The 72,089-nt window shown below is 43.6% G+C and overlaps 3 protein-coding genes across 4 annotated transcripts in view; all 3 read left to right on the top strand.

Moving 5' to 3' along the window:
• grk5l (G protein-coupled receptor kinase 5 like) overlaps positions 1–8,577 on the top strand; it is a 114,656-nt gene extending 106,079 nt beyond the window's left edge. For both annotated transcript variants that reach the window (XM_084323289.1, XM_084323288.1), the window contains one exon: positions 5,551–8,577. In XM_084323289.1, coding sequence (XP_084179415.1) covers positions 5,551–5,634 — 84 coding nt within the window. In that variant the 3' untranslated portion in view covers positions 5,635–8,577. The remainder of the gene's footprint in view (positions 1–5,550) is intronic.
• Positions 8,578–14,033: 5,456 nt separating this feature from the next.
• star (steroidogenic acute regulatory protein) lies at positions 14,034–18,146 on the top strand (the record flags this gene model as incomplete). The annotated part of the gene is made up of 7 exons (XM_084322759.1): positions 14,034–14,097; positions 14,446–14,553; positions 15,348–15,481; positions 15,821–15,979; positions 16,685–16,860; positions 17,773–17,866; positions 18,027–18,146. The coding sequence occupies 7 exons, from the start codon at positions 14,034–14,036 to the stop codon at positions 18,144–18,146; spliced, it is 855 nt and encodes a 284-aa protein (XP_084178885.1).
• Positions 18,147–32,830: 14,684 nt separating this feature from the next.
• Positions 32,831–71,443, top strand: elmod3 (ELMO/CED-12 domain containing 3). The gene is made up of 13 exons (XM_084322679.1): positions 32,831–32,901; positions 34,346–35,062; positions 37,337–37,408; positions 39,054–39,116; positions 39,224–39,293; positions 40,187–40,249; positions 44,908–44,996; positions 53,279–53,402; positions 53,619–53,741; positions 54,322–54,452; positions 58,674–58,750; positions 67,858–67,985; positions 69,920–71,443. The coding sequence occupies exons 2-13, from the start codon at positions 35,027–35,029 to the stop codon at positions 70,162–70,164; spliced, it is 1,221 nt and encodes a 406-aa protein (XP_084178805.1). The 5' UTR covers positions 32,831–32,901; positions 34,346–35,026; the 3' UTR covers positions 70,165–71,443.
• Positions 71,444–72,089: the final 646 nt, after the last annotated feature.

Raw genomic sequence — 72,089 nt, 5'->3', positions numbered from 1 at the left:
CTGCTGACAACACTTATAGTTGACAGACGTAACACCAGGCTCAACCAACACAGCTTATGGTGTGGGAGCCGCTTGACAGCACAACATTCTCACGGACAGACCCAGGCTCAGCCATCAACTGGGTGTCAACCCCTGTCCCCATGAGAAGCGAAAAGTGGTGCCGCCCGCGCTTCAACGAAGGCATGCGGCCCGCAGCCAAAGGAAACAATCAGAGCCCACTTTTTCCGCTGGTGTTGGGGAAGGGAGTGATCGGAGAGCGGGCTGCTCGCGGCAGGACGGTGACGGCTTGTTGTTCAAGCCGAAACCATCCAACATGGCCGATCCCTCGGCCGCCAAGGCTGTCGGCCTTGTGGACACCTGTCGATTCAACGCCCAGGATACCTCTGGCGGGGGAAAACATGGCCGCCTGTCGAGGGCCTCGTCATCGCCGCTGACGAGGCCGTGCTCTCTCTTCTTCGGGCTGCGCGGTGTGGGGCCTAGGACAATACCGCCCGCGCTCCAGCAGAAGACCAAAAATCCCCTGCGGAGAGGGGAACCCTGAGCGGTTATAGCTTGCGGCTAGGTCACAGCTAATAACGTCAACAACCTCGCGCGATGTGTCGACGTCGGCTGGCCCTCAAGGCCCCGCCACCAGACACCATTTTTTTTATAGAAAAAACAGCAATTCGAACACAGTTCTAATCGCTGCCAATTCCATACCGTGACGGTACAGGCTTTAGCAGCCCACCAGCCACTCGCCAGGCCGACCCACCCATGGTGTCGGCCGGGCGGGGCACTGTTTCAATATGTCAAAAGCAAAGGACTGATGTTAACACGGACCACCCTTGGTGGTTGCAAACAGCAACCTCCACTGTGGTGTGCACCATGAAAGGGTTAAATGAATAAAAGAACTAAACCACAAAATACTGTAGAATGAGCAAACCCCTATACACAACGTTAAGGGGAGGCGGACCAGAGCGAACTAGTCCCGCCTTCATTCAAAATATTCACAACAGCACACCAGCCCTAGCTTAGCCCATTTACCAAAAAAGGTAAACAAAGCCCCCCCCTGCATACTCCCCCAATAGACACCGATTGACCGTCAGCATGAATGGTTGAGAGGAGAGAAAGCTGTAGCATAGACAGACCTTCTCATAGCAGAGTGACAGAACAAAACAGTAGCCCACTACACTACTACAGCCTAGCGTGAGGCGATGTGGAACCCAGATCAACAACCGCCTGCGCACAAACACGCAACATGTTTACAATGTCGGCTGGACCCATAGCCCCACTACCCGATGCCAATGTGGATAGGAACTAGCCAGCTGAGCCATAACCCGCCGTTAAGTCCCATCCTGCAGTAGTATAGCTCTACTGCTACACCGCCGAGCTCACGCATCGGCTCCCAGATGGGGACACCGTTCAACAGACCCCGCCGGAACACAAAGGTAACGTACCTGGCTAGGCTACCTAGCCACGGCCTACCCTGTTGTCAACCCATTTACCCATAAATAGGACTCAGCAAAACCCCCACAACAGCTACCAACTGACCTTCATTGATGAACCGGGCAAGAGGAGGGAGAAGTGACAACATCTCACGGCGGAGACATTAGAACAGCGTAGCAGTAGAGTTCAGCATGTAGCATTAGTATTAGCATGTAGCTAGCATTAGTTGTTTAACAGCATGCTTGCAGGACCGTTTGGAACCCGTTCACCGCAGTGAACGTTCACCAAACCATCCCCCCCTGGCGCCGACACACAACATGGTTGTGTAACAAACAACCCAGCATTACTAACACTAATACCCGTGCCTGATGACACAGGGCTCACCGTTGTACAAGCCGGCCCGATAGCCAAACCATGTACGCTGCCCCTCGATCTGCTGTCGTCAGACGAGGAAACATCAACATAGGCCCGTCGTGTCGCTGAAACATGCTTCGAAGATGCCAGGGGCACGCAACCTCCGGTAAGCTTTCAACATTACGCAATTCCTCCAATCTTTTTCATACTACTAGTTACATAAGGTGCACTGCATCCAATATGATGGAACGAAAATAGAGGAAGGGTGTGTTGGTGACCATGGCCATGGTCTTATAGGCTACGCCTCCATAGAGGCGGGACCCGGTCAGGTGTGGGTGTACAAGTTGTTTTCGTGGTGGAGTACAGTAGGTACAGGAGATAAGTGGTATCTCAATAGGCTTAAGAGCGGGACGCGATAAGCCAGATACTAAATATAACCATCTGTAGTGTGATAGTAAAGGGTTAACCTTCTGTTTTGTCGCAGTGAAAGGGTTAACCATTTGGTAGTGTGGCAGTGAAAGGGTTATTCCTCTGAAGGCCCCTCAGAACTATTCTATGTACATGGTCCAGGGCCCTCATTTATCAACAATGCTTAGAAAGTGTTCTATTTTCGTTCTTAAGCACAGAATTTAGAATGTCTCTACGCACAGAACCAACTAATTGAACATATACAGCATTTCCCGTTGTGAACAATCTTATTTGGAAACATGACACACTGAATAATAGTATTTAGCGTTTTATTTTAAACAATATTTAATCGTATGATTATAGATATTTTTAGAGAATAAATAAATCCAATGAAGTTGCCAAGTTCACAGACAACTCCGCTGAGGAGGAGGGAGCGTGCAGACTGCAGACTATCTTCAGTGCGCCGGGAGCCAAGGATGTTGACTGACCCAGTCCTAGTGCTACAGAACCAGCACATAAATTATAAATAAATTACAAGCTGACCCGACATTAAGCACTGTAATGACTGAAATGAAATCAATTTCAGCAGGCCAACTCTGCGCTCTACAATGCCTATTGTGCGCTTGTGAGCCTGTGGTTCTGGTCAGAGTCATTATGGCTTCAGTGGATAACCCTGATCTGCATTGAAGTGATGTTTTAATTATAGATACCCCAGTAATAACATTACAATTGAATTAAATACAATTAGGCCTGAATGAGACTCCGGCCATCGGCAACGACATTATCAGCCAAAATGTGCATCGCAGATTATCTGTACATTGACCGAGTGGAATCCCGTTCAGATTACTGGATTTGTTTATTGATGGAGCTTTGAAAGCTACATGGGTACAGTCTATATATTGCTCCGATGATGTTGGGTAACCTGGCATAAAATCCTCTCTTGGCCTCCTGTTATTGATATATGGATATTGTATGTAGTTGGGGGGGTTGGGGAAATTAGACATCCAACACTGCGTTTTGCTCCACGCTCCAATGTGGGTCTCAAATTGCGGTACAAATCAAGGAGAATGTGTCTCGGGTAGCGAACTCTACTTAATATTATTATGTTCTCTCTCTGCAAATAGACATGCCCTATATCTCTGAAAACATCTGAGCGCACACCGCAAGAAGTATTCCTATAATAACGCTATGAACCAGGCTGAATTCATTCGGAAATACCTATTCCACATGCTATTTAGGGTTTGACAATAATTACACTAATGTCGCTATTTTACAATGAACTATAGTGAATTACGGGTCGTACAGAACACGTCATTGTTGAAACTAATGAAAGCATAATGCCGTCCGTCTGCAGTCTTCATATTCTACCGCTGGGCGCCAGGTACGCACGGTCAGGGCTGTGCGTATATATACGCACAAAGTCAAGCACACGTTCAAATTGATAAGTCCCACACTTTGCTTAGAAATGATCGTACGCACGGGTTACGCACATATCTGTGCGTACGCACCATTGATAAATGAGGGCCCAGGCCTCCAAATATGGAAACCCGGAGTTAGCTGTGAAATGGTCTGTTCCATCTATTTCAGCAACTTGGTTAGAAGGCCTCCTTTCTAGTGCGTAATCAAAGGTACTATAGCCTACCTCTAAATAAACACACACACACACACACACACACACACACACACACACACCTGAATGATTTATTTATGTCCACATAAATACAAGTATGTCAAGGACACTAATAATGCAATCAGATACGGAGAGACAGTTAGTTAGTAGACCCTGCCCACTCCAGCGTAACTTTGGCCCAGCATCATAGCTGGTTTAAATCCCGCCAATCTGACCAGACTCCGAAGCCAGGTGAGCGCCTGTCCAGCTTCCCACTCCCACTGGTCCTCCTAACAGCCAGGGCAGCGCCTGTCCAGCTTCCCACTGGTCCTCCTAACAGCCAGGGCAGCGCCTGTCCAGCTTCCCACTGGTCCTCCTAACAGCCAGGGCAGCGCCTGTCCAGCTTCCCACTGGTCCTCCTAACAGCCAGGGCAGCGCCTGTCCAGCTTCCCACTGGTCCTCCTAACAGCCAGGGCAGCGCCTGTCCAGCTTCCCACTGGTCCTCCTAACAGCCAGGGCAGCGCCTGTCCAGCTTCCCACTGGTCCTCCTAACAGCCAGGGCAGCGCCTGTCCAGCTTCCCACTGGTCCTCCTAACAGCCAGGGCAGCGCCTGTCCAGCTTCCCACTGGTCCTCCTAACAGCCAGGGCAGCGCCTGTCCAGCTTCCCACTGGTCCTCCTAACAGCCAGGGCAGCGCCTGTCCAGCTTCCCACTGGTCCTCCTAACAGCCAGGGCAGCGCCTGTCCAGCTTCCCACTGGTCCTCCTAACAGCCAGGGCAGCGCCTGTCCAGCTTCCCACTGGTCCTCCTAACAGCCAGGGCAGCGCCTGTCCAGCTTCCCACTGGTCCTCCTAACAGCCAGGGCAGCGCCTGTCCAGCTTCCCACTGGTCCTCCTAACAGCCAGGGCAGCGCCTGTCCAGCTTCCCACTGGTCCTCCTAACAGCCAGGGCAGCGCCTGTCCAGCTTCCCACTGGTCCTCCTAACAGCCAGGGCAGCGCCTGTCCAGCTTCCCACTGGTCCTCCTAACAGCCAGGGCAGCGCCTGTCCAGCTTCCCACTGGTCCTCCTAACAGCCTGTCCAGCTTCCCACTGGTCCTCCTAACAGCCAGGGCAGCGCCTGTCCAGCTTCCCACTGGTCCTCCTAACAGCCAGGGCAGCGCCTGTCCAGCTTCCCACTGGTCCTCCTAACAGCCAGGGCAGCACCTGTCCAGCTTCCCACTGGTCCTCCTAACAGCCAGGGCAGCACCTGTCCAGCTTCCCACTCCCACTGGTCCTCCTAACAGCCAGGGCAGCGCCTGTCCAGCTTCCCACTGGTCCTCCTAACAGCCAGGGCAGCGCCTGTCCAGCTTCCCACTGGTCCTCCTAACAGCCAGGGCAGCGCCTGTCCAGCTTCCCACTGGTCCTCCTAACAGCCTGTCCAGCTTCCCACTGGTCCTCCTAACAGCCAGGGGGACTTTTTGTTAGGTTCAGGAACAGAGAGCTCTCAGACACATTGACCATCACTGTTAAGCATGTTTAGAAGATGGCCGTGCCTCATAGCAAAATACGCCCATTCAAAGCTAGGAACCCCTAGCCCACACGCACACACGCGTGCACACACACACACACACACACACACACACACACACACACACACACACACACACACACACACACACACACACACACACACACACACACATATGCACACACACAAGCAAACATGTAGACTATACCTCTATAACTCACCCTGACTCTTTCTCTCCCTCTGCTCTAGCACCCAGAGGTGTCCATCGCCCACAGTCGCGTTCAGTCTTCCAGTGTGAACTCTGTGGACTCTATGTCCAACTCTGCCCCCTAGTGGCACGGCGACAGTGTGGCGCCAGACACACACACACACACACACACACACACTCAAAGGGAAGGAGATCCGGAGGCTTCCCTGCTGCCGATTGGTTTACAGCCGGGCCTGAGCGGCACCCAGAGGCAGCTCGTCTAAAGCCCACGGTCACACCGGGGGAGGGGCACCAACACCCGGCCCTGCATCCCTGCCTGGTGGGCATTCTGTGTAGTGCAACGCTCCGTGTGCGCAGAGACGTTTTGGGGGGGAAACATTCAGACGAACCCTCAGGATCGCTGGACTACAAGAGAAAAGAGCCACTGATCGATGAAGAAAAAATTAATTACATTTTTTTTTAAATAAATGACATGAAAAAAACCAAGCTAATATTCAGGGGATCCACTGTCTAAGAGAGACCACCACAGGGAATATGGGATGGATGAAGAGAGACCACCGGAGGAATATGGGATGGATAACGAGAGACTACCACAGGGAATATAGGATTGGGTCTTTGTGGAAAAGATTGCTGTTGTTGTTGTTGCTGTTGTTGTTGTTGTTGTTGTTGTTGTTGTTGTTGTTGTTGTTGTTATTGTTTTTTTTTTTTTAAATGAAGTCATACACAGTCTTTCTATTCCCTGCTGTATTTACTGGTATCTCTATCCCTCCATCTACACCCCTGCTCTCTCTCTCTCTTCCTTTCTTTCTCTTTAATCTGCCTTCACTCCTGCCTCAAATCACTCATAAACATTCAGAAGATGAAACGGACAACATCGCCTCAACAACCTCAACACACAATGTACATTGCCTTGCACACACTCAGGCCAAAGATACCGTTGAGTTATGTGCTACTGTTGTCATGTTGATTGATTTGTTGGTTTTGGAAGAAAAAAAAGTTTATTCTTTTTTTTTCTCCCAGAACCACCAAGGATAGGATCAGAATGTGGGTTGCCTGATCAGTTTTTTTATATACATTATTTAAATATGAGCCTGCAAACATATCATAGTGCATAATGCACACACACACACACACACACACACACACACACACACACACACACACACACACACACACACACACACAAAGAGTTGTGTTTTCATTGCATGCACAAGTGTTAAGTATGGACAGGTGTATCCCACGCTTCTGTAGACCTCATTCCACTCACGTTACCACACACACACACACACACACACTGTACTGTATGTACATCACCGATGACAAATCCCCCTTGGTTTACAGTGTCACTTTATATTGGAGAATATGTGAAGTTTGAAATCCTTCATTGATATGCTGTACAGAACCCCCCCCCCCCCCCCCCCCCCCCCCAGAAATGATGTTTTATTTTCTGCACAGTCAATTGGAGTGGAGAGGAACACATGCACTCAGCTTATAAAAGACTTAAACGCTGCACAATAATAGGACAATGTAATGCTGTTTGTCTTCATCAAATCAAAACCTTTTTACAGTAAATATTTTTTTTTATCCACTTTTTCTCCCATTTTCTATATTTTCTCCCATCCCAATTTCGTATCATCCAATTCAACCCTCCCCTGTCACGAACGCTGTTTCTTGCCTCCCACAAGCCGGCTGCAATGTGGACTAAGTCCTACATAGCACAAGTCCCCTCCGGTACTTGAGGTAACAGCAGTCGCATCTTTTCACCTGCGCAGCTCGATCTCTCAGTGGCGAGGAGTAACACGTGGGAGGCTCACGCTGCCCCCGACACTTCCTGATTCTACTGCGCAGGCGCACCAACCGACCTGTAGGAGTCGCTGTCCACAACGCCTGATCCCCACCCATCAGTTTCCCACCCCCTAATACGGCCAATGTGTATTAGTACGGACGACCAGCAAAACTGAAAGCAAATGTGGAGCGCTGGGCTCGAACTGACGAGCCCAGCGTCTCCAGCATTTCGTGGCGAGTGCCTTGCCCACTACGCCACGTAGCCGCCCTTTTTACAGTAAATATAGTGTTTTATCTCTGACCATCACTGTATAAACGCTTTTGTCACACAGGTAATAGGATTCATTACTATTATTGTTTTATATTATTTTACATCTTTAGAAAAGGATGTAAACTATTTGGTTGCACTGTGTAATGTTGGGAGGAAAAATTACTTGTCAATCGTTTGAGAATTATTCAATCCAATGTCATCAAACGAATCAAAACAAAATCAGTTTGAGGCCATGTGAGCGCATGCCTAGAAGATAGTTCTCTGTAATATAGTAAACCACATCATAGAAGATAGTTCTCTGTTGTATAGTAAACCACATGATAGAAGATAGTTCTCTGTTGTATAGTAAACCAGATCATAGAAGATAGTTCTCTGTAGTATAGTAAACCAGATCCTAGGCCTTGTACGTGTAAACATGGACATTCTGTGTCGCTCTCTAGCTTCTTTTTCCATGCAAATGTTTTTTCCCTGAGAACTGTTTGTTTATTCAGTCATGAAAATATATTGTGGGTTATTTTAATTTATTATTATTATAATCTTTTTACGACATTCAAATTTCCTCCACTGGATTACATTGTGCATTTTTGAAGTGTCTGAATCTGATCTCATCTCTTTTTTTAACAAGTAAGTCTGCTGCCCAAGGTTTTCTATTTGACCTCCGACCCCTAACCCCCCCTCCTTACACTTACTGCACGTGTTCCAAATGCTTCAACAAAATCTAAATAGTCTTCCTCACCCCCATACCCCCCCTCCCTTTCTCTCTCACACACACACACACACACACCTATCATTTGAAGACACAGGGTATATGAAAACTATAATGTATCTTACTGGAAATATAATCTAGTGCATTTACAACCTAGGAGGAGACGAAGACATCATATAGGACACACCACAAAGGGGCGTGGCCTTCTTCGCAGCAGCACAGCCAATCAAAAAAAATCTCTTCCGTTTTCTTTTAGAATGTCATATTTTCCTACATAAGGGAATTATAAATAGCTCACACAGTAATTTAATTAGCCAATCAAAAAAAATCTCTTCCGTTTTCTTTTAGAATGTCATATTTTCCTACATAAGGGAATTATAAATAGCTCACACAGTAATTTAATTGTCCTTAACAATTTCACTCAAGCCTGTTTTTTCGTCTACATGATGTGAAAAGTTAACTCCTGACACAGAACGAAGTGCCTCCTGATTAGCATGATCTCCCAGACGACGCCCACACACAGACATGAGCACTTTGTTATTTCCTGACTGTCGTGACTTGTTTGTTTCACCTGGGGAACAAATAATAAACACAAACACACTTTATTGGAATGGAGAGGAGAGAGGGAGGGAGTGGAAGAGGAGGAAGGAAGAGATGGTCTCCTTTCCTTCTTACTGTGATGTACAGTAAGGTGCTGAGTGCATGTGAAAGCCAAACCCACTGTGTCTTTCAGCTCCCAATAAACCCTGTGCTGGTCTGAGTACCTCCACAGTCTCTTCATCTTACGCTTTTTGTTGTTGTTTTTTTTAAACCTTTATTTACCCAGGGTCCATTTGCTGAGCAAGTATATTCATATTTATTTATATTTGATACTTCTGATCACTCAGGTGTTCCCCATCAGCCGAGACAGTATACAAACCCCACTCACCGTTTGCTCCAACACCGGTTCCAAGCTTCAGCTTCGCACGAACGCTGCTGTCATCTCGCATAGAACATCATGTCAGAAGATACCGGTCCTTCGCGGGTACGTTCGCTGGGTAAGTTAAAAGGGGCCTTGCTCGGGAGAGGCTGTGCCTGCCGGGACTCCCCTTCATCAAATCCAGGGGCTTTCTCCGGGAGGGCTGCCCTCCTCCTGCCGTGCAGGCAAGGGACAAGGCTTCTTCGGGTCTAAAAGGGACCTTGTTCCGGAGGGCCTTGTCCACCGGGGCTCCCCTCCTCCTGTTGTGCATGGCCAGGAACTAGGCACCATTATGTTTACCCTGTTTTCCCGCTTCTAGGCCATCCAGCCCAAACTCACGTGTTTGGCGAGGGGTTCGGCCACACTGTCCGGTACACGGCCGATACGTTCGGTCCACCAAGGGGAGGATACGCCACGTCCCAGCAGGTGTCCACACTAAGTTTTTCTTTAATAGTTGTCATACAGAAGTACAGAATACTTTCATACAAAATGCTTCTTACTGTTACGCTCCAGAGACTGTGCTAGACAAGATAGTATCAAATAACATAGTATAGCATGTAATTTAGAAGTAGAAAAGTAGAAAATGAGGTCACAGTGTTCAGTATAGACATATGTACAATGTTCGATGCAGAATAGACGTAACTGAGTTACCATATAATATACAATACTATGCAGTGTACTAATGTACAGTACTATATAGTGCAAAGCAGAAATGGGATGAGGTACAATTTAGGTACAATTTACAGTAAGGTGTACGAGTTGTAGTGCAATCCTTCATCAATAAATATAAAGTGTGGGGAGTGGGTGCTACAGTGTGTTTGTTTAAAGTGAGTGTGTGCGTGTGGATGTGTGTGCTATGTGCGTTTGATGGTTGTTGTTGTGTAGTGTTCATTGTTCGTTTAGCAGCCTGATGGCCTGGGGATAGAAGCTTCTTCTGAGTCTTTCTGTGCTCGCCTTGAGACTCCGGTATCGCTTGCCTGACCGCAGCAGTTCAAAGAGGCAGTTGTTCAGGTGACTGGAGTCTTTAATGATTCTCTTAGCCTTGCCCCTGCAACGCTTGTTGTAAATGTTCTGGAGGGTGGGGAGCCCCCCTCCAATTGTGCGTTCGGCTGAACGTGTCACTCTTTGTAGTCTGCTTCGGTCTTGTGCAGTGCTAAGCATCCTCTCCTCATCCACGCCAAATATCTGAGTACATAAAACCATCCTTCTAGATATTCTAGAACACACAACCTCCTCCTATGACTCTCCAATCATTTATTGATCATAGCAGACTGACCATGGTGAGATTAGATGTCAAATGCTGTTTTAATCATTTATTGATCATAGCAGACTGACCATGGTGAGATTAGATGTGAAATGCTGTTTTATATCAATATACAAATTTTTCTCTACCCCTGAATTCTGGTAGGGTCACAGCCCTACCGGCCATATACATTCCGCAGTCCTTATGCAGCATATTACATACAGCCTACTTTGCGGACCCAGGTGCAAGTAGCCATTCATAACACCAGAAGAAGAAAACTGTTTACTCACAGCTGTGTCCACTTGCTAGTTATGCTAACATGAGGGTGTACAAAAGAAAAGCACACACAACACACACCGCCTCAGTGACCGTCATGTTTGTTTGGGGAATTCTCGCCGAGCAGAAAAGGAAATGACAACACCAGAAAGACGTAGAAAGGATCTTGTAGCAGCCATCTGCTCCATACTTCAAATAACGCCCCTTTTAGTATTCATACAAATGTAGCTTGGAGAAATCGGTTGCATCCTTTGTAACATTAAAACATCATGTTACTGCTCTCTTGTCATGTGGGGACCCACTCTTCGGCAAGCTTCATGCAGTTTTGGGAGAGGGTGGTTTGTTTACATTAGCTTGAGCTACAAATTGTGTATATTTACTATACATGGATGTAATCCTTTAAAATGATTGTATCTCATGTCAACATGAATCAAAACTAAATCATTTTGACACACAGTGAACCCAAACGGCCTTCCTTGAATGTTTGTAAACAGAATTGCGCGCCCTGCCATTGTAAACAACCGCAGTGCAACGGCAACTTTTCAGGCAGATTTCTAGCTTCAGAGTTCCAGGGACCCTGTCTTCCTCTGAGGACAGTTTGTTTATTCAGTTGTGAAAATATACCATTTAATTTATTTTCAAATTAGTTTCAAATGTCTCTCCTTTTAACAAGCCTCTGGTCTATTTTAGGTTCCAGCGGATGTAACGGTATTTGGTTTGCTTGCTGTGGATCATAAAGACAGTAGATAATACTAGGCCTGCATGTACCACCCAGACAGTGGCCCGTTGAAGGCCATACATATTAAGGGATACTGCCGTCAAGCCAGAGACAGGAGGCTGTAGGTTAAGGTGACTTCACTCTGTCTCCTAGATTAATTACTGTAGTCCGTTTGTGTTTTCCTCTGAAGACCTCCATTGCATTTTCCATCAGGGCCATGCATAGACCTTTAGAGGGGCATGGTGCTACATTTTTTAAAAGGGCACATGTATCAAAATGTTAGAACACCAACTACAGCGTAACGTAACCAGCCAAACTATAGCATTAGCAACCAATGCGCTCGCCACGAATGAGACGCTGGGCTTGCCTGTTCGAGCCCAGTGCTCCACATTGCTTTCAGTTTAGCTGGTCGTCCGTACTAATACACATTGGCCGTATTAGGGGGTGGGAAACTGATGGGTGGGGATCAGGCGTTGTGGACAGCGACTCCTACAGGTCGGTTGGTGCGCCTGCGCAGTAGAATCAGGAAGTGTCGGGGGCAGCGTGAGCCTCCCACGCGTTACTCCTCGCCACTGAGAGATCGAGCTGCGCAGGTGAAAAGATGCGACTGCTGTTACCTCAAGTACCGGAGGGGACTTGTGCTATGTATGACTTGGTCCACATTGCAGCCGGCTTGTGGGAGGCAAGAAACAGCGTTCGTGACGGGGGAGGGTTGAATTGGATGATACGAAATTGGGATGGGAGAAAATATAGAAAATGGGAGAAAAAGTGGATAAAAAAAAAAAACATTAGCAACCAATATTCAGAGAATGTAACACGGAATCTTACAACAAACTGCATCATACTTTATGATTATGCCTTAGAATAGTTTGGGATTTATCTAAATGTATTATAGATTTATATTGGCTAATGGGCCTGTCATTCCAAGAGGGAGGGCGACACGTCACGCAACATAACAGAAAACCATGCACCTCAGACAGACAGTCATTCAAATATTTATTTTTATTAATAATATTATTAAAAGTATTCTTGACAAGGATCATGGGCATTGCTCTTTACAAAAAAGTTAAAAAAAAAGCCTTGCCAAAAAAGGGCACTTTGGTCATCAAGGGGCACATGGGCAAGACGCTTGGGCACCCAAAGCACTCCCCCCCCCCCCCCCCCCCCCCCCTCTCTGCACGTGCCTGTTTTCCATTAGATAGCCTGCTTCTTTTGAGTACTGTTGAGTCTTGGTCCATGCCTGGTGTGCGTCACTGAAGCAATATTGTCATCAGATAGAACTACAGAGCAAGGTTGTCAAAATATGTAGGCCCGCTTAACCAAATATCCTATAAACAACATGGTGGAGCAATTTCCACCTGTAGCCAGTGCTTGGGAAAGTTCCAGGACGTGATACAAACTCATTGACATTTAAGTTTGACACACCTGATCAATATCCATGAGGAGCTTGGTCACTGGTGAGATTTGTCCCGTTCGATACTGCAAAATGGTCATGGAGGTGACAGCAGGAATGGTTTCTCTCACTGAGTTGTCTCAAATCATTTTGGAAGATCCACAAGGCATATAGTGTTTACAATTATGCTACAATAAAAAGTTAAACCTTCAAATTATTTCTGAATCGTGGTCAAATTACACAGTAATTACTGTGATACCAAAGCAACGTCCTTTATTTCTACCTCAAGGTAACCCTTTTAACCCCTTCACTACCACACTACAGATGGTTACGGTTGCACTTGTCCTAATAAACTAACCTACACTGTAGCACTCAACACTTTGATGAACATTGTTACTCAGCTGATAGAGTCGTGCCCTTCCTGATGACTTGTCGTACAGAACTTGTAAGTCGCTTAGGATAAAAGCGTCAACTAAATGACTAAATGTAAATGTTAACCTTCTGTAGTGTGGTAGTGAAAGGGTTAACCGTTTGGTAGTGTGGCAGAGAAGGGGTTAAAGATTACAGTAGTAGCCTAATTCACACTGCTGCATCTGTTCTCCTGTTTGACCATGACATACTGCAATGGTCACAGCTGGAATTATGAGGTCATAGATGGTACCCTGAGGTCGTATCAACACATCAATCATAATGTGGTGTTAGTCAGTACAGTGGTGGATGTGTGCAGACTGTAAGGAACCCTGAAGGTAGCGGATGTGAGTCACTGTGACCCCTCGTCCCACTACTTTTACTGACACGCTTCTTCTGCGTGATGTCTTATCATGGCCAAGAGGCTATTCTCTCCACTATCTACACTAGCTGTTAACGGGCCGGAGCGCTGCACGTTATCTGACACATTTACTAGAGGCCGATATATAACGTCATGTCTGAGAGGCAGCCTTGGCCACAGGGTTGTTGTGGTGATGTGGGTGTGTTCATCTACGCGGTGACAACGCCGCGGCCTTGTGGGCAGTGCTCTTATAAAAAGACATTCTCCCATGTCCCTGCAGACTGAGACTTAACATCCTCTCGACAGAGACTCACATCTACTTCTTTTTCAAAGGACCTAATTGGTGCTGTCTTTTTGTTCGTTTTACACAATTGTCTATTTCTTTCAAACCTCTTTGACTTGAAAATGTTACCTGCAACTTTCAAACTATGTGCTGGCATCTCCTACCGGCATATGAGGAACATGACAGGTGGGTGAAAGAGACCAACAATAGACCGGCACTGGGGTTGACCTGGTTTGCTTAATTTCTTCTATTCAAAAGCTATCCTCCGCTCTGAACTCATTGAATTCAGGCAATGTGATTATTAGATGGAACCCTGTTTTCTCCTCCAATAAGCATAGTAACTAGTAGTTCATTGCACATTGAAAGCTACCGGTATGAAGAAATGAACCATCCCCAAACTTCAGGAGTTTCCTAGTTATGTTCTTGGTGTATATATGCGCAGACTTGTGATATCCTAGCCAATAATTAGTCATTATCACCACTGAATTTAACATGGTTGTAATTCAATGCCTGTTGTTGTCTCCATCTCTCAAGGTCTGAGGAAGAATGCTATGGTGGCCATTCATCATGAACTCAACAGACTGGCAGGTCCAGGTCCCAGCAACTGGATCAGCCAAGTCCGCAGAAGGAGCTCCATTCTCAGTGAGTCATTAAGCTATTATGGTAACTAAAATAAAAATAAACTAAAAACTAAAACTTGGCGTGGAAAAAAGAAATTTGTTCACTGAAATAAAAATGTAAACTAGACTAACTGAAAGAATATTGTGTACTTACAAAACAAACTAATATAAAATAAAATGATATATATATATATACAGAAAAGGTCTTTACTTTTTGTGAATTTGGTCAAATCTGTCAACACAGCATGCTAGAGGAGGCACTGATTGGTGCATAATGTTTATTGAGACCGGGGTATCTACAGTACATGAGTCAATTGCATTCACAAAGTTCTTCTTAAATCTTGCCCCCAATACCCCCCATAAATAATACAAATAAAAACTACAACTAATACTGAAACTAATAAAAACGAAAGTAACACTAAACATTTTAAACAATAAAAACGAAACTGAAACGAGCAAACCCACTCTGGAAACTAACTGAAACTAAACTGAATTGAAAACAAAAATTGAAAACGGAATAGAAATAAAAAACGAATGAAAAATACAAAACTATAATAACCCTGCCTCAGACAGGTTGATGGCATTCTTGTATTATACATTAATTTGTGATAGTAATTTGGGCCATCAGACATAGACATACTGTACTTGTCAATATTGACACAAAAAAAAGACACTAGATGGATCTCTGGAGAAGTAATCAGATAGGCCTATCCTAAGTCTATGCTTTTTCTCTTGGGAGTCGTTTATCCTATAATTGTATTAACGTAAATGTGGAGATCAACAGAGAGTTTGTGGTACTCTTCTCTGTTCTCAAAGGCTCCCGGATCAAAGAGGAGGAGGAGGGTTACAGTGAGGAGCAGATGTCCTATGTGAAGCAGGGCGAGGAGGCTCTTCAGAAGGCCATCGGCATCCTCAGTCAACAGGACGGCTGGACCACCGAGATTACAGCTGTGAGTATACAGATGGACAGTGTCAAGATCTGCCCAGTTCTGCTCATTGTATTTACACCAATAAATATATATTTATATATATATATATTTTTTTTATCACTATCATCAGCTGATATTATGTTCAGCAATACATTGGTGTCTGCCCAGTTTTGCTCATCCGATGCTCATTTCCTGCTACAAAATCATTAACATCAGCTGATACCGACGTGGTCGCAGATATATCATGCAACCCTACAATAAAACTAAGGATGAGAAGGATTTCTCTGCTCTGTTACTCGTCTGATAGTGAGATATTATGTCCGATAGGCCAATATCTTCCCTCTCCCCCCTCCCCCTCAGGAAAATGGCGACAAGGTTCTGAGTAAGGTGTTGCCTGACATCGGCAAGGTGTTTAAGCTGGAGGTGATGTTGGACCAGTCCTCTGACAGTCTGTATGGAGAATTGGTGGGGAACATGGAACAGATGGGGGAGTGGAACCCCCGCGTCAAACAGGTCAAGGTGAGAGATGATGGCAGCCAAAAGGAGTATGAACAGGGATTATATACAAAGATAGTTTATTCTGACATTTCAACTCAAATTACAGCCTTTTTTAATTCTCTTTTTCCCCCTTCTTTTTTTCCATTTTTCTCCCCTCCCAATGTTAGTCGTTATGCCAATTCCCAATCCCCTTCCTAGTCGTTGCACACTCTACCCCCTACCATCGGTCTGGGAGGGCGGAGACTATCACATGCTTCCACGACACATGTGTACCCAGCCCACCACTTCTTTTCACCTGGCAGCACAGACTCTCACTGAGAGGGTGTAATGCGTGGAAGGTCACACTACCTCTCTTAGATCCTTCCCTCGCTGTGCAGGCGCCCCGACCGAACTGTAGGAGTCGCTGTCCACAACGACCCAGACCCACCCACCGGCTTCCCTCCCGCTGACTCTGCCAATCGAGCCAGTATGACGGCCGGCCAAGCCGGAGGCAACGCTGACAGCTGGATTCGATACCAGTGTCTCTTGCGTTGGTGACGAGCGCCTTGTCCGCTGCGCCACCCAGCCGCCTAAATTACAGCCTTTTAAGAGAACACCTCATAGACGTGTTGTAAGAAATGCTATCTATATACAGTGTACAGTATGGGTCCAAATGTATTTATACATCCCAATTGTGTTTGACACATGACTGAAAGATTGAATGGCCTTGTCCCCTTCCTTGCCCAGATCCTCCAGAAGATTGGAAAGGACACTCTGGTTACCCATGAGGTATCTGCAGAGACAAAGGTGGGGGCGCGGGACTTTGTCAGCGTCCGTTGTGCCAAGCGCCGCGGATCTACCTTCTTCCTGGCAGGAATGTCCACTGAGCATCCTGAGATGCCAGAACAGAGGGGTGTGATAAGGTGAGTCAGGTCATATGTATACATTCATATTGTTTCAACAAATATTATTTAATTTCAAACCTTTATTTAAACTCGAAAGGCAACTGAGGTTTCCCTCATTCACAGTCACGTCGAGTGTACATACAGAAATAAGCAAAAAAGGCTTATAAAATCACACGGTATATACAATCATAACAAGGCAAGACAAAGGTAAGTATAACAAATCAATTAAAACACGTACAACTTCATTGACAATGGTTGGAGATCAAGGTTTTAAATTCTGCAACAGAGGGGAGAATCTCAAGCTTTATGGACTGTTGGAGTTAATTCCATGGGCTAGGGACATCATAGCAAAATGCAGATTTACCCTGTTCCAAAATTCCAAAATTGTAGTATAAGGAGATAGCTTACCAATAAGGGCCTTACAAATGAACAAATACCAGTGTTTGTTGTGCCTCTTCATCAGCGAGGGCAGACCAATCTTCTCATAAAGGACACAGTGATTGTCGTCTAATCTATCATTAGTGATGAATCTCAGGGCAGAGTGATAGACAGAGTCCAGGGATTTAAGAGTTGATGCCGCATCATGCCTATAAATTACATCACCATTGTCCAAGACTGATGAGAAAACTGCTTCAACAACCCTCTTCCTACTAATCAAAGGAAAGCTGGTTCTGTTTCTGTATAGGAAGCCAATTGTCTGTCGCAAAATATTTATATTCTATGACTCTCAATGCTAGAACCTCTTACGGTAGATATGTGTAAATCATCATATATTGAATATTCAGTTCAATTATGTATCTGTATCTTGGAAATGATGGATTGATTGGATGGATGGATGGATGGATGGATGGATGGATGGATGGATGGACGGATGGATATCTAACAAAATTAACATGGATGTTCTTCACACCACATCATTGCATCTTCCAGAGCGGAGAATGGGCCCTCCTGTATAGTTATGAAGCCCAGCACTGAAGACCCAAATATGACCAAGTTCACTTGGTTACTTAGTATAGATCTCAAGGTATGTAGCAAGCATCCCTATTCCTTCATGACCTTATTGAGTGACACTGACAAATGCAACTGACTGGAGAACAATTAAGAATATGAAAATGAGAAGAATCCATGTTACAACCTATATCAATCATCTCTCATCTCAATCTTTATTCCCTTTTCTTACTCAGGGCTGGATCCCAAAGACCATCCTAAACACAATGCTCTCTCGGACCCAGGTAGACTTCGCCAACCACCTAAGGCAGAGGATGGCTGACAATGTTTCTATGGAGATGGTTCAAGCCTGCTGACACAACATGCTCCTCGAGGTCCTTGCTTTAGCTGTATGCGTCTAGTCAGACCAGCCAAAGTCGGACACATCCGCGACCAACTGCTACAAAGGGGAGGAGGCAGAAGAGGATGAGGAAGATCACATGAAGATGACGCTTGTCTGAGATGGTATTAAGGCCATATGTTAGAATTATTGGTTTTCAGCATTAGATGTTTTGAGCCTGATTTTATTGGATAGATAATGAATGAGATGACCAAAAAAGCCTTTTTCTCCACTTAATCTCTGGGAAATGCTGTATTGCAAATCTGCTAGTAGGCCTCGCCTCTCTCATTCGACAACCCCTGTAACATCCCCTGTCTGTCTTGGCTGCAGGAATCACGCTATAGAGACAATAAAGGAGATGAGGAGTGAAGAGGATGTCTCTGTAAAAAAGATGAGGAACACACCTCCCCCACTGCGTTCACAGGACCACTGAGCCTGTATTAGGGTTAGGGTTAGGGTTAGGGTTAGGGTTCACAGGACCACTGAGCCTGTATTAGGGTTAGGGTTAGGGTTAGGGTTAGGGTTCACAGGACCACTGAGCCTGGATTAGGGTTAGGGTTAGGGTTAGGGTTCACAGGACCACTGAGCCTGGATTAGGGTTAGGGTTAGGGTTAGGGTTAGGGTTCACAGGACCACTGAGCCTGTATTAGGGTTAGGGTTAGGGTTCACAGGACCACTGAGCCTGGATTAGGGTTAGGGTTAGGGTTCACAGGACCACTGAGCCTGTATTAGGGTTAGGGTTCACAGGACCACTGAGCCTGTATTAGGGTTAGGGTTAGGGTTCACAGGACCACTGAGCCTGGATTAGGGTTAGGGTTAGGGTTCACAGGACCACTGAGCCTGTATTAGGGTTAGGGTTCACAGGACCACTGAGCCTGGATTAGGGTTAGGGTTAGGGTTAGCGTTCACAGGACCACTGAGCCTGTATTAGGGTTAGGGTTAGGGTTAGGGTTCACAGGACCACTGAGCCTGTATTAGGGTTAGGGTTAGGGTTAGGGTTAGCGTTCACAGGACCACTGAGCCTGTATTAGCATTGTGGCACAAAATACTTGACACAATATTGTATTTTATGCGCTAACACTGTGATTCATCGCCTCTCTCTCCTCATCAAGAACTTGCACTTTTATTTCAATATTGTATTTATTGTAACAATTTCATTGCATTACACTGTCGGTAAGAATGACTGCCAAGTTAATAAATAATTGAAATTTCATTGACATTTATGTTTTTATGTATTTAGTTGACTCTTGGAAAACCAAGAAAGGCAGTTAGGAAAGTTATTGTTCATTCCTGATAAATGTCAGCTTATTAATAACAAATGTATTCATAATTACAACAATAAAAAAATGTGTAAGTGGTAAATGGTAGTAGTAAATGCGAGTATTTGTCACTCCCATCTAAGGTAATAAGGTAACCAACACATAAAACATTGAACACCTCACATAAAACCTGGGACGTCACCTGAAACGCCAACTCCACTAAGAAATTATTCAAGTGGTGTCGATGAAACTCCATCTTGGAGTCCTCACAACTATTGCATGAATATTCCATTTCAACTGGGAGGAGGAGGAGATGGGGGAATTCAAAGGGTCTTGTTAAAAAAAAGAAGAAAAAAAGAACATAAAACATTGAATTCATAAAAATGTCTTCCCGTCTAGATGGGTTTGCTGTAGGGCTGACTGTAGGCCAAAGAGAGCAGGTGTTTGGCCCCTCTCATGTGTCAGGAGCGTGGGCAGACCAGTGAGCCGCTCTGTGCGCACTGTGCAGGCAGCCAGCAGCACATTCCCCAAGATGAAGTAAACAGTGGAGCTAACGCCAAAAGGGGAAGTCTGTCTCCCATTATTGTTAGCCCACGTAACTTTTTCCTATTATGTATCATTTTAATTGATCAAAAATGTTTTGTAACTTTTCATTTTCTTGGATGCAGTGTGGATTTTGATGGGGGGGGGGGGGGGGGGGGGGGGGTTATATATTATTTATTTCTTTATTTTGTGAGAAGTCTCGTATTCTGTCAGATGAGATTTAAAATGGCAAATGAAAAACATATCCTTATTCCTATACATGTGAAGGGGGTACCTCAGAATTATGTAACTCATATCATTAAGGGACTGAACTTCTATGTTGAAATAGCAGCTGATATCCATGTGTAAGTCTGAACTATGAATTATAGAAAAGAAGTATACATAACAAATGTAAACTTTTCTCTAGTTACATAAAGACCTCAGTGGAAAGGTTCTGAGGAATGGTTTCTGTTATATAAAATGGATGTTAACTTGGAAGAATGTTCTAGGGGGTATAATAATTGACATATGAGATCCCTCAAAAGTGAATGCAAGCAGATGTGAGGAGACTAACCCACTCAGAGACCTTGGCCCACTATTCTTGTAACGAGAGAGAACAGCAAAAAAAGAGAAGAAAATTATCAAATGTAGGTAAACTGAGTAATAATGCGAAGACAAGACAATCGCATAATAGTCATGTTAGATACTTGACATTGCTGACAGGCAGCCTTGGTTAAATCATTGTCTGGATCAGCCTATCTATTTGGTTCAGCCCTTGACTCCAGCATGAAAGCATTATCCTCTGTAGTCATGGTTCCAAATGAAACATGGTGCAGGACTAACTTTAACAATGGGAGGGACTTCATTTCAACATTAACCAAAGATAATGGCAAAATATAGAGTGACACTGTGATGTCATTGTTGAAGACCAATAGGAAGGTCTTAGGTGGGTTAAGAAAGTGGGTGGGACTTGGGGATTATTAAAAAATATATATAAGAAGAGTACAGGATGGACCAGGAACTAAGGTTATTCTATAACCCTAGTTATATGAGTATAGCGAGCGCTCTGCTCTATTGGAACTATCCCTTTAATCATACTATCAATGAAAAACTTTCTCCACATGTACGCACCTACTCGCCTCTGCCTGACCACACCCACATCCGCTCTATATAAGCGGGATATAAGCGGGGTCGTGGCCACGCGGGTCCCGGGAGGGAGATCGGACCCGACTGTGTGAAGAGGGTTTAGCACCTCAAACGCACAGGGGGAGCAGACCGTGGGACTTACCTTTGTTTAGAAGGGCCCGCGACCACTCGAGCACGCATCCCACACGCCACCAGGGAACGGACGCAAAGCAAAAAAAAAATACTTCACAGCCCCCAATATCACGGGGTCTGGGTTTAAAAAAGAAAAAACCAAACCCTGTGGCAAGGCTGTAGCAGCGGAGCGCGGAGGAGGTCCCAGCCCTAGGCCACAACCCGAGGACTAGGACCCCCTGAAAAAGGGGCCTGGTGAGGCTAACGAGGCTGCGGCATCCAGACCCCACCAGACGGTCACTGGTGACACCCCCCCCCACATCGCCAGCGTATCGGACAGGGCCTAAATCAGGTGAAGGCCCTTCCCCCTTGGCACGCCGCTCTGAAGCGCTCTCAAGGAGGCTTCCCCCCCACAATACTGTGGGGCCAGCCGGCGTGCCGGGGAGACAACCCTCCAAGGAGGTTGATCCCTCAATCCAGGCAAACAGGTCCCAAGAGCAGAACTCAACCTGTGCCTGGAGCACTGCGGACTAGACAGGCGCCTAAGGGGTCTACTGTAAGAACAGTACCCCGGCGGAAAGGGTGTTCGGTATGCTGTGCACCATGTCACAATGGAATACATGAAACTCTTCACTTTGCGCTTTTCAACGCCCAATCCATTTGCAATAAGTCCATCCTGCTCAACGATCTTTGTAAGTCAAAAAATCTGGATCTATTGTTTCTCACAGAGACCTGGCAGCAGGATATGGATTTTTCTCCATTCATTGAACTATGCCAGAATGACAGAAACTTCATTAGCTCCCCCAGACTCACTGGTCGTGGTGGTGGCCTGGGAACAGTGTTTAAGGCCAAGTACATCTGTCGTGAGGTTAACGTGGGAACGTTTTCATCATTTGAGATTCAATTAGTTAAATTGGCACGCAAAAACGCTGTCTATTGTGCAGTGGTTTATCCCCCCCCCCCCCCCCCCCCGGACATAATAGCCTATTTTGATCTGAGTTCTCCGAGTTTCTCTCCACTGTTTATAGGCATGAACAAATCATTATAATGGGTGATTTTAACATGCATATTGATGACCTATTGGATTCATTGGCTGCTGCGTTTTTAAGCATGACAGAATCTTTTAATTTTACGCAACATGTCACGAGCCTACGCACAACAAAGGCCATATATTGGATCTGGTTTTTACTAGGAATAAATATTAATAATTGTTATTTAGAAGATCTGGCAATATCCGACCATAAGTGTGTGGTATTTGATATTCCTCTGACGATTGAGTCCATTCCTAAGCGTGTTTTGCGTAGACGCACTATCAACAACCAGACAGTGGATACATTTTCACATGTATTTCTAAGGTCTGATTTGCCCAATATATTAGCACCTGCCTTGGATTGTAACACTCTGGTACAAAAATGTTTACAATAACATTTTAAATGATGTTGCTCCTTTTAAAACACGGAAAGCACCCAAGGAAAACCCCACCCCGGATCAATGAGGATATACGTGTTTTTAAAATACTTTGTAGAAGAACTGAGAGACTATGCAACCAATTTAACTGTCCATTACCAACATTTGAAAGACATGCTTGCCAAATATAATACAATGGTCATAGATGCTAGAGCAAACTATTTCTCCAACCTAATAAGGGATATTATGGGATGCAGCCCCAGAGTCCTATTTGAAACCATAAACAGAATTGTAACACCTGCTTCTCCATCCACGTCTGCTCTCACTCAGGATGATTGCAATTAATTTCTATAATTTTTTGTGGACAAAATCTCAATTATTAGAGCAAATGTTTCTCCTTTGCCACTCCATGCAGTGTTTCCACCCAAACCTACAATATTGGACCAGTTTGCTGCTCTGTCATTGAAAGAGCTCACCACAATTATTAACAAAATGTCCTCTTCTACATGCACCCTTGATGTAATTCCCACCACTTTTCTTAAGAACTCACTACCTACTATTGGTCCTTCTCTTCTAGCCATAATAAACAGTTCTCTCTCCTCAGGCTGTGTTCCAGGCCACTTCAAAAAAGCTATAGTTGAACCTTTGTTTAAAAAGCCAAATCTTGACCCTTCATCACCTCACAACTACAGGCCTATATCTAAACTCCCCTTCATTTCTAAAGTCACTGAAAAGGCTGTAGCAAAACAGCTTCTTGAGACTCTGGAGGAACATAATATTTTAGACAAATTTCAATCTGGTTTCCGTCAGCGGCACAGCACAGAAACAGCTCTCTTACGAATTACAAATGATATTCTAATAAGTGCTGATCATGGTCAATACACTGTCCTTCTACTACTTGATCTGACAGCTGCATTTGATACTGTAGATCACAACGCACTTCTTCACAGGCTTGAGCACGAGGTTGGGGTAGGTGGGACTGTACTGAAGTGGTTCACTTCCTACCTGTCAGGAAGGTCTTTTTCTGTTTCTGTTGGTGGACATATGTCAGCCACCTCTCCACTGACGTGTGGGGTCCCCCAGGGGTCAGTTCTGGGGCCGCTGTTGTTTTCCCCTTGGACAGCTTATCAGCTAATTTAAAGACATTTGCTATCATTTTTATGCTGACGACAGTCAGTTATATCTTTCTTTTAAACCCCAACATTTTCATAAACTGTCAGCTCTTGTTGATTGTTTTTCCAAGATCAATTCATGGATGGATAGTCATTTCTTACAGCTGAATAAGGGAAAAACAGAGTTACTATACTTCGGGCCTGACACACAAAAAGCTGATGTTGTAACTGCACTTGGTCCACTAGCCGCTTACTTGAAGCCAAGTTCAAGAAATCTGGGGGTCATCTTTGATCAGTTTCTAAATTTTAACGAACACTTAAAGTCACTAACCCGGTCTTGTTTTTTCCAACTAAGAAATATTGCAAAATTGCGCCCCAATATCCCATATCACTGTCTTGAACAGGTTACATGTTTTTATTTCCTCAAGAATTGACTATTGCAATTCTCTGTTCACTTGCCTTGACAAAGCAGCTTTGGCTAAACTTCAAATCATTCAGAATGCGGCCGCCAGATTGTTAACCAGAACCAAACGCAGAGAACACATTACCCCTGTATTAGCCACGCTACATTGGCTACCGGTAAAATACAGGATTGATTTTTAAATTGCGCTCACCACCTACAAGGCTTTAAAGGGTGAAGCCCCAAGCTACATTGCTGAGCTTATAACCCCTTACTGCCCTAATAGGGCTCTCCGCTCCTCCGACCAAGGAGATCGAGCTTGTCGTCCCCCGGACCAAACTAAAAACCAAGGGTGACCGGGCTTTTTCAGTCGTAGCACCAAAGCTATGGAATCAGCTACCTTATTAAATCAGGTCTGCTGTTAGTGTGGAGTCTTTTAAACAAGGTCTAAAAACCTTTTTATACAGTGAGGCTTTTAATTGATCATGTATTAATTAATTGAAGTATTCTACAATCTTGTATGTGATGTAACATGTGTGGTTATTCTATTCTAATTAACCTTTTACTGCCTGTAAAGCACTTTGTGATTTTAATCTGGAAAAGCGCTATATAAATAAAATTTACATTACCTTACCTTACAATCTCCACGAAACCCGACCCCGCCAATTTATTAATCCTGCAGGGTCGAGGTTCAGAGAAAGAGGCTGTCACAATTGGCAGACGTCATGAAAGATGCAGGGACATTCTCTCTGGCAGATGGGGTCAGGCCCGGCCTCAACCCGAGAGTCGACTCTGCTACCAACACACCGGGGAGCCAACCACCCCCCTATGTTTATTGTAACAGGAGGCGGTTGCTCCCTTAACCCACTAAGAAACCCCAGAAAAGGGAGCTCCAGTAGCTCACCGCGTATCTCGGCGCTATTTCTGCGTCGGGGAGAGCCATGCTCGTCACGGATCTGGTGGACACGAGTTCGTTTCCTGGACCCGCCGTCATTTATCAGGGTGTCTTCCCCTGCTCTGCATCCCGTTTCGGCCTGTTTCTGTCGGTCAAGCTTGACCAGAAAAGCGATAAACGCTAAAAAATTAAGTAAAAAAAAAAAGAAAAAAACACAGAAACATAACTGCGCGTATACACAGGCTATACAAGCAGTTCAAGCGTTTCAGGTCTCAAAATGGTTAACCCAGGCCAACAGGTCATCGAGGGCAAGGCCCGACCCGGGCCTGGCGGACCGGGACCTACACAGGGATGCATAGAGGAGTTGACAGGGCAACCTCCCCGACAGCCCCCTCCCACCCCCGGCTTAGCAGGGAGGGAGGGGTGAAACAAATGGAGAAGAACCAAGCCCCCTAACATAGTGCAAAGGTACAACACAGTATGGACCAAAGCACATCACTGTTAAGGGCAACTCATGGTGGCATCCATATGACACTCACATTCATGACATCAATCCCTGTGATGTCCGGCCCGACCTGACATTTCCCCCCCGGAAAAGCACAAAGTCCTTCGGGGTACCAGAACTGCAGATCTGCGCCCCGGCGGACAGCGGGTTAAACTGATCCGGTCCGGCGTGCCCAGAACCAGTCCCGTGCCCTATTCACGCTGCCGCACCCAGTCTTAAGAGGGGGGTAGGTACGTGTGTCGATCCAAAACATCACAGAGGGCGCCACCAAGACGGTCAGTACGCGAACGCACTGCTCCTGGTGGCCCACCTAACGGGCGTGAGACCCCTCCGCCAATGTTTTTATCTACTCCGTCAACTCCCCCCAGAGACAAGTCTCCCTCCTAGCCAACCGCATAAAAAACGCCGTTTTTATGATGTTTGGTCAACCAAGGTGCGCCGGCCTACAAAGTGGTTTCAACATTGAAAACACCCAGGGCCAGCGCCAAAACGGTCTCACAAGACCATACGCTGATTTCATAAACCAGCGTGTATGTTCGCCGAGAACCCGAAAACAGTGACAGTGAATTTCGAACAAGAAACACCACACAACGTTTCCTCCTCGCTGTCTGGGACGAGCAGCAGGAAGCCGGCCTATAAGACACAGATACGGGTCTCATATGACGAGCCTGGGGGTAAAAAACCTCGTCAATTCTGCTCTTTATGTAAGAGGGGAAGACAGAGGTTTCCCCAGAGAGACCTCAACGTGAGTAAAACAATTGAAAAAGGTTCATGTAACACATTGGGCTAAGTAGACAAAACGGCCCAATATACACTACTGTTAGAGAGCAGAGCAGAAGGACCAATAGTCCCGACTGCATCGCATCATCCATCCTTTACAATGACAGCGGTCTGCAGCATAGGCCCTGTAACTCACGGACATATGTCTCTTGGCCAATAAGAAAACGTGCTTGCTTCAATGGCCTCTCAAACCTGGGGAAAAAACTGCATCAATTCTGCTCTTTATGAAGTAAGAGGAGAAGACAGCGAGAGACCACAACGTGAGTAAAACAATTGAAAAAGGTTCATGTAACAATTGGACTAAGACTCTCTGAGGAGGCTCTCTCACTGAGAGGGAGGTTCTGAAACTCACAGAGGAGGCTCTGAAACTCCCTGAGGAGGAGGCTCTGACCCAATATACACTACTGGTAGGGAGCAGAGCAGAAGAACAAAATGTCTCTACTGCATTACATCACCTATCCTTTACAATGACAGCGGTCTGTAGTACAGGCCCTGTAACTCACGGACATGTCTCTTGGCCAACAAGAAAAAGCGCCTGTGACGTTTTCAAATGGCCGGGGGAAACCTGTGTCCCACCTATCTCTGATTTGGTGTGGGAGACAGGAACCCCCCCCCTGTGACGAGAGAGAGAACACCCTCGACAGGGAGACTGATAGGTAGAAAGGTACAACCTCTCTGTCAATCAGTGTCGTAAATGAAAAGTTTATCGCGGCTGCCCGACGGGCCGGTATGTCCCGTACCACCGAGTCTCTGGGGACTCACTCAAGACCGCTCCGCCCGTTGGCACTCGGCGAGAGAGTATTCCTCCAGAACCAGCAGGGCCCGAGCCCTCACAAATGGGACAGGTCGGGTGTGGTGGTGGAGTCACTGGGCCACGACCAGTATCGGGTCAGGGTCGACGGTTCGGGACGTCTGACATTGCGCAACCGGCGTTTCCTCCGCGCCTACACACCGGCCACACCCTGCGCCCATCAGCAGTCGGCTGCGCCGTCGCCGCCACCTGCTGCCCTGGGACGCCTGCCCCCACCCGTTGTGCCCACCCTGGCCCCCACCCGTCAGCCCCCGCCCGCGGTGCCCCAGGGGTTTGCTCAGCAGCCGGCTGATGGGCCCCGCGACGCGGCTATGGGCGCCTTCCCTACGGCGCCTGCAGATGAGGCGGCCTCTGACCTCACCGCTCCTGCCGGTGCCTTCCTGGGCACGCCGCTCCCGGTGCCGCGGTCGCCACCGACGCTGCCCCTGCCTACTCGGCCGGGCCGCGTGAGGAGGCCGCCTGCACGCTACGAGCCCGAGTCCGGCAGCTGGATACAGGATTTAGACCGTTAATTTATTCCGACCCTTAGCTTTCCGGTCTGGGGGGGATGAAGAGTTTATCGCCGGCCACTAGAGGGCAGCGTCTTACCAGCATCCAACCGGATATGCCTGCACTACGCTGAGCGGCCATCTTAGTTGTCATTCTTCACTTCGCCTCCTGCAGAGACGTTCGTTCACTCATTCATGTGAGATGCTCTACTGGTCATACATATTATATATTATATTATATATGCATTATATAGATATATATATTTATGTGTTACTATAGTGTGATTGTGTATTCAGGATATACTCTGTCAGCTGACTGTGCTGTCTGTGTCTGTTTCAGGGTGTCTTCATCTTTGTCTTTTATTAAATACTGAAACTGACATTGAGGAGTGTGTTTCTTCAGTAAAGGATAAAACTATATCCGGGGGGAGGTTTATTTTATCCACCCCCTCACTTTACCCCTGATACGACGCCATAAAAAAGCAGAGCCGTGACACCAGTTGCATGGCGCGCCAGATGAAAGCACATACTTACCTGTAGAGTAAAAGCTTTACATCATGCACGCCAGCCACAGATGATAACCTCGTTTGTGTAAAAACTGGCTTTATATACGGCTCTGGCTTATGTGCGAAACTTGTATCTTTACCCTTAAGTAAAGAAAAAATATCAGACTAAGAGAGGGACAAAAAGGACCTCGGTTCAAGAGCCATATATGCACAACTTTTGTAGAGGGAGAGAGGGACCCAGTTGTGGACTCCACAACCCTCATTCACAATAAAAAAGGCATAAGTTCACTCTCACTACCGTAAGAAGAACGCCGTCTTTAAGAAGAGAAAAGACATAAGTCCTCGACCAAGTGCTAGCTACAGGCCTTGCTAAGTTATACATAATAGCGACTGAAGAGAGGGACTCAAAACAGTCCTTGGTCTACATGCTACACATGTACAACTCTGTAAGCTAACAATAGCACCCAGTTGTGGACTCAAATGCCACGTTTACCTAAACGTAACATATGAACACACACAACTCTCATCATACAATGAAGCTTCAAGTTCACTTTTACCACGTAAGAAAGAACACAGCTTAGGTAGAGAGAAAGGACCTAAGCCCTTGGTTAAATGTTAGCACACATACTTTTTTTTTATCTACTTTTTTCTCCCCATTTTTTTTAAATTTTTCTCCCATCCCAATTATCCAATTCTTCCCGCCCCTGTCTCGAACGTTGCTAGACCATGCCTCCCACTGGTTGACTGCAATGTGGACGAAGCCTTGCATCACGTGTCCCCTCCGGTACACGAGGAGGCAGCCGTCGCATCTTTTCACCTGTACAGCGCGATCTCTCAGTGGCAAGGAGTAACGCGTGGGAGGCTCACGCTGCCCCCGATACTTCCTGATTCTGCTGCAGGCGCACCAACCGACCTGTAGGAGTCGCTGTCCACAACGTCCGATCCCCACCCACCGGCTTTCCCACCCCCTAATACTGCCAATTGTATTAGTATGAACGACCAGCCAAGCCGGAAGCAACGCCAAGAGCTGGGCTCGAACCCAGCATCTCCTGCGTTAGTGGAGCCTTGCCCACTGCGCCACTTAGCCGCCCCATGTTAGCACACATACAAGTTATACATAATAGCGACCAAAACTATTTTCAGAGAAAAATTTACAAAAAACTCTCAAGCAAGAACACAACCCTAGCATTTCGCAGCTGCGGGTCTATATTGCACACATCGTATCCCCCAAAATACAGTGAAATAAACACACGTTTTGTTAAACAAAAACATTCCCCCCTAGGAGGGAGCTTTTGTGCTATTAACCAAAACATTTTGGGGGGGGAAGGGAGAGTAGGGCATAGTGTAACGTGTCCTACCTGAGCCACGGACGCAGGATGAAAGGCCGCAACAAAGGCTGGTCCACCTTGTTGACAAGGCCCTTGCTGGCGGGGCCAGAAGTGGCGACGACTGGAACTCGCTCCGGCGTTTCGCCCACATCCTGCGGCCGGCCATGGTGCAGGTTGATGACATCTTCTGCCAGAGATGATGCCGAATTAGAGTGTTCAAGGCCCGCTAACCTCCCCACGGCTAATGCCAACGGTAAGCACAAGCTAACGGTTGACTCCAGGCTGACGGTTAGCACCAAGCTAACGGCTAGCCTTCCCTAGGCCCACCGTCGGTTCCGACCAACGGCTAGCTACCGGCTAACAGCTAGCTCTTACCAGCCCGTTGTTTAGCTACCGGCTAACGCAGCAGCAAACTAACGACTAGCTCTCACAGGCCTACTGTTAGCTGGGGAGTAGCGATGCAGGCCTGGTCACTCAAAATAGCCGACTGCTTCCTCTTTAGTTCAAAGAAAAAAGGACAGACAACGCAAGCCTCCCTCACAGGGCGTTGCTTGTCAGAGATACAGTGGCGTCAACAGCGAAGCCTCGATTATGCAGGCCGCTGTTGCCCTGAGCTCGGGGATAATTTTCTAACAAAAACACAGAGCTCGCAACCTTCACGCCGGGAGGCCTCCCACTTTCAACAAGCAGGATCAACATCCGGCGCAGCGGCAGAGGGCTTCCTCCTTCAGAGACCCGGGACTTGAACCCTAGACTCGGAATCGGGGCTCCCAGGAAAACAAAGCTACGAACTCTCAGAGGATGAGCACTGTGTTGTCGTGGGGCGTCAAACAAGAATCCCCCTCCACACCACTATGGAGAGGATTCTCGCTCGGAACCGGCTGTTCTGCGGGGACGCAAGCTGTGCAGCTCCCCCGCACAACTGACACACCTGAGGCTCGCGTCGCAAAGACACCACCCGCCCAGAGAGACCGTCGGCTCTCTCAGCCGACTGCCTCTCATGGCATATTATCCAGCTGCCAGCCAGAGCACAATGCCCGCGGGGGAACTGCCCAGCGACACACGCCCCAACTGCGAAGTGCCGGTGGAGGTCAGAATAATCTTCTAGAGTCTAGACTCTCCGGTGGTGAAGACATTATCGCTTTATTTTCTCTAAATTTAGTGAGAGAGAAAAAACAAAGATACAATGTCAACGCAGCTCCTTTACTTACTAACTAACTACTTTTAGCACTAAACTAAAGCGGTGCTATACATGGACTTCACGGTGGTGAAAGTAGGGAAGGAGCTGATTGTGTGGCCACGACCCCGCTTATATAGGAGCGGATGTGGGTGTGGTCAGGCAGAGGTAAGTAGGTGCGTACATGTGGAGAACGTTTTTTCATTGATAGTATGATTAAAGGGATAGTTCCAATAGAGCAGAGCTAAGCAAAGCTATACACTATACGACTAAGGTACCCATGTACATGTCAAAATACTTCCCAAAGGTCAGTGAATACCACAACCACTACACCAGAGGAAGCTCAACAAATCATGTTAAACCCAGATTCGGCTCAAACAAGGGACTAAATACGTTTCGCAATTATGCCACATCAATGTGGAACGCCCTACCTAAAGCTGTAAAGGAATGTGAATCCCTACCCACATTCAAAACCGCTCTTAAAGAGCACCTACGGGAGGCTGCAATTCGAAACTGGCCACCGTAAATGCCCAAAACCCCCACAACCTCCTAATAGAGATCCTCCCCACCGCATGTATATATTCCCTCCCCGCCGTATGTATATCTCTCTCCCACCCACCCACCCCCTCCTAATGTACAGTCCCCTCCCCACCGTATGTATATACTCTGTCAGGATCTAGGGGTAACAGTACTGTATATTTGAATACCGTTTATGTCACAAATGTATCAGTACTAAATACCTATATGTCCCTATGCCATAAATGTCATGTATGTTGTGTATGTCATAAATGTCTATATGAATTGAAAATGGGGGACCCTGATGTAAACAAGACAAACGTCTTTCTCTGGTCTGCATCACCTTAACAATTGTGTGTATTGAGCCGTACTGTATTGTACCCATTCTGCAATCTGTTAAATAAAGTTTTCATTCATTCATTCATTCATTCATTCATTCATTCATTCATTCATTCATTCATTCATTCATTCATTCATTCATTCATTCATTCATACGATTTATAACAAACTTAGTAGAGCTAGGAACATGAGGTTGGATTGGTTTGGATTTATTTTAGACAACAAAACATTTACAGATCATTACTCACATATTTGTTTTTGTCAAGGATAGGAACGAAAAAGGCGCAGTGACTTATTTACATCGTTGTCCTTTGCATAGTAATAATGGCACAACCCTTAATTAATATAAACAAAGCACATTTGTTGGTACAATGTTCTTCTAGCCGTGAGTCCGTGTGTCAAGATGAATATGTTGTTTTTCACTCACAGGCACTGTATGGAGAGCAGCAGTCTGTCAGAGTATGACACTGTAACCCACCCTTATTGTCAGTGGTTTACATTGGGCCTGTCTGGAGGGATCTGGTCAAAAGCCTGCTATTTCTCACAGCATGCATCCATGCTTCAGACATGACCATGACCATGGACATTGACAAGCAGTAACTGGTCCTGACCTGGTTTTCCAACCAGTGATCCCTCTCAAACCATCAACGGTTCATTATAAAAATGTAGGGCTTAAAAGGAATACACCAACATCATGGGAAATGTGTGCTTACCGTCTTCTCCAGAGTCAGACAATAAGATAGATACCTACTTCCTCTCTGTGCGTTCAGATAATACTGTTCTATCTGGCTGCAAGCTAGCCTAGTTTAGCTGGTCCATATCTGCTTCCATTCATTTGTGCTGAGCTAGGCTAGCTTGCAGCCAGATAGAACGGTATTATCTTCTTGTCTGACTCTGGAGAAGATGGTAAGCGCATTTCCCATAATGTTAGTTCAATAAGCCTATTATTTTATATATATATATATATATATCCCATTAAAAATATTTATATTATTATGAATAATGATAATGATAATACTGGTCTCTATTATCATATTAGATAGAAAGGTATGACTACTATTGAGAGAAGGAAATGTCTATGGTTGATGGAATTAACAGATAGAAAGGAATAACATACATCCTCCCTTTTTTCTCACAAGCAAGCAGCATTGATTACAGAGGCAGAGGGGGGGGGGAGAGAGAGAGAGAGAGAGAGAGAGAGAGAGAGAGAGAGAGAGAGAGAGAGAGAGAGAGAGAGAGAGAGAGAGAGAGAGAGAGAGAGAGAGAGAGAGAGAGAGAGAGAGAGAGAGAGAGAGAGAGAGAGAGCAATGACGTAATGAATCCACGGCCAGGCAGGAAACCACAATTCCCAAGATGCACTTGAAATGACTGTGGCCGCTGGACGGGGGAAGGGAAACTGAGATTGGAGGGAGAAAGAATCATAATCTGAGGTAGTTTCAAAATTATTAATATTTCACAGCATATGACAGTCTGTTGTGTTCAGTGCTTTTGAACGGATATTTGTTTTAGTTTTATGTACAAAACATTTTAGGAAGCTTGGTCCTATAGGTGGTGTAGATATAGTGTCGATTTGTGGAACAGATTGCATCCCTTCTTATTTTACAGTAGAATACAGTTAGCCCGTTAGCTAGCTTGCTTTGGCGAACGTTATGTCAAATCTGAGCTAATGTCAGCTTGCTACGTAATTATATTCTACATGATAGCTAACGTTAAAGCATTTGGTCATTTGTCGCAAGCAACCAAACATTCATGCAAAAATTACATTAAGAAATGTAGGTCGAGCAAAAGCGCTGTGCTTGCTTGGTTGCTAGCTTAACTAACGTTACTGTAGCTAGTCTACGTTATAACGCTACGTATCGGCAGCAGTGGTAACGTTAACTAGGTATCTGGTGTTAACATGAGCCGTTTTGCTAACCGTTAGACCAAAGAAGATACTGAAGACTAACTTTAGATACCTCAAATATACTAAATGCCTGTATGTCATGTATGTCCTTAAGTTATGCCATAAATGTCATGTATGTTGTGTATGTCATAAATGTCACTATGAATTGAAAATGGGGGACCCTGATGTAAACAAGACAAACGTCTTTCTCTGGTCTGCATTCCCTTAACAATTGTGTGTATTGAGCCGTACTGTATTGTACCCATTCTGCAATCTGTCAAATAAAGTTTTCATTCATTCATTTATCAATTTAGATCGCAAGCTATAGCTGTCAAAGCGGGTAAAGATGCTCACGTTAGATTGGCTGTCATCTGGTATAGGAATATTTGTAATGTACTCTGCAATACCCAAATAGTTAGCTGTCTGTAACAACGTTCTAGGTTTTTTGGGTCTAATGTAAAGAATGATCTGTTCCAATGTAAATGTTTGCTAGGTAATAAATAACGTTATTTTACAACTTTAACTGAATGAATGAATGAATGAAAACTTTATTTAACAGATTGCAGAATGGGTACAATACAGTACGGCTCAATACATACATTTGTTAAGGGGATGCAGACCTGAGAAAGACGTTTGTCTTGTTTCCATCAGGGTCCCCCATTTTCAATGAATATAGAATTCATATAGAACTAAAGGCCATACGAGCAACGTTTTTGCGGAAATTATGTGAGATGAGCAGTTAACTTAACAATCAACCTTATATTCCATGATGACGGTACTTTTGATATAACAACATGTTTTTGTCCCAGTTGTGAATAATCCCTGGACCCTGCTGAGAGCAGGTTGCCCATATGCAGTGCGTCAAAACATTGTCCATTCCATCCCTTTTATACACGAGGAATTAAATAATCGAATAAATTAACATATTGATTTGTTGTAATGCTCTGAAAGATGTTGTGTTAAGCTCAATTGTTTTTTGTTTTTGTTTCCAGATGTCTTGTCTTTGACATTAGAGATATGATTATCCTCCCTTGAGGACCCCAGCCGTGCAAGAACCTTATCCATGACCCATTACTGCTCCGACAGGGACCGGTCTTACGTCAGATGTATGATGTTTCATGTGAGACTGAAGACCTAACGAACTGTAAACTGCAAGCAAACTGAAGTACAGTACTGGTGCCCAGGTGCTAACTCCCAATTCCTTTCAAGTGCCAAAAGCAATGAAACATCTTGGTCAGGGAGAGCCCAGCCCTGCCAAGCAATGTCCTTCTCCAGCCATGTACTGATGGGGCTGATGAGACAATCCACTGGCCAAGAAGATCTCTGGAGGAAAGGAAGGAAGGAGAATCCCTGGAAACTCCTATATTAACGGACAGCTACTTCTTCCAGCTGGCTCTTGAAAAGACCTGTACATTCTACCCAGTGTACACATTCAGTTGCAGGAGGGTAGACTTTGAAGCGACTCTGATAGAACCGCGCTGCCATCAAAAGCACACATCCATGTGAGAGAGGAGAGAGAAAGAGAAGAGGATCTTTGCACTTGTAGAAAGGGACACTACAAAAACTATGGTTGTCCTTGTATCGGCTCCTGAGCCCATGTCGGCCCATGAACTCAAAGGCCTTTAGAGGAGGCCGGGATCAGAGACACTCACTACAAAAGGCACACATATGCAATGGAGGGAGTCGTCGGCGTCACGACACACACTGAGGTATGTTCTCTTCAACCCGGGTGACTGACCTCCGTGGTTTAGGCTCCCAAGTCTCAATCCGCTGTCCGGGTTGCATTTTCCAGCTGATCGGCATAAGGAGATGATATAGCTGTAGTTGACACATGCTCTGTTTGTCTACAACCCCCCAAAAAAAAGGTAAATGGATGATCGCTGACACTGCGTTGTAGTACAGCACTTCCCGTATGTGCTTTCCACCCACGTGGTCCTCCTTTCTAAGCACTGTGGTTTCACGTTGTAAAATGAAGAGCTTGTGTGTTTTGGCAGTTCTGTCACACTTGTTTAACTTGGGGCTCAAGGTAAATAATTCCCCCTCTGCCTTAGCAGTAATGTGCCTGGCCTGCTTGGCGTGGTGCCGTGGTGCCAGCTGACAGGACACTTCCCTTATATCCCCAGCTTGGTTTCAATCCATAACATCACCCCTTGCCCCTTTCTGCTCGGGCCTCTGTCTTCATCTGTTCTCCTGGGCACGATGTGACAACTAGAAGGTATTTGCCCTGGTGCATCGAATGAAGAAGTGTTGAGGGGGGGGGGGTTGTAACTTGTGTAAGGCCGGGGACATGCAGGACGCTAACACCGCCGTGAAGCGTAGACTCTCGAGTGAGAGGAAGCCTACAAGAAATTCTGCACCTCTGCTCCAATGCGGCCTGTTGATAGAATAGACCAGACGGCGAAACTATCGCTGAAGATGGCGAACCAGCTGTGGGGTTCGTATTAACAGTCTAATTGGTTAACATGACTGGTATGATCGGTCCAATAGGTTAACATGACTAGTATGAGCGATCCAATCGGTTAACATGACTGGTATGAGCGATCCAATAGGTTAACATGACTAGTATGAGCGATCCAATCGGTTAACATGACTGGTATGAACAGTCCAATCGGTTAACATGACTGGTATGAACAGTCCAATCGGTTAACATGGCTGGTACGAGCGGTCCAATCGGTTAACATGACTGGTATGAGCAGTCCAATCGGTTAACATGACTGGTATGAGCGGTGCAATCGGTTAACATGGCTGGTATGAAGGGTCGGTTAACATGGCTGGTATGAAAGGTCCAATCGGTTAAGATGACTTGTAAGGATCGGTCAAATCGGTTAACATGACTTGTATAAATGGTCCAATCGATTAAGATTACTTGTATGAAAGGTCAAATCGGTTAATGCGACTTGTATAAATGGTCCAATCGGTTAAGATTACTGGTATGAACGGTCCAATCGGTTAACATGGCTGGTATGAACGGTCCAATCGGTTAAAGGAACATGCCAACTTTTTGGGAAATTAGCTTATTTGCCATCTACCCTGGAGTTAGATAAGCAGATACATACCTTTTTCTTATCTGTGCATGCATTAGGCTTAGGGAACTGCCGCACTGTTAGCCTAGCTTAGCATCATTCACTGGAAGTAGGTGTGCCAGTGTAGCCTAGTTCCCAACAGTCACGAAATACACTCCAAAACGTTCCTGTAATCATGTTGTGACCTGTGTATTTACCATGTGGAGAAATAAAAAATAAAAAAGAATTATACATTTTTGTTTTCTAAGCAGATATATACTCAGACATTTTTTTAGCCGAACCACTGCTGCCTGGGTGCAGTGATTTCATCACCTCAAAACCCCTGTTATTCAAAAAGCAGCAGGGCTTTTGAGGTGATGAAATCACTGCACCCAGGCAGCAGTGGTTCGGCAAAAAAGAATATATATCTGCTTAGAAAACAAAAATGTCTAATTCTTTTTTTAAGGGGAACTATTTTACTATTTCTTTCACTATTTGGGCACTTTTACACAATTCCTGTGAGTTTATGGAACACCTCTGTAATTATATATTTTTTTTAATTCATTGTTTTGTATTTCTAATCAAGTCTTCAAAAACAGCATTTTTCTACCTCAAGATCTTAAGCCGTTTTGAGCCTGGGCACCAACCACAATGGTAAACCACTGCGGGGCATGATGATTATCATGCAGTGGTGTCTTTCTGACATCACAAATCATCACATTTTCAGATGACTCAGTTCAGTGAGGGTGAATATTGTGAGGGGAGAATTGGAAGAATGCGCCAATATGAGAATTAGAGACATAGATCATATTAATATAAGTCCACATAGCTAGGAAACAATGCTAAACACTGAAAAAGGTTGGTATAAAGATGACTTCAAGGATGCTGAAGCCATGAAGACCTGATGCCAGTCACAGTTTTGACATTGTGTGCATCACATGATATGTGATGGTCTACTCCGTGTGTTTACTCCCCTCTCAGGGCCTGAATGGTTTGTCCCATGAATGTAAACCAATAGAGGAGATCACCAATGGTCACTCCAACCACAAGCCTGTGAGTACAACAAGCAATCGCAACCGACACGAGTTGCCTACATATTCTTTCCACAGAAATGGTCTAGTTTTTGTTATGTTTTAATTTTTATATGAACTCATTCAGCACCGGAGCTATATGCCCGATATAGGTCTAGATGGCCACCGCTTTAATCAATGGGCGGAGTGGGAGATTTGCGAGTGCTTAAAATGTATCTTAAATTATGGCTATGGTAGGCGGTCGGGTAGCGGAGATTGCGCTCGTCACCAATGCAAGAGGCTGCGGTCTCGACTCCCGGAGTCAGCATTGCCCTGCGGCTTGGGCCGGTCGTCATACTAACTCGTTTGGCTGAGTTAGGGGGAGGGAAGTCGTGGGTGGTAATCTGGCGTTGTGGACAGCGACGCCTACAGGTCAGGTCTGAGCGCCTGCTCAGCGAAAGGCAGGAAATGGTGAAGGCAGCGTGACCTCCCACGCGTTACGCTTCACCAATGAGAGTCCTCGCTGCCAGGTGAAAAAAGAGCCACTGGCTGTCTCCACATGTGTTGGAGGAAGCATGTGGTGGACTTCAGGGTTCCCTTGTACCGACCAGTAGGAGGAACATGCGCACAACAACCAGGTAGGGGAGGGGGGGAATTGGCATAACGACTAAATTGGGATGGAAAAAAAAATATATATATAGAAAATCAGGCAGAGAAAAAGAGGATAAAAAAAATGATTATGGCTATGGGTCTAATACACTCGTCGATTATCAGTGAGTTGCTTGCAGTCAACATGTACAAAACGGATTGTTTTTTCATCAGTACATTTCCATTTTATACCGTTTTGAATACGAGTATAGTTTTGGTGATTTCTAGTAATTCCAGAGAAAGACGCGATAATAGCCCTTTAGTGGAATACACAAAACACGTTGTCATTTTTCGGCTGATTATCGAATCTTCCTGAAATAAACGCTAGAATGATCATAATTATTATCCTTCCTCGTGCATACATGAAATGTTGTTTAGACCGGCGCGCCGCTCCCCCCCCTCCTCCTACCCAACGGAAAACAGCCACACATACACACACAGATACAACATCGATCGGGTAGAAATACATATCAGATCAACGATCAAATTTATATATAATATTCTTACCTTGTATCTTATGTAATGCAAAAGAAAGAATCCAATTATCTGATCGCCATTTGAAGTACTGGGCGCGGAGGTTGTTGAAATCATGTTACCTCGCCTGATTATTTAAACCATGCCCGCACGGCTTGGATCGTCCCAGAAAAAAAACTATAACATTCCCAGTGGAGTGCAATACCAGCCGGAAGGCGTAGGGGGCGGTATTTGCCCTTTTGCGAGCTCAGACCCATTCCCAACGATAACATCAGGCTGGATGGATGAAAATGAATGGATATCGCTAATAAAATAAATAACGATTAAAACCCGACTATGCTCGTGATTGGCGCTCAAGCGATGGCGAGTTAACCCGACTATCATCGGGTCTGGCGTCCAATGAGTTAAGAGCCGAATGTTAATTATTAATTATTTTTGTATCAATATTTCTATGTTCCACCTCAGTAGACATGTTGTCAATTTAAATGTGTCCTTTTGTCTATAGCAGTTCTATAACAACATCCCAGAGGAATAAGGACAGTTGTTTGATGTCTCTTTCTATTCAGGTCATGAATGGACTGATAATCAGCCACACCACCAACGGCAGTGCGCCGCTAAAGTCTCTGCCGGTGAGCAGTCCGTTTTTTATTTGCTAAACCTCGATCTCGTGCGCCCTCTGACCTCTGTACAACGTCCCCTTGCATCTAAGGTAACCTGTTGTGTGGTAATTCTACAGATTTCAGTGCTGAAACAGAATGGTCTCCTGCAGACACTTGCGGCAGGAGGGGAGCAGCCCAAGGCTACTGGTAAGACACACATACACACCAGGGCTTGACATTAACTTTTTGAGCCCAGATATAAGTGGCTCAGATATTTTACTTATAAGCTAAACTTATTTGTCCGAAACGTACTTGTGAAAATAAAGGAATGCCGAGGATGCAAAGCTTGTTAGACTTATTGGAGATTTCACTCCACATAGAAACAGTGTAAAAAAAAAAAAAAAGGCTGGGACTTATTTCGGGACGCAAAATGCAACCAACTAGACGCACTGTGGACTGGAGCTATGCTGTAAGTAACGTCGTCTTCACACACAGGCGTTTCATGAGCTGTTGTTGGGCGTATACGTAGATACCTTGGGCTACTTCTGATTGGTGAGCAATGAGAGCACAGCACTTCTGATTGGTAAGCATGACTGGCACACAAGACAAAGCTGTATTATGCTTGTCCGACCAATGCATTTTCTTTCGTTTTTTTTTACTTGTCCCGGACAATCGGACAAGCCTTAATGTCAAGCCCTGCACACATACATACACACACACATACAATCTCTGTCTTCCACCTCACAACCTCCCCAGGCTCTTCCCAGAGGACTATTTCAGATTTCAGTGTATCCTAGTTACCGGGCAGCAGGAGCAGGTAGGGCTTCCCTCAGGGATTGAGGTTGCTGGCTGGGAAGATGCAGAAGGTCCTGTGCCCGCAAAGTATGACATTAGGCCTATTAGGAAGGAAGGAAACGGAGATTGAGAATGAACTGGGTGGGTGGTGTTGGACGTGGCACGCCGGCCCCTAGGCTGAGTGGATATTCATCTCCTGTGTGTGCCGTAAACGGTGAGGTGTGTGGTGTGGTGTGTGTGTGTGTGTGGCATGTTTGGCACGTGCATTAGTTTGTTCTCCTTACCTATGTGCTTCCTCTCCACAGAAGAGGATTCAGAGTTGGAGAAGGCCAGAGACGAATGGGATGCGCTGGAGAATGTCCAACCAGGTGAGCTCCATAGAGTGTCTCCATGCACACAGTAATATGCAGATATTAGCTAATATCCCGGTTAAAGGATAATTCTGTTAATTTTCAATTTAGACGCTATTTTTATTATTATTATTATTATTATTATTTATTATTATTATTATTATTATTATTATTATTATTATTATTATTATTATTATTATTATTATTATTATTATTATTATTATTATTATTATTATTATTATTATTATTATTATTATTATTATTATTATTAAATGTTTTTATCATTTGGCATCATACCGATCAATTTCAACCGAAATCTTGTCAATTGACATCATTGGAGCAATTGTGTTTCCCAGCTGCAATTCATCAATGTGGCAACAACCGCACAGCAGACAAAGAATGAACCAGAAACACCAAAGATATGCCCTTTCAGAGTCATTTCAGAGTTGAAAAGAAGACGCATTTGGCTGCTTCTGATGGCATCTTTTAACTGCACAATTTTTGTATGGAAGAAGTGAACAGTTTGATGTTGGATGATAGAAAAATAGGGTCATGGTTGACAATAATTGGAATTAGCCTTTTTAAGGTCTTAGGATCTTTTATATGCGTTGTACAGATATCCCTGTATACATGAGTAAGCAGAATATTTCCATGGAAATTGGAACGCATACAGAGCGGCAAACAGTCAATGTACACTCCTACGCAGAGCTGCCTCTATGCTTGTACGTCACACAGCCTGCAAAACAGCTATGCCCTTATAACTGTACCAAATTAGTTTGAAAGAAAATGCGGCAATAACTTTTAATTGGGTGTGTATACAGAGTAGTATCCCAAATAAAACCAAAGATTAAGCTTGTTTGAACATTTATGAATTATGCAGTGATGTAGTTATCGGAAACCATACCTTTATGGCTGCGTTCGTCATTGTTTCCACGGACACAGTGAATAAACAAGGCTGCACAGACGCCTTGAAATTAAATAATTAAACTTTTTTCAACTAGTTTTTGGTTCTTATTTATAAATGAAACCAAAAAATAAGGGGGGACAATAATATATAATTTATTCAATATGTTGAGGGAGAATAATAATATGAGTATAGGTAGCAGCGGCTAGTTTACTTCCTGTTTGGGCAGAGAACTTTTCTGCGTTGGAGTGAATGGGATAAGGTGTTGCCTCTGTATCCTATCAAATATCTACATATCCAATCCACCCTACTACATTATAATAATAGTAGTAGTAGTTTATTCAGTCATCATCTCACACAATACAATATACACAATCATTTAACAATATTTGATTTTACAGTGACTGAAAAGGTACAGACTGAAGCATAATGCTTATATATGCCTGTCCTATATTCTTAACAAAATTAAGACTCCAAAACAGTATTCTAAAAGAAAATAGCAAAAACAGTATTATTCACCTTTGTAGTTTTCAAAAATAGCTTTACAAACCATTTTCTTAAAAACCAAAAGCAAATTACTCATTCTTAACTGTATATCAGCATTGTTCCACAAGTTAACCCCAATAATAGAAATACACCTCCTTTTAATCCCTTTCTTAGCTTTTTGAACAGTAAATTTACAAATATCTCTCAAATCATATTTTCTTTCATGTATTGAAAAAAACCTTTGCACCCCACCCCGTCTGGGAGTAACTTTGCTTTAGCTCTGTACATTATTTGCATCGTTTTATAATAAACCAAATCATAAAACTTTTATTTGGCCCGCTTTTGCAGTAAGACTATTGGATTTACTGTCTTTTTAAATGTCGACCCCCATACTTCCACACAGTAAGATATGTAAGGAAGTATAAGTGAGCAGTAAATGATCTGCACGGCTTTGTAGTTTAATATATCCTTACATTTATACAATATTGCTACCGACTTAGATATGATTAGATATATAGTTAACATGTTGTTTCCATGTTCATTTCTGGTCAATAACTACCCCTAGAAATGTTATCTCAGAAACTCTTTCTATTTTTACATCACATATTTTTTACTCGATATCCCCCTCTATTTCTTTTCGATTACCAAAAACCATACATTTTGTTTTCTTAACACTACGTGTTAAGACGTCATTCCTAGCCATGCTCATTCTGCCGAAGACGCCGTAACTCGTCTTTGATATCAATATTTCAAAAATCTGTGATCGAAATCATATTTCCCCTCCGGAGCCCTGAGATACACTGCAAAGCTCCACGCAACTCTCTAGCGGTTCAAGAGCGCCATCTGGTGGCCGATCGGCAGATCGCCAACAGGAAAGGACTCGTCGAACCGGAAGTGCTCATCCATATGTCGTCCGGGCACTCGCTATCGTTAGAGAGACTCCGTCTTGACACAGTGAACATCGATCGGTGCAAATAACTCGAAAAAACAACATGATTTGGACGTATATACTATTATACAACCTGGAAATGGATCGGGCATTTCTCCATCCCATAATAGAAAAAAATTCTGGTCCACGCTCATCTGCCAGCGGCGCGAGGAAGCCACGGTGAGTTGCAGCGTTATATTCTAACGTGTTTCATATAAACTGCTATGATGACCATATGACCCACACTGGATGAATCATCTAACGCTGCCCACGGAATTATAAACGCCCCCTCGCCCATCCGGTCATCATCAGATGATACGTAGTAACTTCTAGAAGTACATCCAGTTGAAATTTTTTATCTCGCACAGATTCCTACCAAACTGTATTTGATCATCAATATAATGCATTTAGGGCTATAAATCACATTCTGAAGAAAGCTGCAGAAAACGATAAAAACATACTTATACTTTAGACCATATTTTAGTATGAATATGTGAATGAAAAAGTATATCATTGCTACACCCTGAACAATACATATAGGACATTGAATGGGCCATAATAATGGCAATTTAGCAATAGAATTAAAAAAGTTATAGCCCTGCAAAGAAGGGGAACTTCTCCATAGACAAATAGAGCTGGCTAGGGATGGTAAATTATGAATTTGAACCATGGCGATCAAAGTGTTAATATTGAGAGACAATTTATTAACATCAAACCAAGTTTTGAGAATTTCAACCTATCACAGATCCCTGGGGTACTCCACAGGTGACCTTCCTAAATCCTGACAGTGTCATTAATTTGCACACATTGCTGTCTGTTTTCCAAATAGGGCTGGGCGATTAATCGATTTTATCGATTAATTCGAATGAATGATTTAGGACGATTAAATTTTTTTTTTATATAATTCTTTTTTTTAGTCACCTTTTATTTTACAAAAAGTAATATTTGGTGAAAGTTAGATTTGCACTTTATTAATCCCAATAGGGAAATTCATTCTTGTTTGATGATCAAGAGGCACCTTTTATTTGTTTGAAGTGAAGTTTGGTGGAAAAGCAAGTTATTGCACTATTAATCCCAATAGGGACATTCATCTTTGTTTGATCAATATATATATATATATATTTTTTTTAAGTGAAGATTGGTGAAAGTTAGGTTTGCACTTCAATCCCAATAGGGACATTCATCTTGGTTTGATAATTTTTTTTTGTCAAATAAAAACAAATGTTATTTGAATGATTTCCTTGGTGTTTCTAGTTTTCAAGAGAAAAAAATCGTAAATCGGATAAAAAAAATCTGAGAATTTCTAGGCCATATCACCCAGCCCTATTTCCAAGTAGCTCTTCAGCCATGAGTATCCCATACTTCTCTAGTTTTTTCACTAATATGCTGTGATCTATTGTATCAAAAGCCTTCTGTAGGTCAATATAAATACCAATAGAACACTCGTAATTTTCAACTGCTTTAGTTATTTCTTCTACCATCTCCATCACTGCATATGTAGTAGTTCTATTTTCCCATACTGGTGTTCACTCAATATTTTGTATTTGCCAATGAAAAGATCCAGTTGTTTCACAAATAATTTCTCTAATATTTTTGAAAATTGAGGAAGTAGAGACACTGGTCTATAATTGTCCATTTGATGTTTATTTCCATTTTTAAATATTGGTATTACTTTAGGTGATTTCATATTATTAGGAAAAACACCTCTTTGAAAAGACAGATTTGAATTTACTTACAATTTCAATTATATCAATTTCATTTACCCCACAAAGGAACATATAACTGATATTGCCATTAATCAGATTATTAAACATATATTTTCTTTCCTCAGGCACAACAATTTTGCTGACCAAAGTACCGGTAGTTCCAACACCCACAAAGTAGTCATTGAAATCTTCAATAATGCTTTTTACATTGTCCACTTTAGCATCAGAGCTATTTAGAAAATAACTTGGAAATTCAGATTTATAACCTCTATTCCGAATAATATGATTGATTATTTTCCAGGTCCTTTGTATATTATTTGCACTGTCCTCTAATATTTTATTGTAGTATTCCTTCTGTACTCTCATAATGGAAGTCAGTTTATTCTTATACATTTTATAATCTTATACAGATTATAATCAAGTTCATTATGGTGCTATTGTAAACATGGGGTTTACATCCAGTTCAAAGACACAATACTTGAATAACCTGAGTAATATCAGAATATTAATGTGGATGTAAACACTTTAGAATAAATCATTTTAAAATTACCATTCATCTAGAAGACTGTGATTATGCTGAGTGTGTATAATGTGTATCAATGGACTTGCAATGTATCTGGCTTGGATTGAAAGTGTGTTGTTGCACCCCCAGCTCTCAGTGAAGAGTCGAGCCCTACCCCACTCATCTCCTTCAATGAAGCCCTGCAGTACTTTCAGACCGCAGACCTTGGGGAGCTGCTGGTAAGACACTGTATACATTACATGTGTGGAGGAAAGGTTGTGTGTCAGGGGATCTTAAAGGAACACGCCAACATTTTGGGAAATTGGGTTACCGTCTTCTCCAGAGAGAGACAAGAAGATAGATACCAGTTTCCATGTCCGCTTCCATTCATTGTGCTAAGCTAAGGCTAACATGCAGCCAGATAGCTTTCTACTGAACGCACAGAGAGAAAACTGGTATCTATCTTATTGTCTCTCTCTGGAGAAGACGATAAGCTAACTGTTCTTTTAAACTGGAGCCAAAATGGGTCCCTATTTGATTAGAATGTCAGTGTTTTTAATGCAAATGACTGGACCCATTAAAGGACAGGACTAATTTACTCAGTCAGGGGGCCCAAGGGGCGATCCTCCTTCGCCATTAGTGTTTCAACGTTTTGTTTTAAACACTTTGATACACCAAAGCCAATGTCCCCGGTTTGCGGGGAGTGTTGAAAACAGCACACTTTGGAGCAGAACACAGAGAGGCTCAAACTAAAGCAGCGGTGTATCAAAGTTGTATCAAAGCGATCAGAACTGCGATATCCAAGCAATCAAATGACGATGGATGTGTCCAACAGCTATTTACTAGCAATCACTTTTAGTCGTTGTGTCTTAACAGTTTGTCTTAATAATCTGTCTTCTCAAACGGTGCCAGAAAAAAAACTGTTTATTCTTGCTGTGGAGACAAGCCCTCCCTGTTTTAGTGTCTGGCTGATAAAACAGTAAACCTTTGGACAGGCGTTGGAGGAGATACATTTTTTAATTCAACTCCATGTACCTCTAGCTGCCAATCACAAGAGAGCGAGCTCGCTTACTCTATAACAAAACCTCGACACCGACTCATTCATTGGCGCTCTCCGTCGCTTCCTCGCGAGAAATGAGAAAGTACCTTTTGGTCCCAGGAAGTGCTTTTCAAGGAACTGAATGGTTCGTTCAGCCAATTGTTTGGCAATTGGTTTAAAGATCTGTGACTGTGTGGCCAGGTTCAACGAGAAGGCCTACCGGGAGGAGGTTGATGTACTGGCACGTTGGTGCCGGGATAACAGCCTACTCCTGAACATTGGTAAAACCAAGGAGCTGATCGTGGATTTTAGGAGAATACAGCAGGGGACACACAAGCCACTGTGGATAAATGGGGCTATCGTAGACAGGGTGAGCAGTTTTATTGCACTACCACCCCTGAAGGACTTATACAATAGGAGGTGCAAATCCAGAGCCTGTAGAATAATGAAGGACCCTCACCACCCCAATGAAGGACCCCTCACCACCCCAATAACAGCCTGTTCAAGCGGCTGCGGTCAGGCAAGCACCTCCTTATACACGCAACAAGAACAGAGAGACTAGGGCTCAGCTTCTTCCCTGAGGCCATCAGAACAATGAACACTGATCTCTCCACACACAAGCACACATGAACACACACATACACACACACACACACACAACACAACATTCTGCACTTGCACACACAAACACACCACAGGTCACTTTAAACAAACACGAAAATGACACTTTAAAGGAAGGAAAAGGACACTTTAAGAAAATAACTTGTTGTGATTGTTTTATAGTATAGTTAGTAACAGCAAGTATAGCATAGGGACATAGAAGAAAAACTGCACATTGTATAGGAATGTACATAGGATCCAGTGCCTTTAAGCGATTTATTAACATGTCTATTTTACCATGTCTATTCTAGTTATCTTTTTATTATTATTACTATTACCGGTACTATTGTTTTATTGCACAATCGAAGCGGGCATGGCCAACCGCATTTCACTGTATGCCCTGGTATGTATGTGATGAATAAAACTCTTGAATCTTGAGAACACGAAGGACACTTTTCTCTGATCAGATCTTCGTGATCACTAAATGAACAGACCAAAGAGACCTGCATACTCTTTTGCCATACATGTGTATATATATATATATATATTTTTTTTTTGTTATCTTTTTCCTCCTCCTTTTTCCGTTTTTCTCCCCTTCCAATGTTAGTCGTTATGCCAATTCCCAATCCCCTTCCTGGTCGTTGCGCACTCTACCCCCTACCGTCGGTCTGGGAGGGCGGAGACTATCACATGCTTCCTCCGACACATGTGTACCCAGCCCACCACTTCTTTTCACCTGGCAGCGCGGACTCTCACTGAGAGAGTGTAACGTGTGGAAGGTCACACTACCTCTCTTAGATCCTTCCCTCGCTGTGCAGGTGCCCCGAACAAACTGTAGGAGTCGCTGTCCACAACGACCCAGACCCACCCACCGGCTTCCCTCCCGTTGACTGCCAATCGAGCCAGTATGACGGCCGGCCAAGCCGGAAGCAACGCTGACAGCTGGATTCGATACCAGTGTCTCTTGCGTTGGTGACGAGCGCCTTGTCCGCTGCGCCATACATGTATAATTTAAGCAATAATACACAAGAAGCCGTGGTCCTGCATTATTATTATTATGTCATGAATATTGCCATGGCTGTGATGCGCCCGCAGGCACGAGAGCGAAGCTTGAGTGCCGTAGGCATCACAGCCGGGTCAATATTCATGACATACCACGGTTTCTCGTGTATTATTGCTTTTATACAGCAGTTTGCGTCGGGAAAAATATAGGATGAATACAGACAATTCTAGGGTCTTTTATATTGATTTCAGTGAACTTGGCGTAGAAAAATTGTTCCTAAAATGTCTCGTTGCTATGGAATTTCAAATGGAGTAGGCTATCAACAAGCTTAACCGTGAGTATATCATGAATATACTCACTGTTTAGAACGCTCTCGACCAATCGCAATGCGGGGTTGTAACTACCTGTTGTATAATATAATTATATATTTTATATTGGTCATCGCATTGAACAGGAACGTGCAACAGGCTGCACAATGCACTGGCGACTCAGGTTACTCATAGTATTTCCAGACAGAGCTTTGTAGATTGTTTGTATAGAGTGCAAATCCGTCTCTGCCCTTGAGTTGGGTTCCAAGCTATCTGTCATCATTGCCATGTGGTGGTTGTTGTTGAATTATTGGCTCTTTTCATCTCGAGGAATAGGCGTGCATTTTTTTCCCAATCCGCTATGAAATGAACGTGACGTTGTGCGGGTCAAGTAACAGCGCAACGACCCACTTCTTACCCTATCTTATCCTAAGTTTAAAGGGTAGATGCTGCGTTTTCTTCTGCTCTACAGGGGCAAGTGTGAATATCGGTTGTATAACAATCCTCTACAATTATTTGTTTAATTATTGGCTCTTTTTATCAAGGAATAGGCTTGCATTTGATTTTCAATCCGCTTTGAAATGAAAGTGATGCCAAGTGTTAGTCCTATTCTATTAGCTTACACAATGTTGTTGTAACTGAAATGATACGTTGTGGAAATGGTTGTATATGTCATGGACTGATGTTACTGACGTTAACGTTAGTTTATGACTTAGAACAGGGGTGGGCAATTATTTTTCCCGGGGGGCCGAATGAGCAACTGAAAATATGTTGGAGGGCCGGGCCAAAATTCCAAACTCAATTATGCATAATATACATTTTATTTCTAAAAAAAAAAGCAGTAAATGGCATTGGCACTGGTAAGAGTGTATGTTATTATTTGGCAATTAAAAGGTGAGGTTAGCTTTCAAAAATATCATTTATTCAAATAGAATTTATTTCCAAAATGATAAACAAAATGTGAAACATTAATAACAAAGGGCATGTATGAAAAAGTGCTATACAAATAAAGTAATTATTTTGAGTTTCATATACTATTGAAACAAGGATTTTCTTAGCTTTCTAAAGACATCACATCATCTTATAGCCAAAATAAACAAGACATGTCACTGAACTGTGTAAAGAAAAGTGTCCCAGTAGCCTTTTTTACTTTACATGCCTATATTAAACATTTAATGTTTTCAGCAAAAAAAGAAAAAAAAATATCAAGTGTCCCAGTTCACTTGTTATATTTCCACATTTTAGTGTTCTTCAGCTTTTTTTTTTTTTTTCATTCAGTGTGATAAATCCAGTCTCTGTTGAGCTTTAACAAGTCCATCAAAGTCAGGTTTCATGTCTGAGGTGGAGATGCGAAGCACAGCTGCCAGATGTTCATCAGTGAGAGAGGATCTGTACCTGGGCTTGGTAAACGTCATGACTGAGAATGTCTGTTCACATATAGGTGGATCCAAAGAGAACCAACATCTTCTGAGCATGTCTCCTCATGTTTGGAAAGTTCTCCTCCTTGAGAGCAGAGTAGAACTCTAGCAGTGATGCTGACTTAAAGTGCTCTTTCAGTAGTGAATCAGACTGCAGGTCAATGAGTTCAAGCTGAACATCAGTGGGTGCACTATCAACACTGCAGGTAAAGGGAGAGGAAACCAGCTGCATTTCATCCTCAACCTTTTTAAAATCTTGAAAACGCCTTGAAAATTCATCATGCAGTGCTCCCAACATGGATGAGTACCTGTGCCGGAGATCAGCTGATGGTTTGACTTCTTTCAGGGTTTTCATGTGTTTGAGATTGTTGCTGCCTAGTTGCCTTGAAATTAATTGCAACTTTGTCATGAAGGCTTTCACATGGCTATGCATTTCATGACCTGTGAATTGATACCGGTACCCAACGGTACCTTTTTTCTGTACTTTAGTCTCAAAAAATTGAATCTACCTACCTCAGTTGTGAAAAAGGAATCCAAACTTCAAATAACCACACTTTCCACCGTTTTCGGCTTGCCCTGACTGCTCTGTTGTTGAATCAAGTAAAATCCTAGGTAAGCGTATATTGTGCGTGTGAACGTTGACATGAAAAGAAAAAAGTAAAAAAAAAAAAAAAAATTATTATCATGTAATCTTTTGCGGGCCGGTCAGAATCATCCCGCGGGCCGTATCGGCCCGCGGGCCGTACAATGCCCAGGTCTGACCTAGAAGGAGGTCGGAACAGATTTGGCACCACACCCAAGTTGTGTACGAGCCTTCTTATCGCACGGCTGTAGATAAGCTATATCAACATAAACACAATGCCTCCATGACTGAGACAATTTTACTGACCTGTGTTTTGTATGCATTTCCTGGTTGATTATGATGTCCTAGTAATAGGCAATAGCAAACTTTAAATACTTAATCTGCAAACATAAGACTGTTTTGACAGAACAGTATTGATGCAACTAACATTTTCTGGGGAAAAGAGTATCAATGGAAAAAAATAAGATTTGCGCTGCAGATATTTGAAAATGGCGGTTAAAATAAAATGCTGCGAGTACTCGACCAATCAGAATGTTCAGTGCTGCAAGCCCCACCCCCATAGTTCCTGTACCTTTTGAAAGTAACTAGCGGGGACTTTTGGGGGGGGGGGGATAATGAATCTTTATTCATCAAAATGTACTTAATTTATCCCCTTGTCCCTGCGGTGGAAACCTCAAAAGGTTCCTAGTTCCTGGGGAAAGTTCCTATGGAGGAAAAACGCTAGTGACTCTGATTCCGTAGCAGAGACCCGGGACTTGAAATGGGAGCTTAACATCACGGGCCTGCTAAAAAAGGCCCAGGGGAGGAGGTTTTTCCTCCGGCAGTTGAATAAATACAAACTGCCGAGGACCATGATGGCCCAATTCTACACGGCCATCATTGAGTCCATCCTCACCCACTCCATCATCTCATGGTTCCCCGCTCCAGCGGCAAAAGATCTCGCCAAGCTGCAGCGGGTGATTCGCTCCGCGGAGAGGGTTATCGGCTGTCCTGCCCTCCCTCAGGTCCCTGCACGACTCCAGGGCGCTGAAGAGGGCGAGGAAGATCATGGCCGACCCCTCCCACCCCGGTCACAGCCTCTTCACCCTGCTCCCCTCTGGGAGAAGGCTGAGGATCCCAAAGGCTGTGAAAGCTCGTCACAGACTGACCTTCTTCCCCTCAGCCGCCAAGCAATGCTTCAGGTCCCCCTCCGCCCCCAAGTGACACTGGCACAATGACACTGCACTGGTCTTTACTGGAACTCTGCACTTTACACTTTATATATATATATATGTATTTAAATTATTAATCCTCCACTGCACTGTTTTTTGTCCTGTGTCTGTGTTGGTGTTGTTGTTACTGTGAAAAAAGAAAAAAAATGCATACACTGTAATGCCGCAACAATTACCATGTGTTTTTACACAAATGGCTTAATAAAGGAATCTGAATCTGAACACTCATCCACTCCTTTATCACCTCCCGTCTGGACTACTCTAATTCAGTCCTTGCAGGGCTACCCAGCAATGCCCTGAACAGGCTGCAATATGTCCACAATTCAGCTGCTATAGGGTTCTCACCCGCACCAAGCCCTGGCACCTGTTATGGGAAATGTTAAAGGACAAAAAGATGAGCCGTTTTTATTTTTTTATCCACTTTTTCTCCCATTTTCTATTTTTCTCCCATCCCAATTTCATATCATCCAATTCAACCCTCCCCTGTCTCGAATGCTGTTTCTTGCCTCCCACAAGCCGGCTGCAATGTGGACTAAGTCATACATGGCACGAGTCCCCTCCGATACTCGAGGTAACAGCAGTCGCATCTTTTCACCTGCGCGGCGCGATCTTTCAGCATCAGGGGTCTGCGCTTTGGAGGGGCGCTGCCCCCATCACTTCCTGATTCTACTGCGCAGGCGCACCAACCGACCTGTAGGAGTCGCTGTCCACAACGCCCGATCCCCACCCATCAGTTTCCCACCCCCTAATACTGCCAATGTGTATTAGTACGGACGACCAGCTAAACTGAAAGCAATGTGGAGCGCTGGGCTCGAACAGGCGAACCCAGCGTCTCCAGTATTCGTGGTGAGCGCCTTGCCCACTGCTCCACGTAGCCGCCAAGATGAGCCGTTTGTATAAATCATTCTGAGTCGTTATTAAAAATAGGAAACATAGTTTATTTCATCTGTGGCCACAAAATGAAAGTTCAGTTTACAATCAGAGACAACATGTGTTCACACACTGAATCTGACCAGCAAAGTGACCAAGAGGTCTGGGCAGAACATAGTTTATACACACTTGCAAGACGTAACATTATACATCAGATATGATGATGAAAGTATAAACAAACTGGGTTCTCAGTAGGGGAGTAATAACACGATCTTGCTTTGGCTAGCTGGGTACTTTGGACCTTTTTAAAGAGACACACACACATTATACTAGCTGGCTGTACCAGTCAAGCTGTACAAAGATAAAATGATATCTCAACACGGATCTATAATGACATGATGATATTTTCTACGACACACCACATCACCTCCACCCTCATCCACCTCCACTGGCTTCCGGGCAAGTCCCGCATCGACTTTAAGATCCTCATCACCTACAAATCGCTTCACTCCCTTGCCCCCGGTACCTAGCCTCGCCTCCTCCATCCCTACATCCCACCACGGAGGCTACGGTCCTCTTGACTCTGGTCGTCTCTCCATCCCCACCACCAACCTGCAGTGGTCCCAGAGCCTTCTGTGTTGCCGCACCCACCCTCTGGAACTCCCTCCCTCCAAAACATCTGCAATGCTACATCCCTGGACCCTGGACTTCCCTATTTTTACCCAATTGTTCCTCTGATTTCCTTCCCCTGAGTTTGTCCCCTTCCTCTGTTAACTCATTCCCCGCCAAAGACGAGTTGACTCGTTATAGCCCGCCAATCGAATACTGCCAACAACGAGTATACTCGTTATTGGATCGTTATTTCTTTCATTCGCTATTTCCATTCATAAACATGCAGGCAGCTGTGTGTTATCACTGGGGATGGGTCTGAGATAGCAAAAGTCCAATACCGCCACCTAACGCCTTGCGGGCGCTATTGCACTCCATTTGAAACGATGTGGCTTTGTGTCTGCGCCGAGCTGCAGCGTGCGGGCGGGTCTCAATACTCGGGCAGGACAAGCGGTTATAGGGATGGCATCGACGAGGGTACTCATATTCACCACAGTATGAAACGGGAATGTATTGATGAAAAAATTATCTGTTTTTTGCATATTGACCGGAAGAAACTCAATGACAATCGACTATCATTAGATCCATAGCTATAATATTTAATATAGTTTTAGCACTACAAACACCGGCATGGACCCCCATTTCATTACAACGCTGGCACACACAGCCATACGCCCACAGCGACCACTGGCGTCCAATGAGATACGTGCCTTGGGTTTCCTGAAAGGCGATATATAAATTTAAGAAATTTTTATTATTATTAGTGTGTCAAATGGCCTATGAGAAACGCGACAGAATCTTTTTATCTAGGATTGGAATATTCTGGTTCACTCCTAGAATTTATAAACTTTTTCTCATGGTCCGCCACCACCCTCTACAGAAGACCATCCAGCCCACCATTCGCAGGACCGGTCTGGCTGCCATCACACACTTCTTATTCGGACCACCGCGACTACACAAAGAACTGCTGGAAGAGAGGGACCTGGTGTTTGCCATCGCACAATGTGAGTGTGTTTGTCCACCACGCATAAACCATGAGTCATATAACTGACCCTCCTTAGTGTGTGTGTCTGTTTGTGGTTGTGTGAGAGCATGTGAGTGCGTGCATGCGTGTGCGTGGGCAGCCAGGATGCATGGCGGAGATGTTTTTTGTATCCATGGGTGTCCATAAAAGCGTGTTGAACCTAACATTTGAATCCTTTGTTTGTTTGTCTCTCTAGGCTCTCTGGACAACAGCCAGACGGTTCACATGCGTGTCCTGCAGAGCATCTACAAGAGGCTGATTGGCAGCAGGCTGGATTGTCCTCGCTATGGGACACACTGGGAGAACATCGGCTTTCAGGGTCAGATGCCCACACACACATACACACACACAAGTGAAGTGACTGTGGCAGTAAGTGGTACTGCGAGTTAAACTCACTTCCCCTTAAAAGACACATAGACACGTTACCAAGCAGTGAATTCACCTCTTGGTATAGCGGTCTATGCTGTCGCCCGTGGTGCGGCCCACCCAGGTTCAAAACTCCCTCGGGGCATCGACATTTAACACAACGCAGAACGAGTAACGTACGATCGGTCACACACGCATATACACACACACACACCGCGTCTGCTACATACAGTTGTTTAAGTCTCACTATGCTGTACTTAGTTGGTCACTTTGTACAGTATTTCGTTGCACTATGATGTCACCATGACACGCATTGTTTCCGGTGTTTTATTGGTCTTCGTCATTGATTTATTCATTGATGACATTTTTGTGTAGCTTTTTGTCTTTCTAGGTGATATTCCAAGTGTTTATCCTTAATATTTATTGAGTACATTTTATGACTTAGTTTAGTAGCTTTAGAGGAGAGTGTAGGTGCTTACCCTGCAGTGAATGTAGTGTGTTGACGTGTCCTCCATGTGTGTTTTGTCCTACAGGTATGGACCCAGCCACTGACCTTCGTGGGACTGGTTTTCTTGGGTTGATGCATACTCTGTACTTTGTGATGGACCCAGAGACTTTACCCCTGGCTAGAGACATCTACAAGCTGTCACAGCACCCTACACAGGTAGGTACACACACACACACACACACACACACACACACACACACACACACACACACACACACACACACACACACACATACACATACACATACACATACACACACACACACACACCAGGGTTTTCATTATTCTTTACTAGGAAAATCTGTTGATGTCCGACATTTAAATCTCTATGGTCATAATGTCCTGTGATAATAATTCCCTCTCTTTTTTAATTGGTTACTGTGTGTGTGTGTATGTGTATGTGTATGTGTATGTGTGTGTGTGTGTGTGTGTGTGTGTGTGTGTGTGTGTGTGTGTGTGTGTGTGTGTGTGTGTGTGTGTGTGTATGTGTATGTGTATGTGTATGTGTGTGTGTGTGTGTGTGTGTGTGTGTGTGTGTGTGTGTGTGTGTGTGTGTGTATGTATGTGTATGTGTATGTGTATGTGTATGTGTGTGTGTGTGTGTGTGTGTGTGTGTGTGTGTGTGTGTGTGTGTGTGTGTGTGTGTGTATGTGTATGTGTATGTGTATGTGTATGTGTATGTGTATGTGTATGTGTATGTGTGTGTGTGTGTGTGTGTGTGTGTGTGTGTGTGTGTGTGTGTGAGCGAGCAACAGGCAAACAAACATAACAGTGGAAAAAAAAAATTGTGTGTTTGTGCTTGTGCATTTCCAAATTGTGCCAACAACAACAATGTCGTCCACTTCGTGTAACGTTCCTAGACTATTGATACGGACGTTGTAACTAACTTGAGCTAATTATTACAAATGATAACTGTGACCGCTTTGATTGACGATTGAGCGTTAACAGGTTCAGCGCCAGAGGTCGCTGTGGGCGTATGGCCGTGTGCCAGCGTTTTGTTCAATGGGGATATATGCCGGTGTTTGCAGTGCTAAAACTATATTAAATATTATAGCTATGGATCTTATAATATAGTCGATTGTCATTGAGTTTCTTCCGGTCAAGATGCAAAAAACTGAAAGAATTTTCATCCAGGACCATACATCTCCATTTTATACCGTGGTGAATATGAGTATAGTTTTAAAGTAATTCTGTGTAATCCCAGGAAACTCCGCCAAACAGCGTTTTACTGCATTTCACTATAAATCGTGCCATTCCTTGCCTGAATCAATAATCAATCTGAAATCAACGCTAGATTATCGGTATTATGTTTCATAACGTTATACGTTACACAGTACATTACAGACACACGCTCCGATCGCGGGGAAAGAATTATCGGATCAACGCAAGATTGATAACATATAGCCCTTACCTTGTCTATGATGTACTGCAAAAAGAATAATCCAATTATCTGATCGCCATTCCAAGTACTGATCGCAATCGTGTTTCCAACGTAATCCAGCATTGAATATGAACGGGCGGGGGGACCAATGTTCCCTCTAATTTTTTTTTCGGTCAGAGCAAACACTCAAACCTCCTGAGCAGACATCAGCAACTACTGAGCAACATACATCACCTGCCGATTAACCGGTTAGTTGATAAGCGGTGGTCTCTAAAAAAATCTCTGAGAATCTTAATTTCCCTCAATGTCTAACATAAAAATCTATACATTTTGCTGATACACAGAAATAATACAAAAAAGGCATATCATATTCCTTAATCAAATATTTATTTGACCATTGATTGACGATACAGAGCAAAGTCCTTACTTTGGCAGCGGCGGTGTGAGTCGTGTCACTAACTTTTGTCTTTTTAGGAGGCTGAGGGCCCGCGTCCACTTGGTGCATATTTCTAGCTGAAACATGCTGGCAGTGCGCCGGCAGCGCTGGCATGAAGCGCATCTTGTAGATGACAGAAAGAAATCTACAGCCATGCCGCGGTTTTGCACATATTATAGCATATTTGAATAACTTTATTGTATATTAATTATATATATAGTTATTGCCTGACACCACAGTTCGCCCTTTGCTTTTTATTAGCTTTTTAGTAGTGTATTCGTGTAGTTATTATTATTAGTTTTGTCGCGAATCTCAATGGTCTGTGGGAGACAGCCAGACAGGCAGGCAGCTCCGGTGTCAGGTTACAAACAGAGTGGTAGATATGAATGGCTGTGATTGGTTGTCTGAAAATGAGCTCCGCGCATCGCTCTGAAAAGTTGAGAAAGTTTCAACTTTCGGCCGCACAAAAAAGCTGAGAAAAGAAGCCGAGGCAGCGCACTTCCTAGAGGCGGCCGCATGCGCTCCCTCCCCATTGGAATACATTGAAAACGGATGCGTGCGGTCAGAAATATGCGCCAAGTGGACGTGGGCCCTGACTCGTCATTATTTTATTAAGTGAATTATAATGCGACTTCAAGAGTGACCATATTGTGATTTTTTTTTTTAAATTGGACACTCTGCCTTCAGCCTCAAGATACTTAATGAGATACTCGAAGTTTACTCAAAGATGCCTTATCATTTTAATATATTTAAAGTATGCCTCCTCTGTATGGATATAAAATTATTGTTTATATTATTTTATATAACAAAATAATATCTCTCTATAACCAAAGTTACTCAACATGCTGTATTATGCCTAAAGTAATCTATCTGACAAATCTCAAGAAAATAACTAAATCAACCTATGACAACATTTCAAGTCTTATTGGACAAAATAAATAACAAGAAAAATATGAAGTACCGGTAATGTTCTAAATAATACCTCTTCTGTATTAGAAAATCCAGCTTTAAAAAATATATCTTTGTATCTTTTCAATGTAATGTAAATTATAAAACAGTAACCTCACAAAGATACTAATTTAAAAGTGCACTATGCAGTTTCAGATTTGTTGCAATTAGTGTACTAAACTAATTTATTACACACATAATCCTTAGAATGATTGTATCATAAGCATCTTATCAAACCAAAACATAATTTTGAGGCGTCAAAATAGTTTTCAATTATTTTCTTTCTCTCTCTGTATAGCTGCATTCTTCAATCAATTCGGTCAACTTTGCCACCAAACTCTCACCTCGCACTGCTTTGTTTGTAATGTTTTTCTGTGTCCATGTGAGCTTTGAGATCGCCAGCACCTTTATTAGACACAGAAACATATGGTCAAGCTTTGCACGCATTGCACTCCGCTTCCAATTAGTCTCGACCGGGATGATAAATTGGGAATTTTCTCTGCAGTTCATCTGTAATGTACATTTTCGCGTTGGCATTGTGAGCCAGCAATGCTGGTCGGATCTGTCCTCTTCCTGCTCTGTTGTGTGTGTGTGTCTGTGTGAGCGTGCAGTAGCGATGCCCACAATGCACTGAAAGCGGGGCTTCTCTTGGTAACACACGCAACAGGGTACCGTAGTATTCGGTGCAACGCGCCAGTCAATTTAAATACATGCATATTTTACACAAACGTTTCTGTGCGCGACAGATTTCAGATGTGCGCGGGAGCGTTTTGCCATGTGCGGGCGCACTTTAGAGGGAACATTGGGGGTGACCCTCGTTGATGCATCCGTTATAGTATTTAGACCCCGCCCGCACGCCACAGCTCGGCCCAGACACCAAGCCACATCGTTTCAAATGGAGTGCAATAGCGGCCGCAAGGCGTTAGGCGGCGGTATTGGACGTTTGCGATCTCAGACCCATTCCCAATGATAACATCAGGCTGGATGGATGAATTATGAAGGGAAATATCGAATAAAAGAAATAGCGATGAAAACCCGGGTTTGGCGCCCGACGTTCGGCGAGTTAACCCGACTTATGTTGGGACTGTCGTCCAATGTGTTAAGCATCGGGTATAACGTTACTGCAATAAGCTCAATAAATAATATTTAATATATTTCTCTAATTTGTCCGGGACATTGAAATCTTCCCAGACACGTGGACCCGCACCAATTTTGTCTTGTGGAAACCCTGACACACACACATATACACATATACACGTATACACATATACACGTATACACATATACATATACACATACACACACATACACACACACACATACATACATACATACATACATACATACATACATACATACATACATACATACATACATACATACATACATACATACATACATACATACATACACACACACACACACACACACACACACACACACATACACACATACACACATACACACACACATACACACATACACACATACATACATACATACATACATACATACATACATACATACATACATACATACATACATACATACATACATACATACAAGTACCCAGTCACATGAAGACATTCCTAATTGTTTTCTCTGGTTCTAGAACTTCCCTTTCAGCGTGATGTCAATCAACATGACCCGTATATCTCTGCAAGCACTAAGAGAGGAGGCCATGTCTAAGTGAGTCACTGCTCCTGCTCATCTCCACCACCACCCAATGTTGTCGTATTTCACCACATTTTTACAGTCCATGGTGTCATTTGAAGATTTCAGTGGCAACTATACATTTTTCAACACTTATATGAAACATTATAGCCTAATTATGCATTTTTTTTTTTTTTGGTTAAAACTTTATTTCTATATAGGACTACCGTTCATATCCTTTACTATATGTAAAAATATCATTTTGATTTGTCAAACAGGTCATGTTGGATACAATGACGTCGGTGATCATCCATCCATCGTCATCTCCAATGACCGCTTTTATTAAAAAAAAAGAAAATATCATTTTTACATCCATGTTTCTCTTAAAATCTTTAGATAAGGGGTAACATCAGGATCGACATAATGACTTTATGCTCTTAACACCTTGGCCACGCTCCTCGTACAGCTCTACACTAGTCCTGGATGGCATTGGTAGCTATATGGGATTACCGGTATCTAGCTAATGTGGAGCTGACTTCCTCAAACACAGGGACAGGATTGATTAGACAGGCATGGATTAATTAATCTAGGATCACTGCATGCACCCGTTTTGGCAAATTCATTCATTCATTAATCCAACTATTTTTTTGTATTCTCAAGATTACCCTCATTTGCAATGTTGACAAGATTACAGGTATATTAAAGGGGCTATGTACTATAAATGTCATTTTTCAGTCTCTAGCATTGTATTATAGTAATAGGAGTTCGTATCAATGTGTTTTAGTGTCTAAATACCATATTGGCGGATTGCTCTGTTTCAGCTCAGCCCCTTTCCTCCTCCAGTAAATCAGGCCATTTTGATTTGAACGGCCGATATACGTCATACGGCCGCTGGGTGATGCGATTGGCTCTGTGGTTGGAGCTAATGCCCGCCCCCATTCTACCTAGACTAGACAGCGAGTGGAGGAAGCCACTTCCTCAGCCGCGAGGCGGAGTGGGGCCCGTGCGCTCTGGAGGGAGAGAAAGGAAGAGAGAGGGAGAGAGAGATGGAGAGAGAGGGGGCACTTGGGGGGGGGTACCTGCCGACCGCGCGCCACACACCCGCAAACGGGAGATTGAAAGAAAGAAAAAAAAAAACACAAGCTGCCGCGTCTCATCACCGAGAGCCGAGAGGGAGAGAAAGGAAGAGAGAGGGAGAGAGGGGGCCTTGCCTGTCTTTTTTTTCTCTCTCTCTCTCTCTCTCCCACCCCCTCCCTCTCTCTCTCTCTGCCGCGCGCGGACTCATCACAGAGAGGGAGAGAAAGGAAGAGAGAGGGAGGGAGGGAGAGAGGGGGCCTTGCCTGTCTTTTTTTTCTCTCTCTCTCTCTCTCCCACCCCCTCCCTCTCTCTCTCTCTGCCGCGCGCGGACTCATCACCGAGAGGGAGAGAAAGGAAGAGAGAGGGAGAGAGGGGGCCTTGTCAATAATGGCTTTTCTCTCTCTCTCTCTCTCTCTCTCTCTCTCTCTCTCTCTCTCTCTCTCTCTCTCTCTCTCTCTCTCTCTCTCTCTCTCTCTCTCTCTCTCTCTCTCTCTCTCTCTCTCTCTCTCTTTCTCTTTCTCTCTCTCTTCCCCCCCCTCCCTCCCTCCCTCTACCAGTGCAGACTGTGGACTGACTGTCACTCAAAGTGCTTATGGGCGGAGCCAGGCCATAACAGCCTGATTTCTTGAGGCTGAAAAATGATGGTTTTGAGTACCGTACTTTTCGGACTATAAGCCGCGGCTTTTTCCCCCATTTTTCGACCCTGCGGCTTATATAACGGTGCAGCTTATATGTGACTCGACGTGACCAAACCCGAAAATGTAAAAATCAAAATATTGCTTTTTTGACTGCATTGAAATGTTATTTCTGTTCCCTTATTTGCTAAACTTAATACAACAACTTGTAAATGAGTTAATTCTTGTTATTTGTCCGACAGTATTGTGTCCCAATGCTAATTACATATGGTAATTAAACATTAAAACACCTGCGGCTTATAGTCCAGTGCGGCTTATATATGTACACATCATTCAATTTAGCTGCTGCGGCTTATAGTCAGGTGCGGCTTATAGTGCGAAAAGTACGGTACTTGATTAGAAATATAAAACAATGCATTTTTTTGAAAAAAAACTTACAAATGTCTTCAATAGACTAACAGGAATTGTGTAAAGTTGCCCAAATAGTGCTAGGAATAGCAGTACATAGCCCCTTTAAAACAGATACAAAAACAAACCAAAATAAAGGAAAAGAAAATTAGTTTAGATAATTAAACGTTGAATAAATAAGACATAAAAATACATAAAAAAAAAAGATAGAACATTTAAAACAGCTACAAACTGAAGCAGGGAGATTTATAATCATGTTTTCAAATTGTTCATATGATAGTGGAGTATTGATTCTTAGCAAGAGTTGAAGATCATTCCCAGAAGCTGGTGCATTAAAACAAGTTTCCATGTCCAGTCTGCACTCTGGGGACATTAAGCACAGTCATCTGAGCGTGTCAGATAGGGTCCATCCATAGTTACAATCTAGCAACATTGCGATACAAGGTGGTAATTTCCCAGGCATTTTGCAGATAGATGCATAAATAGTAAACTTCCATCCAGCCTAGGTGACTAATAGCATGATTATAGCCTACTAATAGCTATTATTGAAATCGCTTTGATAATGGGAAATAAGGGGAAACCTTCTTTAGGATGGCCTGGGAATGTTTTCAGTTCCAGGTAAGCCTATTAAGTAGGCTATAGTTTGTATGGCACAACCATAGAATAGGGCATCACAGCTATTTTTTTCAACATTCTCTGTGTCACCAACTGTATCCTACATAAAAATTAAGTTGTAAGAAGTAACCAAAGGATCTTAGCGATTTATCATAATTATAACAGTGACTTGATCTATTGGCACAGGGCGGACATTTATAGAGATTAGTTTGTGGATGGGGTTGGATCAAATAGATTATCAGACTGAATTGCATCGCAACTCACAAAATTATTTTAAAGTCGGCGTGACTATTGATTGTCTGGTTTAGTGTAGGTCCTGGTTTGAGCTGATGGAGTTGTTGCTCTGGTAACCGGTTAGGCCATCCGACCATCCAGTGGAGTCAACCAGTTATCTCTACCCCTGGTCTCTACCTCTGGTCTCTACCCCTGGGCCAATGTTGCGTACGCACAGATATGTGCGTAACCCGTGCGTACGATCATTTCTAAGCAAAGTGTGGGACTTATCAATTTGAACGTGTGCTTGACTTTGTGCGTATATCTACGCTCAGCTCAGACCATGCGTACCTGGCGCCCGGCAGTAGAATATGGAGACTGCAGACGGACGGCATTATGCTTTCATCAGTTTCATGCATTAGTTTCAACGCGGAAATAAGCTTCCGTGCATTAGTTTCAACACTGGCGCGTGGTCTGTATGAACCGTAATTCATTATAGTTCATTGTAAAATAGCGACAGTACAAGAGGTTGGCCTGCTTGTTTGGCACGGGGGGCAGACGCAGAACACCCACCTTCAAACGCGATTAAATATTGTTTAAAATAAAAAGCTAAATACTATTATTTTGTGTGTCATGTTTCCAAATAAGATTGGTCACAACGAAATGCTTTCTACTTCAATTTGTTGGTTAGAATAGATGACCTCCGTTGAAACTTCACTGAGACTAAGTCTATTTGTGAGCTCCCGCACAGACGTGATCATAATAATAATAATAATAATAATAATAGCTTCATTTTATATAGCGCAGGGCTGTACGTTAACTTTTTTTGCACATAGCACTGGTGCTACAGAGGTTGATAGTTTTGTAGCACAGGCCAAAATCGTGTAGCACGAGTATAAAACGTCTCTAAAATCTCTAAAAACAACCACAAGTAGTGCAGTTCATTACTTAAATAGGTATGTGACTGGCAAGGGTCATGAATCTTGCATACAGGGCACACAAAATCCAAACTTTAACAAGAAATGCTTTCAGACAAATTCTTTCTTTATTTGCCCATAATGTAAAACAAAAAAACAAGGACATAACCATATAACCGATATGAAGCAGTCTGAGACCAGGCAGCGCTGGTGTGGACTCAGATTACAGGGAAAGCTAGAAACCAACATAACAAATAGATATAATGCATACAAACACCTGTACATATTTGTGGAACCAAATAAATAAATAATAATTATTATTATTATAATAATTATTCAAGTGTGTGTGCACACGTGTCACAGTTCCAGCATCATGTCTGCTGGCCACTTTTTCAGATCCACACACACACACACACACACCATTGCATTAATCAGAAGTACAAGGAACTCTGCATGAATGAAAAGTGCTTTATAAATAAAATGAATTATTATTATTATTACCTTATTTGCATATTGTCTCGTTATTAGATAGATAGATAGATAATTAATACTTTATTGATCCCAGAGGGGAATTTAAGTAGCCATACGATGGAGTTATATCGGCTCCGTTCTTTTTACAGATTAAAATTAGCGGCTTAAATTTAGTGAACAGCATTTCTTCCTTGGCGATGCAACATGCCACATTCATCTTAAGGTTTACCTCGCGGAGATCAGCATCATCCGCTCTGGTCAGCTGTTTACTCAGCGAGTGCAAGAGGGTGCCGGTGTTGGCACCAGTGACAGAATAATAGCTGCGCTTCCTCATAAAAAATGGCCCATTCAACTTAATAACGTCACTATTTTTTTTTATTATGTGCCACACACGCGGGCCATCGCACCAGTGCTACTGAGGTAAATCCATTCATCGCACTGACGTCAGTGTAGCACGTGCGACATTTGCATACCAGAACCGCCCCGATTAACCATATACGGTAATGGAACACCCCCATGAAATGTGGAAAAGTGGACTAAGCCGAGGGAAGTGTGTTATGGAGAAATACGTGACAGGCTGACAGGCGTGTACACGTACGGTGATGTCGGATATGATATCTATTAACCATTGCTGCCTGGGCAGCGCAAACACTAATAAAGACCGTGCTGGAATATGACTGCCTTTTTCCATTTTGTTCGATTAATACCCAGGGATTACAGTTCTCCTCAATTTTATTCCAAATCGCGACGGATTTTCCGTCAATTTTCTACCTGCTGCATATGATTTCTAGAGGCATACAATCTATTTTGATGTCAGTATTGGGTAGCCTATATAAACAATAATACGAGAGCATATACAAGAACAATGAATCTCACTGCCATGTATGATGTAGCCTATACGCCATGTGTAGCCTGCCTATGTGATCAATACAAACATGAACTTGAATCCCATCATCATATTTACATAGTCTGTCCACTATGTTTATTACTTTGTTATTTCCCCCCCCCCCCTATCTATGTAAAGCGACCTTGCATGGGTCTCTTGAGAGGCGCTATATAAAATGAAGCTCTATTATTATTATTGTTATTATTATTATTATTATCACGTCTGTGCGCGGAGCTCACAAAAAATAAAAATACTGTCTTTTACTGTTAGTCTCAGTGAAGTTTCAACGGAGCGAGGTAATCTATTCTAACCAACAAATTGAAGTAGAAAGCATTTCGTTGTGGCCAATCTTATTTGGAAACATGACACAAAATAATAGTATGTCGCTTTTTATTTGAAACAATATTTAATCGCGTTTGGAGGTGGGTGTTCTGTAACCCCTTTTGTGACTGTGATGCACCGAGTGAATCCACAGTCACTTGCTCCTCAATAGGAAACCAACCTAGATTTACCCTGAAGGACTGGTTCTAACCGAACCGTTCGTTATACAAGAATCACAGAGAAATGTCAAAGGTACTCACAGTTGCACGAGGGTTTCGGACAGAGATACGGGATGGTTTGAAAGCTCGGCGTTGCTAATAAACATTTTAAATATTTTTTATAAACTGGTCAACACGGCATTATTTCCGGCGTTGGCTGCCTGGTGTGATCACAGCGCATGCGCATCATGCACACAACGCCGGAAATAATGCAGTGTTGACCAGTTTATGAAAATTATTTAAAATGTTTATTAGCAACGCAGAGCTTTCAAACCATCCCGTATCTCTGTCCGAAACCCTCGTGCAACTGTGAGTACCTTTGAAACGTCTCTGTGATTCTTGTATAACGAACGGTTCGGTCAGAACCAGTCATTCAGGGTAAATCTAGGTTGGTTTCCTATTGAGGAGCAAGTGACTGTGGATTTACTCAGTGCATCACAGTCACAAAAGGGGCTAGGTGTTCTGCGTCTGCCCCCCGTGCCAAACAAGCAAGCCAACCTCTTGTTCGCGCATGAGCCCGTTATAATTACACTACTGTCGCTATTTCACAATGAACTATAATGAATTACGGTTCATACGGAACACGCGCCAGTGTCGGGAGTAATGCACGAAAGCTTATTTCCGCGTTGAAACTAATGCATGAACTGAGGAGCGCATATGCCGTAGTAACGATATTCTACCACTGGGCGTCAGCTACGCATGCTCCGAGCTGTGCGTAGACATAAGCACAAAGTCAAGTTCACGTTCAAATTGATAAATCCCACACTTTGCTTAGAAATGGTCGTACGCACGGGTTAAGCACATATCTGTGCGTACGCAACGTTGATAAATGAGGGCCCTGGTCTCTACCCCTGGGCCCTCATTTATCAACAATGCGTAGAAAGTGTTCTATTTTCGTTCTTAAGCACAGAATTTTGAATGTGTGTACGCACAGATAAATCGGGATTTATCACACGTGCGTACACAGGTTCTACGCACAATCCGTGTTGATAAATACCATTCGTTCTACGCTCCGCGCTCGTGCACGATTTTAAGTATTTGCATATAGAACCGCCCGTAATTAACCATATATGGTAATGGAACACCCCCATGAAATGTGGAAAGATTTACTAAGCCGAGTGAAGCGTGTTATGGGAGAAATATGCGACAGGCTGACAGAGACATGTACACGGTGATGTCGGATATGATATCTATTAACCATTGCTGCCTGGGCAGCGCAAACACTAATAAAGACTGTGCTGGAATATGACTGCCTTTTCCCATTTCGTTCGATTAATACCCAGGGATTAAAGTTCTCCTCAATTTTATTCCAAATCGCGATGGATTTTCCGTACATTTTCTACCTGCATATGATTTGTAGAGGCATACAATCTATTTTGATGTCGGTATTAGGTAGCCTATATTACAATAATACAAGAGCATATACAAGAACAATGAATCTCACTGCCATGTATGATGTAGCCCTGGGCCCTCATTTATCAATTTTTCTCAGAAAGTATTCTATTTTCATACGTAAGCACAGAATCTAGAATGTGTGCACGCACAAAAAAAACGGGACTTATCACACGTGCGTACACAGGTCCTACGCACACCTGTCTTGATAAATATGACTTTGATCCTATGTTTGAGCTTGTGCACTGTTTTAAGTATTTGCATACCAGAACCGCCCCGATTAACCATATACGGTAATGGAACACCCCCATGAAATGTGGAAAAGTGGACTAACCCGAGCGAACTCTGAGAGACTTCACTGAGAGCGAGATTGATCACCGAGGTCCAACCAACAAATTGAACGTATACAGCATTTCCCGTTGTGAACAATCTTATTTGGAAACATGACACACAGAATAATAGTATTTAGCGTTTTATTTTAAACAATATTTAATCGTATGATTATATATATTTTTAGAGAATAAATAAATCCAATGAAGTTGCCAAGTTCACAGACAACTCTGCGCTCTAATGCCTATTATGTGCGCTCGTCATGAGCCCGTTCTGGTCAGAGTCATATGGCTTCAGTGGATAACTATGATCTGCATTTAAGTGAATATGAATGAGACTCCGGCCACCGATACATTATCAGCCAAAATGCGCATCGCAGATTATCTGTACATTGACCAAGTGGAATCCCGTTCACATTACTGATTACTGATGGAGCAAACTCTGAGAGATTGTTCACAGAGGCGCTGCCGAACCAAGATATAATATGATGTGTATAATATAATGTGTGTAGAGGCATATGATACAATCTATTTTGTTGTTGGTATTAGGCAGCCTATATGAAGTACATATAATAGCAGCCAGCCCATAGCCTACATTATGCAACAGTAACTTGCGCATATAATAACACACAGCCCTGCGAAGCCTGCATACAGTAAACTAACTTGATCATTAATCTAGCTGTTGTATCTTTACGCTTATGAAAACATTAAATAATATGTATAGGCTATAGGCCGTCGCTTTAGCCTATATTCTCAAATTGCATTTAATGGCTGAATGAATGAAAACTTTATTTAACAGATTGCAGAATGGGTACAATACAGTACGGCTCAATACACACAATTGTTAAGGGGATGCAGACCAGAGAAAGACTTTTGTCTTGTTTACATCAGGGTCCCCCAACTCGAGTCCTCGATATCCTCGCGGACGGACCAGTATACCTTTATATCATATCATATTCATATTCATATCATAGTTTACTCTATCAGCCTACCAGCATGTAATACGTTCTTTGTTAGAACTCAACTCATTATTTTGCGTATAGATTGCAGAAATACGGGGACGTTTTGATTTAGGCTTTGACACAGAATACAAGTCATGATATCACCCACACGATATATGCTCTGTGTCCAGAGCATGTATGCTTTTCATTCATTTAAGACACATTTATTGCAAGGGTTTTGTATACACATACACTCAACAAATAACCTCTGTCTGTTCTCGTTGCAATGCGTTTTTATATCGTGGGTGTTCATATGACTTGTATTCTGCTTACAGCTTCGGGGTTCCACTTATTACGTTTAACAATGGCAAAGCCTTTTAAATATAATCAAAACGTTCCCGTATTTCTGCAATATATGCGCAAAATAATAACGAGTTGAGTTACGCGGAGCGCAGTCAGTGCTTATTTCCGCGTTGTAAAAATATTCTACCACCGGGCGCCAACTACGCATGGTCCGACCTGTGCTTAAATATACGCACAAAGTCAAGCACAAGTTCAAATTGATAAATCCCACACTTTAATTAGAAATGATTGTACGCACAGGTTACGCACATATCTGTGCGTACGTCACGTTGATAAATGAGGGCCCTGGTCTCTACCCCTGGTTTCTACCCCTGGTCTCTCCAAAGCTCACACCTCCACTTGTTGTCATTTTCTCAGGGAGTGTAATCGTCGTCAGCAGGTGGTTGGTGTGTTGAATGAGTTCTACGTTGCCACGTACCTACACCTCTACCAGCTGTGGAAGACCCAGGAGAAGACCATCTCTGACTCTGGCTTTGTACTTAAAGGTAAGGGCAGTGTCTTGTTATTATGTCAAGCGTTCGTTCCAAGACATACTAGACCTACTAGCTTCTGACCTCTGCTGTCTGCCACCTCTGCTATGACCTTAGTGAGCATTGCAGTCAAATGCCTGTTCCTCCGCCCTCATGTTCATATACCATAATCTTCTATTAATAGCCCAGGCTTTTAATTGTTTCAATTACTGAACTGGCCTATATTTGGGACAGACATCTATATGGGATAGGCCTTTAATTCCTTTCACACAAAGCACACAAAGAAAGGAGACTTCAGTTCAGTTGCCTCTCGTCCAGTTCATCACTGGACAGCGCCCACACACACACACACACACACACACACACACACACACACACACACACACACACACACACACACACACACACACACACACACACACACACACACACACACACACACACACACACACACACACACTCATCAGCTCACTATGCAGAGTCAGACAGAGAATACAATGCTGGCACAGGCACTGTCTGAAACAGACAAGCTGACTCCGCTACCTTGGCCAGTTTGGACCACTCAGTTTGACCCTGCAATGTAGTTTACTTTAGCTTGTAATAAGCTTCCTCTCCCCACCACGCAGTCTGGTCCTTTTACCGTCTGGAATTTCGGGTACTACTTAATTAATAATAATCTGTGCTGCTATGGGGATCAGCTAATCTGACTGACGTTTGAATACAAGTATGAATGAATGAATGAATGAAAACTTTATTTAACAGATTGCAGAATGGGTACAATACAGTACGGCTCAATACCTACAATTGTTAAGGGGATGCAGACCTGAGAAAGACGTTTGTCTTGTTTCCATCAGGGTCCCCCATTTTCAATTCATATAGACATTTATGACATACACAACATACATGACATTTATGGCATAGGGACATATAGGTATTTAGTACTGTAGTAGTGGAGTAGAGATAAATAACCTGCTTCACAGAGTCAATAGCAACCAGATAAACCCGGCTTCTAATTGGGACCAGCCTTTATTTGTCAGAACGTAAAAGGGACAGGCGTCTATATGGGACTTGGCTTTTAAAAGTTTTATGGTGATGGACACCAATTTCCTCTCTGTGTGTTCAGTAGAAAGCTATCTGGCTGCGAGCAAGCCTAGTTTAGCAGAAATGAATGGAAGAGGATACAGACCAGCTAGCCTAATTGTAGGCCAAAAACACCTCTCCCGGAGTTTTAATCTAGGCTAGTGGTCCATATCCATTCATTTGTGCTAAACTAGGCTAGCTTGCAGCCGGATAGCTTTCTACTGAACACAGAGAGAGGAAATTGGTATCTATCTTCTTGTCTGACTTAGAAGACTGTAAGCACATTTCTCATAATGCCGTTCCTTTAAGATAAGGGTTAGGTTTATAAACAACTCTTAGGTGACCATCAGGGTATCTGCGGGGTATTAAGTCTTAAATTCATAATTCTCAATTTAAGGCCTTAAAAGGTATTAAAAAGTCTTAAATTTTATTTACACAGGTATTAAATAAATGTAATAGCCCGGCTGTCGGGAGATTAAATAATATGAAATATATGATTTTTTTTTTGTATTCACGTCGTTGTTTTTTGCTACCGGGAGCTTAGTTAGTGCGTCTGGCGAGAGAGCTTGTATGGAACGTGCGAGAAGTGTGCAGCCGCCAGTTCAGTGTTGCCATTTGTTTTTCTTTTTTGCTAGTATGGTCATGAAATTGGTATTATAAGTTTGCTCTAAGTGGTATTGAAAAGGTCTTAAAAAGTCTTAAATGTAACTTGTTGAAACCTGCAGATACCCTGGACAATTCTGATGAGATCTGGCTTTGAATAGTACCGTACCAATCTTCTGTCAGTGCAGTGGCAGACAGTGGAGGTCTACAGCCAGACCTTTCTCCTTTGTTCTCCTCCTGACTTCTGCTGTCCCCCTCCCCTCCAGAAGTGGAGCTGTTTGCCAAAAAGAACCCCAAGCAGATGCTTCGTCGTCTGGAGATCTTCCTGAAGGAGAGGCGGTCGGGCGGAGCCCCCCGCGGAGTGTCCCCTGACCCGCAAGCCCAACAGCCCTCTCCCAGCCTGGGGGAGCGAGGAGCCAGAGCCGGGCAGGGAGGCAAGGGCAAGGAGATGCACTTCACAGGAGTGTGTGATCTACCACCAGACATGGAGGGAGAGGCCAGATTCATCTAAGCTAGAGAGAGAAAGTATGTGTGCGTGTATGTGTGTATGTGCGAGAGGCATACTCTCAAAGCGCTAGAATGAGGACCCCACTATAAGCCCTGACCTAGGACCTGCTATCCAAACCTATTCAATCCCTCCTACTGCCTCCACCATCGCTGGGGCGCTGCACTTAGATCAGTCAATACAGTAAAATAGGGGTCTTTCATAACACTATGTTTTTTCGTTCACTTGTCGTTGTTTTTGTTTTTTAAACGGAGAACAGTTCTATACACAGCTGAGGCAGGCCAGGAATACAAGATGTCAGAAAACAATACAAAAGTGAATGTTTGCACTTTTCTGTGGATTTAGTGGGTGGTATTGAAGCCAAATCAGTAGCTGCCAAATTCCTGTGGTCCTAACGGAACCTGCCTACAGTAGAAAGGCCATATAATGTCGACATTTGCTTCTCTGGCATCTCTCAACAAAACCCGTTCTCAAACATACTATACAGTAGGCTTAGAATGCCACTGTCTTGACCAGGGCCTGTCATTTTGTCAAGCATCTCAAAGTAGGAGTGCTGCTCTGAGACCATTCATAGTGAGAGGTATATAATGGTCATGTGACCAGAGCAGTCTGATCCTAGGTCAGTACTCGTACTAGAGGTTTGATAAATATCGACCCTGGTCTCCTAGCCTTGTGTTCTCTGTGAGTGTATGGAGCGTGGCTGTCTGCACGTCCTGTGTGTTGAGCGTAGTCCATGCGTGGTCCCAAGAGGCACCGTTTGGAGAGTCCACATGGTGATGTGATGTAATTGCGGAGACTCTGGTGGCTCACAGGGGGTCTGTATGGAGGCTTGTGCGCCTCCCACATCTTAATGACTGTACGGCTACTCCCTATTGGTCCACGTCGACATGATTGACAGTTTGTTAGGGGTGGTGGTACCACGAATGATGATCCCTCCGTTCCGCTGACCGGAGGAGTCTCCGCGGCCGCCGCATGTCCCTCTCCGTACACTGCCTGTCCGATTCGGCATGAATTGGGCTTGAGGCAGAGACACAAGAGGGTGGTCCGTTTAGATAAATCTAGTCCGTAGGGGATGGGGGCACAGGCGTGTGCATGTTGGCCCCAGAAAAGCCATGTTCTGGTGCGCTCCAGGTGTCTTGTGGGCTATCACCTGGGGGTTACAATAGAATAGGTCCAGAGCCCCCCACCCCCCCCCCCCCCCCCAGTTCATGTGGGGGAATATATATTTTAAATAATTTAACAAATAACTATTTTCGTCTTTTCCAAAGGGACCGCAGTCATAACTAAGGATACATATTGTTGTTATTATTATTATTATTATTATTATTATTATTATTATTATTATTATTATTATTATTATTATTATTATTATTATTATTATTATTATTATTATTATTATTATTATTATTATTATTATTATTATTATTATTATTATTATTATTAATATTAATATTATTATTATTATTAATATTATTATTATTATTATTATATATATATATATATATATAAAAGCACTTCAGAACTTTGTCAATGAATAGGTGTGGCTGAGTGAGAGAGAGAAAGGTTTCCCACACTTTGGAAACTCCACCAGAATGTCAGAACACACTGTTGACTTGGTAACTTTATTTGTTTTCCTTTTTTCTTGACTTGTCAAAGTAAGAGAAAAAAAAGTGGATATTTGATAGCAGAGTCTGTGTGCTTGACTTGGTCCTGGCTAGAGTCTAAGTTCTGGTATTAGCTTTCTATACATTCCGTTATAGAGCATGTGGTTGTGAGGTGTGTGTGGGTGCGTGTGGTGAAATGAATGAGCTGATATGATGGAAGGTCCCTCTCCCAGGAGACGTATGGTACAGTATGCAATCCCAGCTCTCTTGTCGACGATAATCAAAAATGATAGTGCTGTGTGACGACGATAGAAATCGTTTCTAACT

This window comes from Notolepis coatsorum (genome assembly GCF_963971535.1).
Source record: "Notolepis coatsorum genome assembly, chromosome: 10".
Classification (NCBI taxonomy): Eukaryota; Metazoa; Chordata; class Actinopteri; order Aulopiformes; family Paralepididae; genus Notolepis; species Notolepis coatsorum.
Note: the sequence above shows the minus strand (reverse complement) of the source record. Positions and strands in the feature narration are given on the sequence as shown.

Excerpts from the sequence above, each read along its gene's own strand:
- elmod3 (XM_084322679.1), top strand. The coding sequence starts at position 35,027 with ATGGAGGGAGTCGTCGGCGTCACGACACACACTGAG. Across the intron at positions 39,117-39,223 it reads CGCCGCTAAAGTCTCTGCCG|ATTTCAGTGCTGAAACAGAA; the intron begins GTGAGCAGTCCG and ends GTAATTCTACAG. Across the intron at positions 39,294-40,186 it reads GGAGCAGCCCAAGGCTACTG|AAGAGGATTCAGAGTTGGAG; the intron begins GTAAGACACACA and ends TCCTCTCCACAG.